Below are 60,948 nucleotides of genomic sequence, written 5' to 3'. Positions count from 1 at the left end.
TGTACAGGATTTCCTCCCTGTACTGTTCCACAGCTACCCAAGTAGAGGTGAGGGGTAAAATTAGCTGCTGTGCCTTACCTCGCTCCTCTTTAATGGTGCTATTTGTTTTTACTTAGTGCTAAGGCTGTTAGATTGCCTAATTTTTGTTCAGATGCCATATATCTTCTTTGCTTCGTGCAAATGCCAGACCAAACTAACAGAAATTAAATAAAGGAACCCTACTTTGTTCCTCTCATTCTTCATGGTTAACATGGCAATTTTACAAGTATATAAATTGTGAGCACCAAAATATCTTTTTTTTTCAGTAGCAGCAGTGAATCCAGAATTGCTAAGGTGCGTTACATCTACAGTGTATTTAGTCCAATAGTTTGTCCTAGAAGGACTAGCACCCAGTTCTTCAGCAAGTCTCTGGATATAGTATCATCTGCCCCCAGAAAAGTTCATGGTCAAAACCCTGAACATTAGGGACTGATGTTATATCGCTTCCAAGTATTTGATGCCATTTGAAATCAGTTAACTGGCTGTACTGCTCACTCATTTATAGATATCTTCCTCCTCATCTAAACCCAGGCACACTTTGTGGAGTGAAACTCTAGGCAGTCAAAAGTTAAAGGTTTAAATCCAAGGTAGCTTAGATCCAGTAGCAAACCTAGTCCCAGCCCCCCGTTCTGTGACTTTAAAATGTCAGGAGAAGAACTTGGTTGCATCTGTGGCTTCAGGCAGGACACTGTTAGAGCTCCACTGCTAGGCATGGGAAGGCAGTAGTAGAAAGATCAATGGGAAAGAGAGGAAGAGAAACAGACAGGGGATGGATTTGGCATGTAAACAAAGATGGACTCAAAGTTGGCAGGATTTTACAGCTGCAGCAAGTCAGGAAGGTCTCCACTCTGCTGAGACAGACGGAAGAGAGTTTTGGCAGCTCCTGTAGAATGAAGTCAAACGCTGCTCAAGGTGGATCACTTTAAGGTGTCATCAGCATTTTTAAACATGAGGATGGCATTGTAGATTTTTAGTGCTGGGCCCAGCTTGACACTCATGATCTTCACAATGTCAGCCTGAGTCAGCAGAAGGAACGCCTCTCCGTCAATCATCTATAGAAAACAGAGACATGCTCGTTTCTCTCTCATACATATGTACACATCCTCAGAAAAGCAGTCTTATCACCCAATGTCTATTTCTGAATCAAATGCAGTGTTTCATTAAGGGTATTGCATTTCAGTATGTGACCTGCACCAAAAAGCTTTGTTTCATTCTGGGCCATCCATACAGTTAATGGTGAGTATAGGTTAAGCAATATCCACAGGTGACTTCCAACTGGGCAATGTGATATTTTGGGAAATGGGCACTTTCCTCTTTCAGGAACACTGACCAGTCTTACAGGTGTACACTGGAATTCCTAAACTACGAGAAGATGCCCCCTAAAGTCAGTAAGGACGGAATGCCCTTTGAAAACGTCACTGATAAGCAGTCAGATGTTTGACATTAGAAAATACCACACAGACTTGGCAGGGGGAAATCTTATCTCTTCCTCCAGTTGGTCTTCCTTCTCCTTCCTATGCTATTTCCACTTTTCTCCCTCCTGCTTTATAGCCCTCACAGCTTCTTTCCTTTACCTGCTTTCTTCCTTCTCTTCAGCTAACGTCTGACCAACGTTTTGCTCCATTTTTTCCCCTTCCTACCCCCCACTACTCCCACTGCCTAGCCACTCTTCCCCCCCCCCCCCATAACTCACATCTGATTTCAAAACAAAATTGCAGCTGGGACCAAGAGGAGTGGCTTACTCAAGGTCACCTGGTGAGTTCATGATAGTAGTGAGATGCAAAGTGCTGCACTGCAGCCCAGCTACTTAACCACTACATTTTATACCCTATAACAATGTGTTCCAGACTCTGTGAATTCCCAGTGTTCATTTTTTAAAAAGTTGGTAGCTAGGGAAAAGCATGCCTCTGAAACAGAAGGGCCTAGAAACTTGCTTTTAAAAAATGAAAGCTGGGAGTTTAGAGACCACTTATTGTTATAATGCTGTATTGCTATGATGATACTGAAGTGATCATTTTTAAAAAATGAAAAATCTTCGGTGGCCCAGGAGAGAGGGGATGGTAACTGATAGAGGGCTGTGGCAGGGAAATCTGCCATTATGTAGAAACATTATATTGGAAGCAGCACTAACAAAGCCACACAAGCCTGTCTCCATGTGGAAACCACAAATGCCTCTGTTCTTCAAAAGCTCACCAGTAACTCCCTTTCTCCACTTTTCACAACTGACTTATGGTGACCCTCTAGGGTTTTCAAGGCCTGTGTGTAGCAACTCTGGCCTTCCTTGGTGGTCTCCCATCCAAATACTGACCAACTTCTGCTTCTGATGCTTCTGATGTGGCTACCTGGACCATCCAGGTCAGGGTCTCTCTCCACTGTATAAATCTTTAAAATGTAAGATGAAGTACAGCCTTCACAGACTGTTTTGCCCTGGCAGCCAACTTCATATAACTACACCTCATTACAAACAGCATCTTTTACTTTTCATCTCTGCAGGAGTAAGTCTTGCACAATCAGCAATTTCTGTGTGGTTAAATGTTAATTGAGATCAATAAAGTTTTTTAAAAAATAAAAGCTCCTGTCTTGCTGTTCATCCCGAAATTTCAAACAACTTTTTCTCTTGCCTACTGTGGGGCAAAGCCAGGGCCTATTCTATCCATGCAGCACAATGAGGTTGTAATGAAGTGGTAGAATGCTGAGGTGATATTATGAACTCTGCTGCTTCACACTACAGGTGAGGAACTACCTGTTTCAAAGTTCCTCTATATTAATAATTCCTTCTGATGGAAAATAGCAAAACTAGCAAACCGTGAAAGGTTTTCACCCAGCCCTCCTCCTCAATATGCTATTTCTTTTTTTATACAGGGATTATTTTACATGGGGGAGGATTAAAAACCTGCAGTGGAACAGGCCATTTTGCCACCTCAGACTTCTACCATTTCATTTTGCTGTAGTAAGTTCCTATTTGCTACAGAAAGTGGAGGAGTTGCCTGAATGTAATAGGAAAAAAAATCGTTGCTGTACAACCCTCAGTTAGGTCAACAGATTGCTGGGGCAATTCACACTAGGTCTTCATGGCATTACCTATCTTTAGAAATGCATTTTATTTTAGTACTTAGATACTGCTTTTCTTCGTAATCAGGACCCAAACTGACTTTTCTTTGTCCCCCTCTCCTTCATCCTATCCTCACATTAACAACCTTGTGAGGTAGATTAGGCTGAGAGATTGTGATGGCCCCAAAGGCAGCCAGCAAGGTCCTATGGAAGAGTGGGGATTCAAACCCAGTTCCAGTCCCCAGTCTGGTACTCTCATCACTATGGCTCGCCAGCTCTCCTATAGAATTCAGTTCATATTTTAAAAGTATGTCAGCCATTCTTCACATTAATCCCCAACTCTTCAAGCTTCTTGTTTGGAGTCTGGGGGAAGGTACATATTACATCCCCAGCACCAAAGGAAAATAATGCCCCAAGAGGATAACATGTTAGCAAATTAAGGTTTGAGGATCGGCCTGCTCAGTTCATACATAATCCCTCACAATGCTGTCATCCCGCTCCAAGTGTCAATGCCAGTTCAACCTTATAAGACAAACAGCCATTTCCTTTACCTCATCCTTGAAGAGTTTTGCTTGATCCTCACAACCCGTCAACGTCTGTACAAAACTAAAAACCTTGTAAGAAAAGACATGCAAGGAATTAAACACACACTCATAGAAAATCAGCCCTTCCCTTGCTATCACTCATTACCTCAGCATATGCAGACTTTCAACTTCCACTTGCTAAATTCACATAAATACAGGTCCTCCCCTATTCAGAGGGGATAAATGATGGGTAAGAGGGAGGGTTGTGTAACCCTTTTCCAAACTGCTTATTTTCCCTCACAAAAGCCCACTGCACCCAACCCATTTTCCCCTTCAACTACTGGTTTTGGAGCCTGGATGGAGAAAAACAATTAAAATGGCCAAAGGCTTTCACGGCCGGAGAACAATGGTTGTTGCGGATTTTCCGGGCTGTATAGCTGCGGTCTTGGCATTGTAGTTCCTGACGTTTCGCCAGCAGCTGTGGCTAGCATCTTCAGAGGTGTAGCACCTCTGTGTAGCACCAAAAGACAGAGTCAGTGTCACAGTCAATATATTGTCGAAGGCACTGTGACACTGAGAGATCTCTGTCTTTTGGTGCTACACCTCGGAAGATGCCAGCCACAGCTGCTGGCGAAACGTCAGGAACTGCAATGCCAAGACCGCGGCTATACAGCCCGGAAAATCCGCAACAACCAATTAAAATGGCATTGGGCAAGATGCCCCTGGCAGGAAGAAGTCTGTGGGTGAGAAAAGAATTAAGCAATTCCTTCCTGTGTTTTCTCCTGCTACATGTAGTTCTGCTCCCTATGGAATGTACCTTGTGGTGCCAGTCGGGCATCCACTACCCTTTAGGATTACATACCACAAAAATATCCAAAGCAGCTTATAAAAATTACAGAACATTAAAAGAGCCACTTCCAACCAGCAAAACACACTAGCATTGGTAAAACTGAAAAGACCCAATCCATTCAAGAAAAGGATCTGAGAGAAGAATGGTTCAGTCTGGTTTCTAAAAGACAAATGTGGCAATGCTATGTGAGCCTCTGAGGGCATTCCATGTGTGGGGTGCAACTACTGAAAAGACTCTGTCTCCTATCACTCTCCTCAATTCTGACAGGTTGGGCTGGGCTTCAGAATAAGAACTAACCACAAGGGCAGGTTTATTTTATTTATTTAAAAACATTTATATGCTGCCTTTCCACTTAAAGTAGGGTTTCCAAGGTGGCAAACAGATATTAAAACATTTTAAATGCATATGTAAGTACAAAAAATCCATAAAAACAAACTTACACACAAACCAGAGAGGCCAGTAAGGGTTTACTGAGGGTATGCCAAAGAGAGCTCAAATTACAAGGGATCTGAAGGGATGAATGACCCCTGACCAAAGCCCTCCCTACTACTATTTTTTTTTAATCTGTTGGGAGACATTGAGTGTTTGTTTGAGGGTGGTGGTAGCCGGAATACCTACAGAAGAAGCATGCCTGTGTTTTTACGGATCCATCCCACCTTTCACACTTTCTCACCTCATCAATGGTCCATTTGGCCACCGTAGAAGCTGTGATACCAGCCACTCCTGGCAGGAGCTTACAGTGCTGCTCCCAGCAGAGAGACAGGGAACGGTCTGGGTGCGCTGATAAGGCCGACATGAAAAGAGATTGGTGCATATTGTCTGAAGAAATGTCTGGCAACGACATTGAAAGCATTATAGGAGGAGTTAAAGTACAAAGTGGTGTCACAACTATTTTATACACTCCTGTGTCCCCTCACATCTGGTTTGCCCCCAAAGTCTCTTCCTCTCCTCTAGCCTTTATATGACACAACTCCAAGTTCCCTGCAGCTACACAGCAGCTTTGTGGAGTAGCTGTTAAAAATAAAGGAAACCATAAATGGCCTCAGAATGCCTCTGCAGGGGGAGGAGGAGCCCCCCCCCCCCCGTTTCCCCTGTCAAAATAGCAGGGGAGGGAATTTTTTCCTAAATTTTTTCCACTCCACATGGAGTATTCAGTGCACATGGAGCCCCTTCTTCCTCCTCAGAGGCATTCTGAGGCCATTTGGGCTATCTTTTATTTTTTAAACATCCATTTCCTTTTAACTGCTGTATGGCTGCGGAAACTTGAGTTGGGAGAAAGGGCCGGTAGGGAGTTGAGTTCAGCTCCCTTCTCCTGCCCAGCCTGCACTTTCAGTCTCACCCAGCAGCTGTTAATATACAGATTCATCATCATTATCTGGTTTGATCCACAGATAGTCAGATACCAAGTAAGAGCACTATTACAGGAAGAGAACTCAGTTTATTCAGGTTTCATACATGCAGCTGTTTTGACAGAAAGGTGGTTATCCAGCACTAAGCCATTTGAGTCTGTGTGGAATTTCCCATACAGGTGAGGAGAGAGTGCTGTGACAGTATGGCACAAAGCTATCTGAATGAGCTGAAAGGGTGGCCATGTAAATATGGAACAGCACTTCCACTGCACGTTTTCAAGTGGTCATCTCTGGGGGTAGACAAATATATGAAGTTAGCCTTAATGAGTTTCCAAGGAACCATCAGTAATCATCAGCTGATGCTGGATAAAGCTTTCTTGGAGATTTGTCCTGCTGTCAGCAGTTGGCACTGGGGAGGATGCAGCACAAAGGGCTGAGGGAGAGATGGGTTTCGTAGACAACTGAGTGCAAACTTTTGATTGAACAAGGTTTGAGAAGTAGTTTAGCAGCACGCTTTCCTTGGAAACAACATCTTAATCCTTCTCACATTACATTTTAAGACGGTTTTAGTCACTATGGTGATACAGAGGATTACTCCCGTGTGGCATAAACAGGAAATAGCCAGATCGTATTACAACAAAGATGCTACTCAAAATGAAAATTGTATGTGTCCCAGGCACATTATCTGTTAATTTTACACAGCAACTTTTATTCTTGAAGTGCCCTTTTAATGGTTTGTCTGTCTGCTTCCTTTTATCATAGCTCTTGCAAAAGAAGCCCTCTCTTTGCTTACAAGCAAAGCAGAGACAAAGATTATGTGTGCTTACTCTGAAAGTCTTCCTGCTGAATTTTCCGGTATTTTGGAGGTCGCCCTCTAGAGAAAAAAGAAAAATTTTATTCCCAAATTATCAAGGGCTCAATTGGAAGATTAGGAGCTATGGTAGATCCCATCAGTTGAGCCTCAGTTCATATGTCTGGATTCTTCTCTTTTTCTGAGGGGGGGGGGGTCAAAAATCATGTGACCTGGCTCAACTCCACAATCAAGCATTTGCATGGATGGCCTGGTTCACATGAAGCATTAGTGGCTTGTATCCAGCCATGCAGATCTGAACATTTAACAGCACTTTCATCTTTGAAAGAGGGGGTGGTGATTTCCACCAATTCCCCCCACCCCCACTTTATGCCTCTATGCTGTTCCAGAGGGCCTTCTGCCAACCACAAAGAAAATGTCAGGGAGCTTGATGGGTTGCAGCAGGAAGAAGAAGCAGGAAAGACTTCCTCTGTGAAGTCTACTCCATGGGTAGCTCTCAATAGTCACTACGAGGGAGACAAGTGAATCCACATCTCCATCACATGGAAACAGTGTAGATCCCTCTAAACATATGAACAAGGGCAGGATTTTCCAACAAGAATGGTAGTTATAGACAGAATGGGGAACACCCAACCGTTTTTGTGCTGCTTCTCAAAATATGGGACATTTGCTGTGTGGGAGGGGAATGGAACAACTCAAAGAGGATGCAATGATCCATGGACAGATAGGACCCTTAGACAAGATCCTAAGAAACTTCCCCTTTCCTCAGGAAATGGTAGAGATTCCCTGACCAACAAAGCACATAGTTGAACTTGACACATAGGTGTCCCCAGTCAAGGTACATCAACAGCTTACCTTCCATGGTGTCGCGATTTCTTCCGCTGAGAGAAGCCAATTAGGTTCCTCTTTCGAACCGAGTTCTCTGTATCCGAGAGATCAGTCTTCACTCTTCCCTGGTTCTTCTCGGCTAGGGGGCACCCTGAGATGCAGTAGTGAGCTGTGAATCTGCCTGTCACATGGCCTGAGCCATCACAACCAGGTGTTGGGCACTTCCTGGAAAACAGAGCAAGATGGGTAGCCATGTCAGTCTGTCTGTAGCAGCAGAAAAGAGCAAGAGACCAATAGCACCTATAAGACAAACACAATTTTTAGTACGGTTTGAGCTTTCGTGAGTCACAGCTCGCTTCTTTTCTACTGGAGAACAGAGGATGGTATCAGAGAAGATGCACAGTTCTGTGTATGATTGGCAATTGTCCCAAAAGGCAATTCTTCCTAAAGGCATACTCAACCCATGTGACCCATTCGGCAGTCAGCAAAAAGAGGCAGCTTTTGCTGGGCTGCCATACATGGCTGGTGGGTGACGTATTGTATGTATAACAGATTAACTTGACAACACATTTGGCAGCCACACTGTATGGCCACCACTGCATTTGCTCCAGCCGCTACTCAGGGCAGCTGAGACTAATGCAAGCTAAGGCAGTAGAGTTCTCAAGGTTGTATCTCATGGGGATAAGCTTACCTGTGAAAGCTGTATTTGGAACTCTTGGTGCTGGGGAGGGTCTTGCAGGCCAGGGTTGGGCAGTTCCCATTGGCAGAAGAGACGGGCTCCTTTGGCCCTGCGCAGAAAGGAAGAGAGAAGTCTGGAGGAGTATTTCTTATTAGCTTCCCTAATTTGGTTTTCAAGCAGGTCTCTTGTATGAGCTGTTAGAAGTAAATGCTTATTTCCAGGGGGGGGGGTTGTTACAAACCATTAAAATCTGGGTAAATAGTAGTATGGCTTTTCCTTCCTTTCCCCAGTCTATCACATGAGCATGCAATTTCCTGAACTGGGAAACATAAATAACTGTTGGGGGGGGGGGGGTTCTAAAGTTTGTGCTTTTTTTAAAAAAAAAAAAGCTGTTTATTTTGGGGGTTTGAATGCAGGTATCTCAACAAGTTATATTCAACAAAGGGCCCACCCCTGAGGGAACCAATCAGCATGACACAAAATTTACAAGGAGAAGCAAAAAGAAGAACTATGACCATAATTATTGCTACATGAAACAATTACTACACCAAACTCTTATTAACTCTAATGAAAAATTGTAGAGATTGCCTTAATTATTACTTGGGATATGTGTCTCTAGGTTCGCCCTGGATGATCTTCTATAAAGAATTCCACAAAACACTTTGGGTACCATGCAGAATCGAATTTCATGTTAGCAGATATGTATTTGGATGAGATGATACATATGGCAATCCGAACCAGAGATGCATCCTCTAACTCCACTGACGTCAATTAGAAAGGGGTGACTCTGCTTGGGATTGCACTATCATACTTCAGACTCAGGACTCTGTTTCACAGAATACATTATGTTGAGTGAATAGGACAAGTACTTATTCCTCTGATAATGGAATCCAGAGAAATGCTTGAGTCTTAAGGTTTTTTTCCCCCCTCTAAGTCTTACACCAAATATAAAGTGTTGCTTCAGAAAATCCTTCAGTGGCAGGAAAAAAACACCTCAAAACAGGCCAATATACCCATGTGTTCTCTGAAAGAATAGTGTTGTAGAAACCTTTCCCACAGCCTATTTTTAGACCTATCAATGACCTAAAGAAGTACATGTTTCAGTGATAACATGGATAGAAGCCCTGTACATTTCAGCTCTTTTTAATTTTTCTTCTTTGAAATGAAAAAAAACTTTCTAGAGTTAGAAAAGTTCAAAGATATCTGCTGATGATGCAGAAAAAGAATCCTTGAGCAAGACTTGGGAGGGCTCAGTCTTTTGTGCCCTCCTGCAGGGCTAGAAATCAAGAAGCAGCCTGTGGGTGCCGCCTGGTGCAAGGAATGACAGCCAGGGGCAAACAGAGGGAGTATACTATAAGTGGGTTTTCAGAGGGAAGAGGCTAGTATCAGGTCTATGTATGGAGAGAAGGTGTAGTAATATTTTAAAAATGGATCCCTGTGTGGCTTGCCATTTCCTATAGCCCCAGGGAAACAAGCAAGGCAATCCCTATGCCAACCAGGCATTCAGGCCCAACGGGAAGTAGGGTTGCCAACTCTGCCTTAGAGAGGATGGAGTTTGGGTAGGAAAAGAAACTCAGCAGGAATGTGAGAGTCAAACTACAAGTGACGTCTTACACAGGTTGGACACTAGTCGGCTTCCCTCAAGTTTTTTTTTTTTTAATAATTTTTTTTATTTTTCATAACTACAAAACACTACACCAGACTATCACAAGGAAAGGGGAGAGGAAAGGGACAAAGGGGGGTGGAAAAAGAAAAGGGGGGGGGAATGAACTACAAACACTAAACACTACACTTCAATGTTTCCCTTCATACTGTCATAATACAAAAATAGCTCCATAGAATAATGATGGAGTGGTTAATCATACAGAGAATAAACATTTCAAATTCTGATTAAACTTTCCTCCCCCTTCTAGGTCCCGGACGCAATTCTCTCTGTGCAACTGCTGTTGCGATGCTCTCCTCCTCCTCCCCCCCCTCCGGCTCCTCCTTTTCTTCGTTCTTGGTGCAGCAGAGTTCTGGGTTTTTATTCTCAAAATCCTTTAGTTGATCTTCTGATAATATCTTATAGGCCTGATCTTTATATCTGAACCATATTCCTTCCGGGAATAACCATTTGTACTTTATTCCATGGTCCCTCAGAAGAGCTGCAAACTTTTTATATTTAAAACGCCGTTTCCGGACTAGAAATGGAACGTCCTTCAAAATCTTGACTTTCAAACCCATAAAGTCCAAATCCGCATTGTATGAGTTATATAGGATGGTGTCCCGAATCTTTTTAGATGAAAAGTCAATAATGATCTCACGAGGCAACTGTCGCTTTGCTGCATATTTTGAAGAAGCCCGACGGACCTCCAAAATGGCGCTTTTAACCTCTTCTTTAGTCATCCTCGCGGGTATCGCCAATAGCTCCGAGACCACCTCCCACAGATCCTCTTTTTCCTCCTCTTTCACGTTTTGGAGACGCAAAATTGTCTGCGTTCGTTCCACCTGTAGCCCGATCAGCTGGTTCTCCACCAACTTCAGCTCCTTTTTTGTAGCCTTCACAAGTGACGCACTTTCCAGAGCAGACTTCTCTGCCCCCCCCCGCTGCTGCCTTAATGGTTTTCACCTCGCTTTCAATTAAGCCCACCCTTTGATCAGTTTCGTTCAGCTTGTCAACAAAGGGTTTTATAGCTTCCACCACCGCCCTGCGCACCAACTCTTCGAGCGACTCCCCCTTCTGCAAGGTAGCCGAGATTGACTTACCGAGAGCGGGACTTTGCTTCTTTGCTGCCATTTTGGGGGGGGGGGGCACCAACAAAATTCTGGAACTCAACGAAGGGGAAGAGCGAGTCTTCTTCAGATCAACCTCTCCTTCACAAACGCTTGTAGAACAGAAGGGATTCGCTTGTTTACAGGCTTCCGCCTGTTTCTTTTACTTGCCGTTTCTCGTTGCCCGGCGGCACTCGAGGCGCCGCGCACGTCTGCCGGCCTCCATAGGGACAAACGGGCAATTCCCCCCCCGCATTGATTTCGGGGAGTTCTTCCCGCCGCGTCCCGGACCCTGGCTCCCTCCCTGGGAGTCCTGGGGGCTAATCCTTGCGGATCAGCCGCCCGGTCAGGGTGCCCGGTCGTTTCCTCCCGGACCAGCCGAGAGGAGCGTCCGGCATGGCTGAGAAAACGAAACCGAATCCGGCTTCCCTCAAGTTTTGATGGGAAATGTAGGCATCCTGGTCTTGCAGCTGTAATGGAGAGCCAAGCTGTAAAACCAGGGCGCCTACATTTCCCATCAAAACTTGAGGGAAGCTGACAAGTGTCCAACCTGTGTAAGGCGTCACTTGTAGTTTGGCTCTGATGCTAGAGAACTGAAACTTCCCCCAAGGGAACTGATCTCTGTAGAATGGAGTTCAGCTGTAATTCTAGGAGAACTCCAAGCTCTGCCTGAAGGTTGGTGACCCTAATTGTAAGTGAACTGGCCTGAGCAGAAACTGATTTAGTTTTGCATCATTCAAATGCCTAGTGGAGAGACAGAGTTGTCAACTCCAGGCTGGGAAATTCTTAAGAGGTTTGGAGGTGGAGCCTGGGAAGGGCAGGGTATAATGCCATAGAGCCCACCCTCCAAAGCTGCCGCTTCCTCCAGGGGAACTAATTTCCATAGTCTGGAGATCAGTTGTAATGCCAAGAGATTTCCAGGCACCACCTGGAGTTTGGCAGTTCTACAGGGGAAGGCAATATAGACGAGACACCAGAGGACTGTGGGGGTAATCAGGAGGTGGCAAGAATGCTGAAACCAGTTCCTTGCAGCTGAGAAGGGGAAAAGGGATATCGTTTTAATTTGATTGATTTAGGTATTTTTACCCCACTTTTATCCCCAGTGGGGACCCAAAGCAGCTTACAAAAATATAGTTTAATTAAACAAACTGGGGGAAAAGTTAAGCAAAGCCATGTTGGATCAGGCCAGTGGCCCATCCAGTCCAACATTCTGTCACACACAGTGGCTAGAAATCCAGTGCCATCTAAAGGACTGTCAGTGAGGCCAGGACACCAGAAGCCCTCCCACTGCCTTCCTTCCAGCACCAAGACAACAGAGCACCACCTCCCCACAAAGAGAATACCATCTATCTCCTGTGGCTAATAGCCACTGATGGACCTCTGCTCCATATATTTGTCCAGTCCCCTCTTGAAGCTGGCAATGCTTGTAGCTGCCACCACCTCCTGTGGCAACGAATTCCATGTGTTTATCACCCTTTGTGTAAAGTAGTATTTTCTTCTATCTGTTCTAACCCGACTGCTCAATAATTTCATAGAATGCCCACGAGTTCTTGTATTGTGAGAAAGGGAGAAAAACACATCTTTCTCTACCTTCTCTAACCCGTACATTATCTTGTAAACCTCTATCATGTCTCCCCTCAGTCGTCTTTTCTCCAGGCTAAAGAGCCCCAAGCGCCTCAATCTTTCCTCATAGGGAAAGTGTTCCAACCCTTTAATCATTTTAGTTGCCCTTCTCTGTACTTTGTCCTGGGTTCTTGTCCTGGGTTCAAGTTCTTGTCCTGGGTTGAAGGCAGTAGGAGTACAAGGATAAGGGAACAACGGGAGACCTGGAGACGGCCATTCCAGCATCTGGGCTGGGTTATGCTACAATGATTATCCTCAGATTCTTCAACGGGCCAGGCAAAAAGGGCACAAACTGCTGGTGATAAGCACATGCTTTGGATTGAAGGCAGGGTTTGGGTACTTGCCCACAAGCTTAGAATCCAGGGCTGGGACTCTGTCCTCGGAGGCCCTGGCAGCAGGAGCCTGTTCCAGTCCATAGCAAATGAGTTTACTATTGTAGCTATCATTTCATAGGTGATCGCAACAGTACTCATGTCGAACTCAATGTTTATACTTACTGAGAGGAGGCTGCAATGGATGTCCTGTTTTTGAGCACCATCCCACAGGATGAATATCTGGGTGATCGGAATCAATCCAGAAATCATAGATATGGCTCCATCCATCAAAATGGATCTATAGGCACAAATCAAAGAAGTTGCTGCCAGATTTCAGGATCCTTCTCCGAAGCAATGAAACCGCATGGAAGTTTCGGAAGAAGTAGGTTGTGGGGCACAAATGCAGTAAAGGCTGTTTTGCAAGTTACACCAAAGACGGAATCCCCTTTTTCCACTGCCTTTTGATAATGTTCAAGGGGCATTTGTCTGACTCAAGATACACAACAACCTTTTATCTGAGAGTCTCAGCCAACTTCCACTCCTAGAGGTATATTTGCGGAGCTTCTTCAAACGTGCCAATGCTTTAAAAATAATTTAAAAGACATGGCTCTCCTGGTGGAAATGTGGAGCCCCAGCTTTTGTTGTAAATGTGCCACATCTCTAAGACACTACATTTAAAACAGAACTGATGAGCTTTCTAGATGCATGCAATAATCTAAAAAGAAGGAAGTGAAATCTATGGACCCCGCCCTACCCAGCAGCACAAAAGGAAAATGTAGGTGAAGTTCAAGGAGTCATAGTGGGAGGAACAAAGCCCGCTCAGGAGTCAGTTCTGCCTTCTGCAGTTGAACACTAACTACGCCTAGAAAAGAGATGGAATAACTGATAACATTCCCACTAGAGTCAACAAAATTCTGCTCCAAGAGAAGCTCAGTTCTGCGACCTAAATCGTACAATTAAAGATGTTTACATGCTTCTGTTTCATTTGCATAATCTAGTCTGTTCTTCTAGCCATTGGGATCTGCAGTCAGTTATGTAGGGCACTGAAAAACCCACCCACCTGTGAGACAGGAATTTCAAGAGGCTTTGCCCAAGCCAAAGCTTATGCTCCTGACTAGGGATGTGCGTTTCGGCATTCAGAATGCCGAAAGAATGCCGAAACAAAAGTGTTTCGGCTTCTTTCGGGGAATGCCGAAACGTTTCGGGGAATGCCGAAACGTTTCGGGTAGCCGAAAGAAAAAAGCCGAAACGTTTCGGGATTCTTTCGGCTTTCTTTCGGCTTTTCTATGGGAAAATGCCTCCGTCTTCCAGGACGCCTGGAGGAGGCATTTTCCCACCGAATAAGCCCAAAATTGGTGGGGACCTTCCTCTAACCCTTCTCTAACAACCACCCAAGTTTCAGACAGATTGGACTTTGGGGGGCCATGTTATGGCCCCCCAAAGCAGGTCCCCCCATCCTCCCATAAGAAAGCGAAGGAGCAGCATATTGTTAGCATGCTGCTGCTGATCTTTCTTCATTATTTCCTATGGGGAAAAAATGAAGAGGCAGGCTTCCTTTGCCAGGGGTGGCATTTTGCATGCAAAATGCCCCCCAGCCCTCAGGGGCCCTTCTCCCACCCCTCCTCCCACCCCCCACCAAGGCTCAGCCTGCTCCCACTTGGGGGGGCCATTTCATGGCCTCCCCAAGTAGGTGCTCTAATCTCTACCACTGACAGCTGGGGGAGGCTTGTGTTGCCAGGGGTGGCATTTTGCATGCAAAATGCCCCCCAACCCTCTGGGGCCCTTCTCCCACCCCTCCTCCCACCCCCCACCAAGGCTCAGCCTGCTCCCACTTGGGGGGGCATTTCATGGCCTCCCCAAGTAGGTGCTCTGCTCTAATCTCTACCACTGACAGCTGGGGGAGGCTTGTGTTGCCAGGGGTGGCATTTTGCATGCAAAATGCCCCCCAACCCTCTGGGGCCCTTCTCCCACCCTTCCTCCCACCCCCCACCAAGGCTCAGACTGCTCCCACTTGGGGGGGCATTTCATGGCATCCCCAAGTAGGTCCTCTCAGCCCCTAAAGTCCACCCCTTACAGCCCCACACAAACCCAATTCCCCCCCAGCTGCCACACACAGACCCAAATCCCCACATTAGCCCCTCACAGACCCAAATCCACCCCCACCTGCCCCACACCCATAACCCCAGGAACAGGCTGGCAAAGGCCAGCCCTCTCCCTTTGTTCCCTATGCTGGGAACTTCTAAACTCTCTTTCCCTAGGCAATTCTGCACAGCCCAGGGGTGCCACAATGGTGGGCACACTTCTGAGTGCCAGCTGGTCCCTGTGAAAGAGCACCTGAACCACAGACACCCTCCCTCAAATTCCCCCACCACCTACAGAGATGGCTGGCCAGCCAGCCCCATTGTTCCCTATGATGGGAACCAACTGCACAACAAAGAATAAAACAAGAACAACACAAAATAAAGTTTTAAATTTTTTTTTCTCCCTTCCAAAGTACAAGTAGGCAAAGCATTATGACACATTACACCAGCAGTCCCCCACACAGAAAAATAACACAACTCACTTAACATCAGAGAATCACAAAGCATGATACCTGTCAAAAACACTTTATTTCTTGAACAGCTTTAGGTTACACAGCAGGGGGGAACACCAAAGGGCATGGCAGCACTATCTTACACAAAAATAACACAACTCACTTAACATCAGAGAATCACAAAGCACGATTCCTGTCAAAAACACTTTATTTCTTGAACAGCTTTAGGTTACACAGCAGGGGGGAACACCAAAGGGCATGGCAGCACTATCTTACACAAAAATAACACAACTCACTTAACATCAGAGAATCACAAAAACACAATTCCTGGAAAAAACACTTTATTTCTTGAACAGCTTTAGGTTACACAGTAGGAGGGCACAACAGGGCATGATAGCAATGTACTACAAAAAATAATACAACCCACTTCACCGTTTTTGACAGCAATTGTGTTTGTGTGATTCTCTGATGTGAAGTGAGTTGTGTTATTTTTGCGTAGTACACTGCTTTCCTGCTCTGCGGTGCCTTCCTACTGTGTAACCTAAAGCAGTTACAGAAATAAAGTGCTTTTGACAGCAATTTTTTGGGGTGATTCTTTAATGTGAAGTGAGTTGTGTTATTTTTGTGTAAGATACTGCTTCCATGCCCTTTGGTGTCCCCCCCCCCTGCTGTGTAGCCTAAAGCTGTTCAAGAAATAAAGTGTTTTTGCCAGGAATTGTGCTTTTGTGATTCTCTGATGTTAAGTGAGTTGTGTTATTTTTGTGTAAGATAGTGCTGCCATGCCCTTTGGTGTTCCCCCCTGCTGTGTAACCTAAAGCTGTTCAAGAAATAAAGTGTTTTTGACAGGAATTGTGTTTTGTGATTCTCTGATGTTAAGTGAGTTGTGTTATTTTTGTGTAAGTTAGTGCTGCCATGTCCTTTGGTGTTCCCCCCTGCTGTGTAACCTAAAGCTGTTCAAGAAATAAAGTGTTTTTGACAGGAATCATGCTTTGTGATTCTCTGATGTTAAGTGAGTTGTGTTATTTTTGTGTAAGATAGTGCTGCCATGCCCTTTGGTGTTCCCCCCTGCTGTGTAACCTAAAGCTGATCAAGAAATAAAGTGTTTTTGACAGGAATCATGCTTTGTGATTCTCTGATGTTAAGTGAGTTTTGTTTTAATTTTTCTGTGTGGGGGACTGCTGGTGTAATGTGTCATAATGCTTTGCCTACTTGTACTTTGGAAGGGAGAAAATAATTTTTTTAAAACTTTATTTTGTGTTGTTCTTGTTTTATTCTTTGTTGTGCAGTTGGTTCCCATCATAGGGAACAATGGGGCTGGCTGGCCAGCCATCTCTGTAGGTGGTGGGGGAATTTGAGGGAGGGTGTCTGTGGTTCAGGTGCTCTTTCACAGGGACCAGCTGGCACTCAGAAGTGTGCTCACCATTGTGGCACCCCTGGGCTGTGCAGAATTGCCCAGGGAAAGAGAGTTTAGAAGTTCCCAGCATAGGGAACAAAGGGAGAGGGCTGGCCTTTGCCAGCCTGTTCCTGGGGTTATGGGTGTAGGGCAGGTGGGGGTGGATTTGGGTCTGTGAGGGGCTAATGTGGGGATTTGGGTCTGTGTGTGGCAGCTGGGGGGGAATTGGGTTTGTGTGGGGCTGTAAGGGGTGGACTTTAGGGGCTGAGAGGACCTACTTGGGGATGCCATGAAATGGCCCCCCCCAAGTGGGAGCAGGCTGAGCCTTGGTGGGGGGTGGGAGGAGGGGTGGGAGAAGGGCCCCAGAGGGCTGGGGGGCATTTTGCATGCAAAATGCCACCCCTGGCAAGACAAGCCTCCCCCAGCTGTCAGTGGTAGAGATGAGAGCAGAGCACCTACTTGGGGAGGCCATGAAATGCCCCCCCAAGTGGGAGCAGGCTGAGCCTTGGTGGGGGGTGGGAGGAGGGGTGGGAGAAGGGCCCCAGAGGGTTGGGGGGCATTTTGCATGCAAAATGCCACCCCTGGCAACACAAGCCTCCCCCAGCTGTCAGTGGTAGAGATTAGAGCACCTACTTGGGGAGGCCATGAAATGCCCCCCCAAGTGGGAGCAGGCTGAGCCTTGGTGGGGGGTGGGAGGAGGGGTGGGAGAAGGGCCCCTGAGGGCTGGGGGGCATTTTGCATGCAAAATGCCACCCCTGGCAAAGGAAGCCTGCCTCTTCATTTTTTCCCCTTAGGAAATAATGAAGAAAGATCAGCAGCAGCATGCTAACAATATGCTGCTCCTTCGCTTTCTTATGGGAGGATGGGGGGACCTGCTTTGGGGGGGCATAACATGGCCCCCCAAAGTCCAATCTGTCTGAAACTTGGGTGGTTGTTAGAGAAGGGTTAGAGGAAGGTCTCCACCAATTTTGGGCTTATTCGGTGGGAAAATGCCTCCTCCAGGCGTCCTGGAAGACGGAGGCATTTTCCCATAGAAAAAAGCCGAAAGAATGCCGAAATAATGCCGAAAGAATCCCGAAAGTCGAAAGCCGAAAGAGATTCTTGTTTCGGCTTTCGGCTTTAACGATAGAGAATCTTCTTTCGGCTTTCTACTTTCGGCTATAGCCGAAAATTTTTGGCTTGCACACCCCTACTCCTGACTATAAAGTCTAGAAATGTGCTCTTTCAAAAAAAAATTAACACTGAGATTCTTAGGATGCTGAATTTAAGTTCCAATACCACATTCTGTGGCTTTCTAGTGTTTGTGCACAATGCCAGAATGCACATATTCCTGAACTGCAGTGAGCAGCAAGTGGGAACCACGCTTAATTGACCATTCCTCTCACTTTAGTTCCGTGGCAAGAAAGGACAAAAATCTCATTCCCTCCAGATGCTTTTCCAAATGTGTATGAGAATGCCATCACAAAACAAGAACGCAGGGACAGGAAGAGAGACTGCATGATCACAGATGAACATACAGCCAGAAGAGAATCCTACCTTTATCCTGTAGTCTTCGACATCCTCAACACTAGCCACTCGAATCAGGGAGGGAGTCCTTCGGTCTACTGCCTCCAACTTCATGTTGACTAGGAAGCCATGAGGTTGCCTCTGGAGTGAGAAAGAATGAGGAATGGGGGGAAAAGAACAGAGCGTGTGAAGCCCAATTGTACAAGCAGTATCACCTTCTTGCCCAGTTGTGTCCAAGCAAGGATTTTTTTGGAGATGGTGCCCAAAATGTTCTCTGTTGGTAACTAATCTCAGCGTGGGTGTGAACCACTGGGAGTTTGCAAGTGCATAACACAGTGAAGCATCCCTGGCTTCAGACATTCGAATACGTTTTCACGCTGCCCATGCTCTGCAAGGCAGCATACAAGGTGCTCCCTTCCCTCCTTCCCTCCAAAAAGCCCTTGGCAGATCATAGGATCTAGATTCTGTGCAGCCTCTAGAGTCTACCATAATTCAATGCTGACTTCATGATTTATATTTTCTCTTTTTATATTTTCAATGTAACTGTTTCCTGAAAATATTTTTCCTATTGTATGTCTTATTTTGCTGGTCTGTGACATAATAAAAATTGATTGATTATCCCTTCCCCATTTTATTTTTGGAATAACCATTTGAAGCGGAGAGAGTAATTGGCCCTAGGTCGTGCAGCTAGTTTCATGGCAAAGTGAGGATCTAAAGCCAGACCTCCCAGAACCTAGCCCAACATTCTAACCAGTGCACAACGCTGTCCTCCATATTGCTGAAGAATTTTCCCAAGAATGGCAGAAGGAGGGAGGGGAAGTCATATTGCAGACATGTGAAAACTTACTTGCAAGACATGCATAAAGATGGGATTCCGCCCCCACCCTCACTGAAAATATTTCCACATGCAGGGTAGGTATGGGCTGGAAGAAAAAAAAAAACAGGCTGCTTACCACCTTAAAGGCCCAAGTTGGCACTGCAGAAGCACCTGTTTCTGCTAAGTATTTTTCCCAGCTGAAGCTGTCGGGGTCAGGGTAGTCTGGAAATGAAAGAGTCTGCCAAGTGACAAGCTTTTGCTAGAGAGGCTGGGAATCTTTCACTAGTTGGAACAAGCTCTGGGGATTCAGGAATGACTATACAGGCCTGCAACCAAGTACAGCTCACTGGCCAATACAAAAGTGATACTGTCTCTTTCCCCAAACGTACAAAAGAAAAAAAGGCCACTCAAGTGTTCTAAAAGATTCATAACCAATACTATGATTCTCTGATTCTAAAGCAAGTTGAAAACTGAAAAATAAACCAAAAAGCATATTGGCACCAGCTTTTTCATGACCCAGGAGTCAAAAGATCCAGGGTATCCTGAGCGGTTATGCTGTCTTTGTTCCAACAAATCTTGCACGGATGTATTTTTCAGCAAAGACCCTTGGCCACTTCACAGGTTAATTTTTTTTCTGATACAGAAATTATCTCTGAGTTCAAATAGCTGTGCATTTTGAAACATATGAACAACAATCAAAAAGAGTCCAGTAGCACCTTTAAGACTAACCAATTTTATTGTAGCATAAGCTTTCGAGAATCAAGTTCTCTTCGTCAGATGCATAGTACAGAAACTGGTCAAATATAGAAGAGGAGGGGAGGAGAGAGAAGATGCAGTTTACATTTACTAGCAAAGGAATGTTTTGGTTGCACCCTCCCCCTCTTCCCCTAACTGCATCTTCTCTCTCCTCTCCTCCTCTTCTATATTTGACCAGTTTCTGTACTATGCATCTGACGAAGAGAACTTGATTCTCGAAAGCTTATGCTACAATAAAATTGATTAGTCTTAAAGGTGCTACTGGACTCTTTTTGATTTTGCTATTACAGACTAACACAGCTAACTCCTCTGGATCTATGAACAACAATGTGAGTTTTTGTGAGCCACGTCTATGCAGATTGTGAATTCATCTCCAGGATGGAAAAAAGACAGAACAATATTGTTCAATGGGTCGATCTTGTACTTGGGACAACAGACAGAGCAAGCAACAACTGCATATTCACCTTGAGGAGGTGTGAGGGGTTTTCCGTGCTCCTGACACCAACCAACTGGGTGGATATAGGGACTGCTGGGGTCACACCTGCAATGTAAATGAATTGGTTATACAGCAAAAATCACTAGGAATGCCAAGAGGATCTGGAATTGAGGTCAATATCATAAAAAGTAAAGTAATGCCATTTAAAAAACTGACAGACGGTTTGGGGTATGCACGGTCTCTCTTTCCCTTCCTTGCTGCCCCTCCTTCTACACAATTCAAAATATTACTTTCTTGCCCTGTGATGATAAAAACAGTCAACATTCCTAGAGGCTGTGATGGACTGCACTTTTTAAAAGCCTGGAAGTGCTATACAAACAGCTGAAGGAATGTGAAGAGTTAGACCCTCACAGAATCAGACAGATCAAGATGGGTAGCTGTGTTAAGTCTGTCTGTAGCAGCAGAAAAGAGCAAGAGACCAGTAGCACCTATAAGACTAACAAAATTTGTGGTAGGGTATGACCTTTCATGAGTCACAGATCACTTCTTCAGATACGTATCTGAAGAAGTAAAAGCTCATGCCCTAACACAAATTTTGTTAGTCTTACAGATGCTACTGGACTCCTGCTCTTTTCTACAGAATCAGAGAGCTTTGAGTAATAGGCTACTCCAAATAATCTGATTGGGTAGCATGAGCTGAAAAGAGGTCTGTTTTCAGCCCTAGCTGAGAGGAATCAAGTGTTAACAGCTAAGAGACCGAGTTCTAACTGAAAAACTGAGACCGAGTTTCTAACTGAAAGCAGTTTAACACTAACAGGAGAACTGGGGAAAAGTTGGCAAGGAAGTTTGGGAAGTAGGTGCAGACCCCCATTAGGGCCAAAGAAAGGGGATAGATCTTCTAAGGAGAGGACAGTTTCCCTACCCAATCAAACAAGGAGGTAGCTCTGGAGAGTGGAGAAATCCCAAGTCAGATGTGGATGGAAGCTGCCTTTTGGAGACCTTAAAATACAGTTAAAAACTGAAGGAACGCACTGGTGTTTGAAGAGAAGGGGTTTGGTGTGCTAGAAAGTGGGTACCAGCATTCTTAAACCCAAAAGAGAACGAGAGTCCTAAAACAAAGTTTATTAAAGTGTTTGGGGAAAACACGGGAACTAAAGCCTCTAAACATAAGAATGTAAGTATCTGTGAAGAGCGTAAGAACTAAAGTCTGTGCATGTACTGATTTTACCTCAGATGTTTATGTTGAATTACCACTGAATTTTTAACCCCTGATTTCACCTGACCTTTCCTCTCTAAAATAAATAAAATAGTTAAGTTACTTTTGAATTTTAGAAAAGCCTCTGATGCAATTTCTGCTGTTTAGGGACAAAGAGGAGGGAAAGAGGAGGAGGAAACATCATAGAGGAGCTTCACATATACAGTGGCCCTTTCACATAAACTCAGATTTTACTTGATGTGGAGTTTAGTGTCAATGCTCGGCCTAATATAGTGGATCTTCTGTGCTCATTTCTTGCTTACCAGTAGTCGTAAGTGTCATCCCAGTTATCAAAGTGCACCAAAAAGCGATTGTCCACCACATCTGTCACCGTGGCAACGCATATCAAAGAAGGATTCATACGATCCACTGCTTCAAGTTTCATGCCCACTTGGAATCCTGTTGGAGCAGCATTCTGAGGAATGAGAAGACAAAAACAGTCCCCTTTCCACAGTGCAATCACATGAATAAGGGTGAAGTGTAAACAGCGTGAACATGTGGACGAGGCTGGTCATGTGGATCTTGCCCTTGACATCTGACACCTGCAAGGAGGGAGGTTCCAATAGGAATGATCCAAGCGGTCAGCCCTGGCCACGTGTTCACATTAATGACAGACACACCTTTAGTGCTTCTAAACTGGGCCACTTTTCTTGGAAGCATCAAAATGATATTGCCCTCTGATAATCGACGTACCAGGTTTTTCCAAACATTGGCACACTATTCCTCAAACTTGATTTATTGCAGTATTCTCTGAAACAGCACAACTGATGCACATTAGCATGCCCTCTATATGAGAAAATGCTCATTTTCAAAGATCCCACCCACACTGTGCTGTTTCCCCTCTGGCAGCTCCTCGTAGTCACCATTTTTCCCACTGGGCCACTAGAGGGCTTTTGCAAAAATTGCCAATTGCAATAGCACTACAACACTATAGCAATTACTGATTTTTTTAAAGAAAAAAACCCTCAAAATTCCTCCACTGGTACAATGGGAAAAATAGTGGGGAAAAGATGACTGACAGAGGAAAATGCACAGAAAAATCCCATGTGGATGCTGTGTTTCCATGCACTTGCCTTTGCTTTCGCAGCAGCAATTAATGCAGAACAGAGAATCCTTGTTTCGTGGACGGAGACCTGCTTGCTGACATGGGACTAAGCAAAAATAGCTACAACTAGCTATAACTGGTACAGTTAGTAGATTAACCAAATGAAGATTTGATTGATTAATGGACTAAGGTCGCTTTTAATCAGCAAGGTGTGAGTTATTGGCAATCTTATTTATTGACCAACAGCTCTAATTTTTAGTGTATCCAGATTAGTATTAGTTCTCTGAGCCTACCCTGGACTTTTAGGGGCACACTGAAGATTGCACAAAATCACCCTCTGTTTGGCAACTATTTCAAGAGCATAGCCATTACTGCACTTGTCACATGTAAAGGAGCTGATTCATAGAAGAAAAAGGCAATCACTCACACTGTCGGGAGTCACAAAGAGGTGCTTGGGAGCTGCCTGAGCTTTGGTTATCCTCAGATAGTTGGCCCAATTGAATTCTTCTTCCTTATAACCTACACATCCTCAAATAAAGGAAAGAAAAAGGAGGACCTATCAGTAAGGTCAAACTCTTTGACTTAAAGAAAACACAGTAAATTGAGATGATGTTTCTTAGAAGGTTTGCAGATTCCAGCTTCTCCTGTGATGACAGCAACAAACCAGAAAGGAACACCTTGCACTATGCTGAGGTTCTCTCTCTGGCCTCATGAGCACATGCATACAGAGGAAACATATGAACACATACACATGGAGCCAACACAGCTTATAACACTAACAATGCAATCCTAAGAAGAGTTACCCCCTTTTGCGTCCAATGAAGTCAAAGGATTTAAAAGGTTGTAACTTTGTTTAGGTTTGCACTGTTGATCACTTAAATTGGGGATTAGGGGTTTCCGATTTGGGTTTCCGATTTGGGTAAAGTACCTGAATCGGACCCAATTTGCAATGATTCAGGGTTTCTGAATTGGACCCAGCAAAGCTTCCCGAAGCTATTCATGTCGCTTTGGGAAGCTTCGGGTCAAGGGGTTTAAATGCCTCTTTCTGTGCCACTTTGCAGTGGCATGATTTAAACCTCGGGATCAGCTGCTTGGCTGGGGAGATCACCACCAAGCAGCTGATCCAGCTGGCGGGGGTTTAAATGCCCCTTTCCGTGCTGCTGCAAAGCAGCACGGAAAGGGGCATTTAAACCCATGGATCAGCTGTTTGGAGGGGAGATCCCCGCCAAGCAGCTGATCTGTGCCTTCCCTGCCTCCCTGTTGGCCGCTGCGGCGGCAGTGGAGGCGGCACAGGCCCCGGAGGAGCTGGCTCCGGGATTCCCCGTCACTCTGCTGGCCGTGGCAGTGAAGACGGCGGCAGTGTGGGCCCTGGAGGAGCCAGCTTTGGCCTTCCCCGCCACCCAGCTGGCCGCTGCGGCGGCAGAGGAGGTGGAATGGGCCCTGAAGAAGCCGGCTCTGGCCTTCCCCTCTGGCCAGCTGGCCACTGCAGCAGCATGGACCCGGACAGCCAGCTCCAGCCTTCCCTGCTGGCCAGCTGATCGGCCTTCCCTCTCCCTGCCGGCCAGGTAAGTGGGGTGGGTGGGTTTGCTCCAGGGGGTAGGGGTTTGCTCCCCCTCACTTCAGTATGCTCCGGATCTGGTAATTCCGGATTTTTTTCTGCTGAATATTTTGGGGGTGCACACCCCTATTGGGGATATAAATCAGGTGTCTACTTGCCAGCAGCCTCTATCCTGCCATGATCTACCACCTTCATTCTTTATCAGGAGTTTACTCTTGACACCAAATGGAAACTCTTCCTCGAGCTATGCTAGAACAAACACGATGCCAATCCACATACCTTTTGGTGGCTGTAGTTTGTGCCCTGTTTTTTCAAACCAGCCAGCAGGATGAATGTTAGGGGAGTTGGCATTCAGCCAGAAATCATGACATTCAGAGTAGCCATCAAAATGAAGGCGCATCCGATAACCACATACCTGCAAACAAGGAAAGCAAGAGAACGGAAATTGTAGAATTTTCATTCTACAAACCTTTCAGGATAATAAGCCTAACTTACTGGATATTTCTCTGTCTGGCCAGCAGAAGGCAGATTTGTCAAAACTCTGACAGGCCTTAAAGGATGGTCATCCTATTACCCCCGGCTGTTTTTCTGCCTCAGGGGAGGCTGGAAGCATACACAGGCCTGTGTCTGCTTAAATCTGAAGGTCCAACTAACCATGTCAAGAATTTGATTTAAAAACGTCTCCCTTCTATTCTGTATCCCACATGAACAATATTCCACAAGGTACGTTTTCCAGCCTAAAAAGGGTTCTGTGGAAACACCCTCTGAGTGTTCTGAGTAGAATGAGGACACCGAGAAACTCATCAGCGGGTGCCATACTGCCCTCAGGTCCCACACTGAAGATTACTCCCTTATCCTAATCAAACCATAACCGGGTCCGAGGAAGGCACAAAGCCAGTCAAGAATGAAGGCCTTCGTGTATTCAGCAGTTGATGTGCAGCAGGATGCTGAGGTAGAAACCCATCTCACCTCAGCCACAGTGAGAATGAAGTACATAGAAGGGTGCTGAGGATCAATCCCCTCGAGCTTCATCCCCACCTTGAAACCGTTCTTGTGCTGGTTGACCAACTGATGCTGAAAGAAAAGATCAAATCAGCTGCTGGTTTAAAACACAGAAACAACCCACCACTGGGGAAAGCTGTGTTATTTGTTTCATTTCATTTGATGTCACATTTAAGTACCTCACGACATTGCAATAAGTTTAGCACAGGTTTTTTTTTACAGGTAAACCTCTTCTCTTGCACGTTTTTTTTCCTTTGATGAACCATATTTATGTGCATAAGTTATCCCTCATTGTGTCAAAACAGTTGCAAGACTATTCTAGGAACAAACATATTTGTAAATATGCCCTAAGTGTTGTCACACGTGCTAACCTATAGGTTCCTCCAGCAGCCATAGAAACATCAGAGGAAAGATCTTTTGTCTCCCTTCTGGGAAGTGGAATCAGTTTTAACATGAAATGTCCTGGAAACCTAAAAACCTGGTTTAACTCTAGGCTGAATATATATATATATATATATTCCAGCTAGACTTTGGGCTGAGGAGATGAATCCAGGCAGAAAGCCAACAGGGGCAGATCTAAACACTTGCTAAAAAGACACCTAATGAATTTCTTTTGTCTGACACCAAAGAAAAGAAAAAGGATCTTGAATTTTGATATAATTTAAGTTTGGAAAAGCAGTGGTTAAGGGTGTGCTATGTTTTCCATGAGTAAAAATCACACACACCTCTGCAAGTAACAATAAATTTTTTCTACTTCTGTCACACTGCCATTTTAAAACTGATTTGTGTGACATTTGGGCTGCTTATAGCTCCTGCCAGGTAGCAATACCCCATTGGGCACAATGACTGTATAAGAAACAGAATTTGGGGAAATTACAATGGTAAAATGCTTTTGACTAATGGGGCTTAATTATACAGGTGCTTCTATGCCTGTATAATACTGGTTTTATATCAATTATTCATGACTTTCCCCAAAAGAAGTCTGGAAACTCTAATTTGGTGTATTTTTCCTGAATTCTCTGTCAAGATATCCTCAGTCCCCCTCACAAAAGTACATTCCCAGTTTTAATTACTGCTAAAACACTTGTAAGAATGGAGCATAGTTCTATCCACAGACCCCAGATAATGGAACCATGTAACTTACTTCCTGAAACAGATTTAAAGGGGCACTATTGGCTTTCTGTTCTTCCAGGTAGGATACCCAAGACCAACCTTCTGTCTTCTCCTCAACTGAAACTGAGAACAGCAGAATAGATTTCACTAAAATGTATTCAGAACAATAAGAGAGTTTCTAGTATTTACATACTTTGCCATGTTGGAGCAAAGTTCAGAAAACATGACTCTTTATGCCAATACATCCCATATTTTCCAGAGATTCACATGGCAACTTTTAAACTGGTCCCTCTAGCAGTCCCTTTAATACCATTTGCATCTGCATGGCTTATCAGGGCCGATTCCAGATGACTAACCTTAAGTCGCCTCATGCCGCCCTCTTCCGGATCGCGACGGGGAAAATGCGAAATATCGCATTTCCTCGCGCGAGTTTTGCACGTCATCGCGCAAAACTCGCGCGAGGAAACGCGATATTTCACATTTTCCCCGTCGCGATCCGGAAGAGGGCGGCATGAGGCGACTTAAGGTTAGTCATCTGGAATCGGCCCAGGTGATATTATTTAGTTTCATTTTATTTATTTATGTATTTGATTTTTATACCTCTTCAATCCCCACATGAGAAGTCGCAGTGATGACATCAGCGCATACCCCCTCGGCCCCTCGTTTGTATTATGGCTGGGAGAATGGTGGGAGCCATCATCCTGGGATTTTAAATGTATTTATTGCTGATCTGGTTTTAATGTATTTGAATGATTTTATTCTGTGTTATTATATTGTTGTACCCCACCCTGAGCCTGCCTGCAGGGAGAGCAGGCTAAAAATTGAATAAATTATTATTATTAATTAAGAGCTCAAAGTAGTTCACATCACAGACAATTACAACAGTTAAAAACCAATACAAAACATAATATATTCAACAAAATCACAAAACTACAACATAGTACAAATTCTGAAAACCACTCTTGTCCCAATTCCAGGCTATGAAACCTTGCAGGTAACATAAAATTACAGGTAGATATAATAGACAGCAATCAGTTCTGCCTCACAATAAGAATATTAAGTACCAAAAGCACACCAGAATTGTTCCGCCTTACAGGGTTTCCAAAACATCAACAGATCCCGCTGGGCATGAGTTGCATGCTACGGAAAGCTTCAACTGTGCATTTCCACATATTAAGCCTCTTTTAATAGGACAGGACATCTTTTCCTGGGCAGGGGGCAATGTTATCCAAAAAGCAGGACAGAAAAGCGCGCCACGTATTTAGTCAAAGAGTCAGCTCAGTCAAGGCTTCTTCCAGATGAAGGCATGGAAATGCACCCCTTGTTATGGTACCAGCTGCAAGTGACACAGGAATGGGCAGTTCCTGTACAGTCTGCTGCCGCCGTCACCCCACCACCCTTGCTTCGTCCCTCACCCCTAAGACATAATTGTACAGAAGCATGACCTTGCAAGTGACTGCATTGTTGCCCCCCCCTCCCCCAACACTTTTCCTTTCCCCACCAAGCTGCACTACAATACTACAGCAGTGTTTGGAAGCGAGACTGAAAAAAGCTCTTTAGAGGGCTGGGCGGGGGAACTGCAGTGGTCATCTGTTCTCACATCAGACAGAGTCTCCACGTTGTTGTTCTCTGGATCAAAGAAGAAAGAACCAGGAACACTGTGAGTCCTGTTTGGAATGAGCGCAATGTCATGGGACCTTTAATTGAGGGCTCTCCTGCATTCCTTGTGGGGGAAAAAAAATCCTGTGTGGAAGCAGCCCTAGAGAAAGTCTGATGGCTTGAGCAAGTGAGCCACACTTACCTAGCTGACTTGTGCTCCATTCTTCAGTCCCAGTGTTGCTAGCAGGGGGTTCTCCTCCAGAGCCATTTGACTCCTCCTGCTTCACTTCCTGAGTTATAATGACAAAAATGGTACCCTTTTACACAGAATAATTTGTTGATTTACCCTCCCTGACTCTTCTGAGCAGAAAATGTTCTAAGGTGGTGAGAGAGTACTGTAATCTTGTTTTTATAATATACATATGTATTTGCAAATATGCAGGTGGAAAACAAATGAAATCAGTACCCAAAGCAGCTGGAACTCACCTAGAGCTGCACCTGGGACTGCAAACTCCTAAAACTGGACCGGCCCCAAACAAAGCGCAGGTGCACTCCTGTGGCCAGCACAACATCACTTCTGGAAGTGATATCATCATGCCCCCTGGAGCGAGCACACAGCGCATGTTCCTGCAGTGCCTACTGTTGGAATAAATCACTGTAGCCTAATTTGAATAGAAAGAGTGAAGAGTACTTGCGGGTGGAAAGGGGGCTTGACACTTTGTATAGTATCAGTTTGTTTATCTGTTGCTATTGAACTGGCCTCTCCCTGCTGCAAATGAACATTCACTTTGTGTCAGTTAAAAAGGTCTGCTACTGTAACTGTCCTTCATATGTACAAATCACGAACAAGTTCCCCCTCATAGTTTGCTTTACTGTATATAGTTATTAAATGAAGTTCAATATTATCTGAACAAATACGTCTGCAGAATGATATTACTTCTCACTGGATTCAACTATTTACTCTGTTATATAAAAAAGGTAAAGGTAGTCCCCCTGTGCAAGCACCGAGTCATTACTGACCCATAGGGGGACGTCACATCACAATGTTTTCTTGGCAGACTTTTTGCAGGGTGGTTTGCCACTGCCGTCCCCAGTCATCTACACTTTACCCCCAGGAAACTGGGTACTCATTTTACCGACTCGGAAGGATGGAAGGCTGAGTCAACCTTGAGCCGGCTACCTGAACCTGGCTTCCGCCGGGATCAAACTGAAGTCGTGAGCAGAGCTTGGGCTGCAGTACTGCAGCTTACCATTCTGCGCCACGAGGCTCTACTCTGCTATATATACATATACATATACACCTGGTGACTGAAGGGATATTGCCCCATAATGAAGATTGACTGGGATATTTATGTGTGTCTCCCTCACACTTACTGATGGCGGATAACCTCTGTGGGGCTTGGGCCTGAAGAAATGGAGATGTAAAAGATTATGGTGGGTATAATCCAGTCATACCGTTTGCTCAGACTCCTCCTCTTCTTCTTCTGAAGGGCTCTGATAATCTTTCCTTTTCCGCTTCTTCACTGGCTTGAGGATTTCAGTGGAATTGGTGCTGCCAGCAGAATTCTCTACAATGACAGACCTGCAAAGCAAGTGACTGTGGGCATCTCCTGACTATTTTCTGAGCCACAGAACTGCTTTCTTTTTTTTTTAATTTTAATTTTTTATTTGAAAGTAAAGAAAAACAATAAACAACAAAGACTATAAACAATGGAGAAAATAATATAAGCAAGATATATAACAATACACAAAACAAAAACAGAATTTATAACAACCTATTATACTGCAAAATTATTTATCCTCTCCAACCACTTACTTACATACACTCCACATTTATAATCAAAATTTTAAAATGTTAATTTTACAGTTGGTCTACTTTAATAATTGATATCCTTAGTTTTTCATAGTCAAAAAAGTCTTTCAATTTTTTCTGAGATTGGTCTACTATGTATATAAGAAGTTTATTTGGCCATAGACGCTTTCTACTTGGTATTAGCCCATTTCTGCTGTAAAAACACATTGAGGGTGGAGGGACCTTACTACAATGGAAGCAGCCTTGATAAGAAGGAAAAAGTCTGTTCCTGACAGACTCAACAGCATTGAACAGAGTGTTACACTTGGATTGGAAAGACATGGCCTCAGATTCCCTTTTAGCCATGGCACTCAAAACGTGGCCTTGGATCACTACATCTCAACCAAGAATGCTTCCACACAGAGGTTTTGCTCCAGTATGGCAATCAATCTGCAGCAGCTTCTTCCAGGGCATTGATACAACACTGTTGCCTAGGCATTTATTTTCTGGGTTTTCCCCTTGCTTTGCTGTGATTTTTCCCAAATCTTGTTTCATATGATTTTATTTGAAGGATTGCAGTAAAAGCACCTTTGTGCACCATACAGACAGGAAGGTGTGCATTTTTTAAGGTCCTGCCCACATCCTCACCATTTCCCTTATCCTAGTCTTCTTAGATCTCTGCAACAAAAAGTGCTCGACTTGCTGTTTTGAAAATGAAAGATGGGAGTTATGAAGAGTTAGCAGATTGTGGTAATACACTGTCATAATGCAATTGTGATCTAGTGATTACCATTTTTAGCGATACCCCCCTAAATGCCATCCAGTGGTAGGGAAAAATGGTGTGGGGGGCACTGAGGCAAGGAAAACTGCTGTATGGACACTACACAGAGAATCGTTGCTGTGTGGAAGCAGCTGTAGCCTACCTCTCAAAGCTATTATATTTTATGCTCACAACTTCATAAATATGATAACTACCTTGAACATAGCTAGACCACACATATAAAATTTATTTTAAAGGCCCACACTGTGTTAACATATACAAAACTTAGGAAAACCTCACCCACCATCTACTGATGCAAAACGGGGAGAGGATGCTTCAGTGATGTCCTAGAAGACTTGACTAGATTCGAAGCATTCCTATATCTAAAAGTTTTAAATTTACTTTATTTATAACCCACTTCTGCCTTTCTTCCTAATGGAGACCCAAAGTGGCTCAGATTGTTCTCCTCCTCTCCATTTTATCCTCTCAACAACCTTGTGAGGTAGGTTAAGCTGAAAGGGTGTGACTAGCCCAAGCTCACCCAGTCAGCTCCTATGGTAGAGCAGAGAATTGAACCTGGGTTGCCCAGATTCTAGTCTGACATTCTAACCACTACTCACACTCCTGCTCTACATTCTTCTGTACAAAAGTTAGTCACACACAGGGCTAATTCTAATACTATGTTCACATCCTACAAAATGCATCCTAAAGATGCAAATACAAACCCAGAGAAGAAACTTCAAAAGCTGGGAATAATGGAAAGTTCAGATGTTCAAATCTGAGGTGTGGATTGAGAAGACATCTATGGGGAGCTGGGGGGGGTATTGTTGTGGGGATAATAATAACATACTTTGTAAACTGCTGTGAGTGGGTGTTAAGTTGTCCTGAAGGGCGGTATATAAATCAAATGTTATTTTTGTTGTTGTTATTACAAAATCTGAGTTCTTGATCATTTTGACATGCTGAGAACATGAAATAGATCTACTCAGCAAACTTAAGCCATTTTCCTCTATAAGTCTGGCTTCTGTCAAAGAATCCCAAGAATTGCACTTTGATGAGGATTAGTGCTTCCTAGATCCATTCAAAAAACTACAGTTCCCAAGTACAATTGCCAAAAGTCCTGTCCTTTTTAACAGAGGTTTAATGGACTATTATTTACCAGATGATGTTCATTGCCATGAAAAGCTTCAGCTGCCCGTTTCTTCACACTAAACCTCTATTACAGGGACAACTCATGGTTTTGCAGGTCGGCTAGGGACCGGATTAAATAATCTCTTTGCAGCCTGCAGTATGGATATACGTTTTCTCTTTAGCTATTTCTTGCCCTGGTCTGAATTTGTATGTTTAAGAAGTTAAATGCCATCCAGAAAATGTCACGTCAGGTCTGGCTCATAAACCAGTCCTACCCAGAGAATGGAAACACTTCCTCATTTGACCTCTATAACCCATTCAAAAGAACAAGAGCTTCCAATCCAGGGCCACTCTTGTATTTCCATCTCTCGGTACCAGAAAGGAAAGAAGATATATGCCAATGAGATATCCATTCCCTTGGATGATTCCTGGACTTCTTCCCTCATCATCCACATTCACTCTTACCAGCTTCTTTACCTTTCTTTGAATTGTCGGTGGCAGTTTTCACTGCAAAACCCCCTGCCTTCCTGTGCTGACCCAGAAACATTTCTCCGGCCACAGGTACTGCAATGGCACATGCTGTCCACACCTGGAAGCTTGGGTGGCTCCGGAACAACCAAATCTGGAGAAACCAAAAGACAGCAAATTCAAATGAGCAACACTGGCTACATGAGAGCAAACCCCATAACAACGGAAGGCTTTTTGGGTCATCCCCAGTCCTGGTATGACACAGCAATCATCTGAACACCAAGTCACAAGCACCCAGCGTATTAATGTGCCACTGCCACGGCTCATTTTGTTTATTTAGATATTTGTACTCCAATTTTCTTCCCAATGGGGACCTACAGCAGCTTGCATCATCATTCTCCCCTCCTCCATTTCATCCTCACATCAGTCATGCGAGGTAGGTTAGGTTGGGACAGAATGTCTGGCCCAGATTTGCCCAGTAAAATTACCTGACACAGCAGGGATTCAGATCTGGGTCTCTCCGAACTTAGTCCAACGCTCTAAACACTACACCATGCTGGCTACTTTTCCGCAATGATACATGGACCTATATTGTGCTTGTAACTAGCATTACAATGGTTTGTGGTTTAACCAAGCATTTACAATATTTTGTTTGGCTAAAAAGTTGCCCCAAGTTAACTGGTCAACAGATTATTAAAATATGAATTATTTTTAATACAAAAATAGCAGGTAGAACTTGTCATCTTAAAAAAAAAGAGGGCTTCCCTCCTATAAAAAAAACCCCTCTGCTAAAGAATGCCTCTTCTGGAATGCCTGCCACCACACATGCATACCTCTAACAAACAAACAAAAAGTACGATTTTGTTTCAAATTAATATTTGTCTCATGTATCTGTATCCAGATCTTGTTAATGAATTAATCAATTCACTGGACATAACTCAAATGATTCATCAATTAATATTTGTTTAATTGGGTGACAGTCGTATTGTAGCAGAACATTAATCTGGTCATAATGAAAAATATTAGCTTGGATCAAAAATAAATGATCTCACACACACAGCCACAGAAAAAGTACTGTGTGAATTCACTCTCACCCACACACACAGAACCCTGAAACATCAAAGAAAGTCAGACAGATCTGTAAAAGTTACAGACATTTGTTTTCTTATTTTAGGGAGGAAAAGACTGACAAAAGAGGAGAAACAGCTACAGCGCTTTTCAACTATACACTTTCCTAACCGTGGCCGTTTCCCCACATCTGCAGTGCTCACGGAACGCTGGTGGCTCTGTTCCGCAATTTCTGACATCACCATTTCCATAATGAAGGCAGGCAGTTATGATTCCATTTTCATGGTACCACGAAAACAGAATCCTATCTGCCTGCTACCATTTTGGAAACAGTGACATCAGAAATTGCACGAAGAAGCCGCCACTGTGTTCTGTGAGTGGGGCGCTACTTTTAGAACATGTGGAAATGGCCCATATAAGATCAGTAAAACGTGAAGAGAAAATAACTGCACCTCACACAACATTCTCAGTCGCCTCATGTCCCAGAAGAATTCTACTGCAGAACTTTTACTTGAAGCTCTGGCTTGAACTCCACAAATGACGAGAGCAAAGTAGCTCACAGATCTGGGTATGCCACCAGTGCTCCGTTCACCCAGCAACCTCCTAAGACCTCCAAAAAGCTGGTCCCCATGGGTACCATGAACAAAAGCAGAGGGGCAGAGGGTTGTAAAGATGCCATCAATCTCCCATGGACAAAATTTCCATTGATGCAAAAGGCTCAAGAGGGATGTGGGAGAGCAACACTGCCTGATTTGCTCCCTTGACATCTGCCCACTGCAGCATTTTGCCCACAGGGTACCTGTGAGTCCAAATATGAGCTGTTTGGAGATCTCAGAAGACCACTAGGAGAAGCTGGAAAGATCCACAAGTGTGAGTACTTTCCAATGGCAATCCACCAAATCCAGTCCCCTTAACACCTGGCAATGAGTGTTCCTCACCTTGAGCCACAATGGGATTGTCCTTGCTGGTAGGGGCCATCTCAACATCTCCATCTCTTTCCACATGGCACTCCTTGAGGGGCTCCACAGGCGTTAGCTTGTCAGCACTGACCACTTTCAGTGTCCCATATTCATTTATTCGAAACTATATTGTCAAGGGTCAGAAGATTAGAAGTAAATAACAACAACAACAGATTTATATTCTTCAGGACAACTTAACGCCCACTCAGAGTGGTTTTCAAAGTGTGTTGTTATTATCCTCACAACAAGTATTTTATTATTTTCCCCAACAATCACCCTGTGAGGTGGGTGGGGCTGAGAGAGCTCTGGAAGAGCTGTAACTGACCCAAGGTCACCCAGCTGGCTTCAAGTGAAGGAGTGGGGAATCAAACCTGGTTCTCCAGATTAGAGTCCTGCTGCTCTTAACCACTACATCAAACTGGCTCTCTGGGGGGACAGTACATTTGGGAATGGCAGTATTGCGAATAACAGAAACAAGATGGTATCATTGTTCCTTCTGTATCTTGCCTTTCTTCCAAGGAATTTGGGGCAAGGTACATTATGATCAATACAAATGGGCAGCAAAGAAACAGGTGGCAGCTATGCCTCGGCCCCACAGCCTGTTCCACCACCACCTATTAAATGTTGCTGCTGCTGGCCAGCCTGGCCTTAGGCACCATGGATTTCTCACCTTCCCCATCCCACAGCCAGAGGTTAGTTTGCAGAAAGCAGCACGGCAGGAGCTGCTGCCTTCAGGGCTCTCCTGTCTGTGGAGCTTCCTACCATCTGCACAAATTGGGTGAGTTGCAGGCTTTTTTCCTCTGCCTGCTTGGCAGATGGCGCTGCATCTGCCCCAGTTCCCTGCCCCATCCAAGCAGCAATGAAGGGCTCCAAACTCATCTGCCCCAGAATCAAGAGGGGAGAGTTTGCATCCACCACCCTCTTGGCATGTCGATTAACAGAGCATTCCAGTTAATTGAGTGCTGGTTAACAAAACTGGGAGTTTTTTTAGATGAGATCATGTGTTTTCATCACACATATGGCTGCTGCTGAAGATTCCTAAAAAGAAGTTTAAAGAGTGATGGTCCAGCAAACGATTCAGAATGCAAGGACTCAGTCCTGCCACTCTGAAGGATGTCTTATCTAGCCTTAAAAGAGCCACAGAGCTACTCAACAGCCGAGCTTTAAGCTTGAAAACACCCCAGCCCAAGCAAATGATGGCTGGGAACAGTAGTAAACAGCCTCTCCACTTACCCTTAGGTTGCTTCCTGGGAGTGTGGCTACCCCATCTTTCCACTCCAGAACCCGGATAGTGTTGCAGGTCTGTACTCCACTGATCTGGGGAATGACTGTTGCAGTGATTGGCTCATTTCCCATACCCTCTCTTTGCCTCTCTGCCCCCAGATTTTTCTGGGGTTCCCGGGGGAATCGCTGGATTTCTAAGGTGCTTGCAGGAATGTTTACAGTGGTTGTGTTTGCTTGCAAAGAGAAAGAAAAGCAAATCAACATAGTTGTATCCAGATGTACACATCTCTCAGGTGCCACAGCAGAAGCAGCCAGATTTAACCACATTACACATAACGTCAATTAGTCACATATAGTGTTCTAAGGCTTCCTATCCCCTTTATACAGTTTTTAAAAAGTACAACCTGCTTTGACTGCACTCACACATCACAATTAGCTGTGGTTTGTTCCAACTCTGTTTTCTGCAATGAATTATGGATTAATCAACCAGCATTGGTCACTAACTACAGTTTGTAGTACAAACCATTGTTGCTTGTCGTTTATTTCAACAAAGTCAATCTGAGCATAAATCTCGGTTTGTTTTGTTTGCTTTCTACCTCCTGACAGGGAGAACATTTACCTATACTGCCATTTCAGTGGTTAGGTAGTTGAAAGGGCTACTGCTGCTCAATAAAATTGTAGTTTGGGAATTCAGATATCCCAGCAAACAAATCAGCTACAAACCTTTGTCTACAATCCTGGTCTGGTACAGAGGCAGTAGTGGAGGCCAGAGGAGGACCAACTCACTCAGCCAAAGGCAGCTGCTGCTCCAGGACAGGGTGGGACACCACCTGGGAAGGCAGTAGTAGCCTGATGGCGCCAGCAGGAGTGGGGGTATGCCACCTGCAAGGAAGTCCCCCACACACCAAGTCGCTACTGAGCATAGCAGCGGGACAGAAGGTTTGCCAGCCCGGAGGGAGGGGCACAGTGAGCAGCAAGGACTAGCCTACACAACCCCAGCTGGGTGGAGCAAGGCAAGAAAGGGCTCAAGAGACAAACAAAGCTCAGAGAAGAGAGGAACAAGACTGAGCTTGACCTGCATAAGTGGAACCCCAGGGATAAAAGGAGAGATGTCAAGAGAAGCAGGGGAGGAAAGGGAGAGAAACTGGCTAGGAAGGGTTGAGAAGATGCAGAGAGGGGAGGAAGAAGAACCCAGAGGAGGTGCTGTGGCCTTGGGAAGAAGAAGACAGCCAGACCTGGGCATGCCTGGTAGAACTAACCCATAGCAGAGGTGCAGCTGCACCCCCCCACTGAGGGTTTAATACAGCCAAGTGGGTGGGTGAAGAGAACCTCCTACTCTGGCTCAGGTCTTAATTTTTTCTACTTTGCTCATAACCTTCAGGGGTGCACTGAAGTAAATGGGCTGTCCTGATGAAGGAGTGGAATATGCCATCCTCAAAGACAATTTTCGGGGGGAGGGAATCCTGTGGGGCAGTACATAACAGTGTTCTATAATGTACCAAGCCAGGACATCTGTGACCAGTGTTCATATTGTAAATGTGTTCATCTGCAAAGGGAACAAAGTTAACAAGAGGTAAAATCTCTGCAGAAGAAGTGGGTTATTAGCCTGCCTAGATATCATGCAGCAACAGGAGACATTTCAAAGACCACTGCATGGAGAACAGTATCCAAGGCTCACAGTCTTGAGCACCTACCTGGTATGATGAAGGCGGTTGCTGGTACATGAGCATTTTGCACTGTATTCTCAACCAAGTGGATATTGACCTCCCCGGTTCCATTCCCTTTTGTGCTTCTTATTACCTCCATCTCTGCTCGCCCATCCATCACTTTGCCTGAGCACACAGCGCAGAACTGTAATACAACAAGGAAGAGATCCCATTTTTGCAACTGGGAGGTGCTGTAACACTGTATGTGGCTCACTGATAGAGGAGACCAAATTTAAAATGAACTTTGCAATGACAGTCTCAGCAAAAGTATCAAGCATTAACTCACAACATTCCTTTGTCTCCATCTATACAAAGGCCTATGGTATGGATCAATTACACAAGCAAATGCTTTCCTTGAAGTCTATGGAGTACCAGCTGGAATCTGGAGTCCTGCACACATACAGCAGAAGGAAGTGGAAATGAGATGGCAGAAAGCAGTCCCGGGGTGGAGGTAAATGGACTTAACCAATTCAGACTGCATGGATATCTGAATGCTATTTTATTTAAAAACAAAGCAAAACACCTCTGCAAGTAGAAAACTAAGTCAACATGAAACAGGATGGGCTCAAACAGTTATCCCTTTTTTACTTGAAGAGAATGATTCTGAATTTACAAGAGCGTTAATTAAAAATATTACCTGTAACCTGAAGTGGTAGAGTTTACGTTTCCACCTCAAGATTCTACCACTTCACTCTGTTGCATGTACAAGCTGATCCTCAGTCACGTCTATTCCAGTGGTCCCAGTCCCAATGTCAGTGCTAATTTCAATCTTAAAAGCCCATAACTGCCCCAGACTAGAGTACCTAAAGGATGCCTCCAGATGTATATACCTGTCCAAGATGTGGGTCCAGTAGCACCTTAAAGACCAATCAGATTTCCAAAGTAAGGGCTTTAGAGAAGCAGAGTTGCCTTAGCTCTTGCTCTTCTACTACAGACCAACACAGCTACTGACCTAAAAATACCTGGCCAAGAGTTCAGCCAAGAAAACAGGGATTTCTCACAGGAGGTATCTCATTCTGAGAATGCTCGTTTCCAAAAGGTTCTCCCAGCACCTAATCTCTGACATTCCAGTGCTTGGTCAAAACACTTTCATCTGCTCATGCTTTTAACTGAGTTTTACTGCACCATTTAGCTAATTTTTAAAATTGTTTTTGGCTTCTATTCTACCTGTTTTATAGAAGTTTATCTTTACGTAGCTTTATATTGTTCACATTGCAGATAGTTTTATGACCACTGAACTGAGACAATTTTTGGTTACTTCAGTTAGCATTATTTGCATTGGTGTTTGAACTTGAATCTTAATTGTTTTATTGCTTTTATATTGTTAACTCAAGCAGTTTTTTCTAGAGAGGTGGCATATAAACTTTCTGAATAAATACAAGGACCTCTTCAAGATCAGCCCTATGGAACTTCAGGTATTCTTCTGACCACTACAGGGCCACAAAGGCATGTAAACAAGCCAGAGAAGGTATCAGATCAAAGGAGATCAGAGTGGCATGTACTATAAGTGGAATGGTCTGCCAAGGAGACACATGGAACTGGCAGTAAGATACATGCCCTCCCCCACAGTCCTTTTCTATTAGTGAAAGTTTGCAGGGTGGAAGGGAGGAAACAAGGACACTCTTCTTGCCTCCATGCACACTCAGGAGTCAATCACCCCATTTTAAAGGTGTCAGCTGCACAATGTGAGTTTCCTTCAACCCAACTCATGTTTAACGTATTGTCTAATCAGACCCTGGTAACAACGATTTGTATTGATTTGCTTCTTCAAAAAGGCTAATTGATTGGAAAGCCAGTCAGAAACTTGGCATCAACAGAACTGTGGAGCCTCAGGTGTTTTGACCACTGGAGGGCAACAGAAACATGTAAAGAGGCCATAGAAGGGTTCAGGTGAGAACAGAATAACATGTATGAGCCATCAGCAGGATATGCTCTGAGCAACATCTCATTGGAACAAATGCTGGTTGCCATAAAGGGATGTTGGCCCTCAGGAACTTGTGGGTCTGTGTGTATGGTGTGACACTTTAAGACTATAACTGGTAAGCTCCTGTGGGATACACCAGCACTTATTTCAAACAAACTTTAAAAAAATGTGGCTATGTGATGAAACCATTGCAAGTTGTCAATATTGGCATAGTGTTGTGAAAACACAGCTCCAGTGAGGACTGAGATTATATTTTTGACTCAGGATGTTCATGGCCACGTTCAATGATGCATTTAGAAGACTGTTACTATATGCACACATGCACAAAGCCAACGTATGCAAACTGGAGGGGGAGGAGCCATACAATTGTATAACACATTTCTAACAATAACTATCTTAGAGATGAATGTTCACTTTCTATATGGATACCAGAGTTCATGAACATGAAATGGCCATTCTGTGCAAGTCAGAATTAATTCTTATACTGTGGGCTGTGATCCAAAAGGTGGCTACAGCTATAAACAAACTTGTAAATATACCAATGCTGCAACAGTTCCCAGAGAGAGGGGGGGAAAGTTGAAAACAGAAACTACAGATTTTGTAGTAAACAAGAATAACAATGTATTGTCAAAGGCTTTCACGGCCGGAGAACAATGATTTGGATGGACATAGTTTCATAAGTCTGAATACTGAACTCTTCAATAGTATATCATTCTTATACAGAATTTTGTGGGACAAAGTTAATTACATTTAAGCAATAAATAAATATTATACAGTGTATGGTTGCAGAACACACTGGCATTATTACTCTCTACTGTTGTAGACTGTGTTACATAAAGATCTTCATATTCACACTGAATGAGTAAAACCTTGTCTTTAAAAGCATTGATCTCATTCCAAAAGGGTAAAAATAATCACAGCAGGTTTGTTTTTTTTAGCACTCCCCAAATTTTGTTTTTTCTGTTGAAATCCCTGGGAAAGACTGAAAAGGAATCCAAGGTTTTGGTTTCTTCAGTATCTTCACATCTTTTAATAATACTTTACACTTCACTCATGAACTCTCAACTTCTTTCTTCCTATTGTACAGGTGGCAACTAGAGATGGGCACGAACTGAAATGCGAACCAAAATTCATCACGAATCTGGCCGGTTTGTGGTTTGTATCAGAGCCCATTTCTGACAAACCAGGACAAACTTTAGGCTGGGTCATTTGGTTCATTTTTGGTTCATCACTGCAGACATCCTGGCGCTGATCAATCAGTTTCCTAGGCAACCGGAGATGAGCTTTCTTCAGAAGAGGTGTGCACCAGGCCTCTTTTCAGCTGATGGGAGGGGAATCCCCCATGAGCTGAAAAAAGCTCTGTCCTTTGAAAGGAGCAACAGTTCTCTTGTGTGCAAGAAAAGTGTTGCTGCTTTCAAATGCCGGCTGGAACTTTTAAAGTGTTTCCGTATCTGTTCTGCTTCCCATGTTTGCAGAAGTTTGCTTGTTCCCTGCTGGCTTTAAAAGCCAGGAAAGGGCTAAATGGCTAGTTTTCCCTTCCTCCCATGGAGTATGCACACACTCTCTTTTTTCCCCCAAAGGCAAGAAAGTGTAGCAACGTTGTAGCACTGTAGCATCGCAACATTGTAACATTGCTGCACTTTCCTCCTGGCTTTAAAAGCCAGGAAAGGATTAAATAGCTGCTTTACCCTCCCTCCAAGGCATCTTTGAGGCTTTGCAAAGAGAAAAAAAACAAGCGTTTTGCACAGCCCTTTGGAAACAAAGTGGCAGGGAAGCAGTAGCAGCTTCCCTGCCACTTTGTTTCCAAAGGGATGTGCAAAACGCTTGGGTTTTTTTTTCTCTTTGCAAAGCCTGAAACATGCCTTGGAGAGAGAGAAAAGCAGCTATTTAATCCTTTCCTGGCTTTTAAAGCCAGGAGGAAAGTGCAGTAATGCTACAATGTAGCAATGCTACACTTTCTTGCAGGGGGGGGAGTGTGTGTGCATTCCCCAAAGGAGGAAGGGAAAACCAGCCATTTAGCCCTTTCCTGGCTTTTAAAGCAAACTTCTTCAAACATGGGAAGCAGAACAGCTGGCAGCTTTTTTCAGCTGATGAGGATTCCCCTCCCATCAGCTGAAAAGCAGCTGGTATTTAAAAGGGGGAAACTGGAAGCTCACACCCCTATTCTGCAGACCTTCTGCAGCCCTAGAAGTGATGTTTTCATGAATCGGTTCAGGAACTGGGGCAAGTTCGTGAAAGTCTGTGGTTCATGAAACTGTATGAAGCTTGAACCTCCTAGTTTGTTTGTTTTTCCGGTTAGTGCCCATGTCTAGAGCCAATGGTGGGAGAGGCATTTTTCTTCTTCTAGAAGAAGAGTCAGATAACCACTAACAAGTACCTCCGGACCAAACTACCAAGAGGTAAGCCAGTATAGAGGTATGTGGTCTCTAGCAATTTACCTTGTTTCTACAGGCTTTTTGTAATTGTATACTCAAATGCATGCTCTTCCTTGCCTAAGCTTACAGGTAGCAAAAGAATGAAGGGAAGGCCTAATCTTTGCATCTTCTGTGCAACAAGGCCCCCTCTTCCACCTAAGTATTTGGGGAGGGGTATAATCCACAAAAACATTCTTCAGTGGAGTAACCATTTTCATGAGGTTTGATCCTGAGAAGTTACTGGTGGAGTATGCCCATTAGCAGAGGTAATGCAAATGGTAGATGATGCAAGACCTTTCTGACCCAACTTAACTGAACTGCTACAAAACCACTAAAAGGTTGAAGAATGGGATGATAGATGAGGGCTGAGTTTCAAACTGTGCTCATGCAAAGCAATTACAAGATCACTTCATCATGAGGGCCACTAAGCTTGTGTTCTCACTACACCAATGTGGTAATGTACATTAACTTTTATTTTCACAGTAGACCAATGAAGGAGGAGTGTTCAGTTCTCAGAATGTGTTATTGTATGCACAATTCAACATCTCAAGAATTCCAGATATTCTACACCCCAAGCTAGTATTGAAGCACAGGGTCAATTCCTGATGAAGTCTCAAAAACTGGGGCGAGTGAGAGGCTAAACAGTGGGCAAGGAGGGAGAAGGGCCTAAGTTCCACACTATGCTTTGTGCCTCTCTCTAACTAGCACATATGGTATAGATTATGTACCATGAGCAAGTTGCTTAATTCATGTTCCTGTTAAAGAACAAGAGTACTCAAAGCTTTGCTAATACTTTCTCTGTTTCAGAAGTAACCAGTTTTGGGTTGATCTCAGTTCAAGGGCATTTGCTTTTAGAAATGTAAACAGGGCTGAGCTCTCTGTACTGTCCTGCCTTGAAATACAACAGCTATGTGCCTTTATAACCACAACTACAGGTGTTATCATGGGACGGCCCATGACTAAATAAGCAGAGTGAACTCTGAAGATCCAGGTTCTCTTCTTCCCATTACTGGTACTGGAAAAGCTTCTTCTATGCTTGAGGCCCTGGAGAGCTGCTACCAGCCAGAGCTGCTAGCACTGTGCTAGAAAGACCAGTGATACTTTTAGTATAAGACAGCTTCATATGTTCATCCCAAGAATGACCCACCCCACAGGCTCGTTTCACAAGTTACAGAGTACACAGGTTGGGTCTGGGGTCCCCAGACTGTGTAAGAGTCAGGCATGAGCTGCATGCTCTCCTTCCACATGCATGATGGCCCTGTTAACACTGGGACTGTGATGAGCATGGAGAAGGGGGGATTTAATCTCTTCCCCCAACCCCTCACTGTTTTCCCAGCCTGAAATGGTTTTGGGGGCCACCACTATGGAAATCCCCATGTAACCTGGTTAATAAGTATTTTTCCCCAACAGGCCAAACCGTGTTCCTCCCCACAAGTGTTTCTGGTCTGGAAAATGGCACAAGGGGCGGCTGAAGCCCCATCTCCACATACACTATGCCAGCAATTTAAATTGGGCCATTTGCATGCATGGGAACTGAGGAGAAACTTCAACTCACAACTGCAGATCAAACATGTGTGCACCACAGTATGTGAATCAGCTATGCAGACAACTTAGGATTCCTGAAAAGCAGACCCTTTGCCACAGGGCAAGCTTTCTTCAAATTACTGTAGTAAAACTTCACTGCTCCAGAAATATCTCAACAAATTTCTTTGCAGCTATCTTAATAAAAGCAGCTGTTTTTATATAAACATTCTCATACTGTCTTTAAAATCCATCTGTTAGCAGCGCCCAGAGCTTCATTCTTCAACCCCCCTCATGCATAAAATGCCTGGCAATCTATGGTGCTGCAATTCTGAATTGTATCACTTATCACAAGTATCTGCAGAACATTTATTTTATTTATTTTTATTTCTATCCCGCCTTTTCCACTGAGATTCAAGCCAGATTACATAGTACAAGTCATTGCAATCAATATATATTTCTTATCCTTCTATACTGAATTGGTGTCTGAACACAGAGTTCTAAAATTTATTGACAAAGACTGAAGCAAAACATTTGCAATAATTTTGGATTCATTTTAAGGTTGCAGTGCTATGCACATAACTACTTGCAACTACCCAATTAAATGAAAGGGTCAATTCTTCTGGCCTTCCGCAAACGATGCAAAATTGAATTATTCAAAAGGACTTCTTACTCAGATAGGAGGGCCGTATTGTAGGGAGGGGGTCTCAGATGCTTCACTAATGAGCTAGGAACCATAGACTTCACCACCATGTTGCCTTACATCCTATCTGTTGCTTTAAGCATGTGCGCTTATGTGCTAACTATGCTTCAAATATGATCCTACTGAGTAGTTCTATGTTGTCTAATGTCCTAGAATTTCTTATGCTCTGTTTCAACATTTCTTCAACTCTGTATTGGACTCTTGCTAATGCTGTGTCTTGGTAAACTTGTATTTATTTATCCTATGGCATTGTTTATGGAAATGTCCTTGATACTGATTGTACCAATCTCACACTATGCCTTGAATCTCAGTGAGAAATGTGGACTATAAATAAATAAATAATAAATAAATAAAATTTTGAATAAATGTGTTGGATCCTACTAATCATTTCAACAACCAGAAGATTAGTTTCATAAGAGATGCCCTCCACCATCTCTTATCTGGCCGGCATAGAGAAAAGTGGAGGGAAGGGCCCGGGAGGCAAGAAACCTCCTGAGGAAGCGTACAGCAGGCACACTCTCAGCAGGTGCAATGACATCACTTACAGGAAGTGACATCATTGTATTCAGTGGCAGGCATGCTCCCATGCTTCGCAGGGGCCAACTTTAGCCCCCATTGGGCTGAACTGCCCCAAGCAAAGCACAGGAGCATGCCCACTGCAGGTGCAATGACAGCACTTTCAGGAAGTGACATCATTATGCCAGCGCTGGGAGTGAGTGTGCTTCTCACGTATATGCAAAGTCCTCTCCCAGTAAGTGCCAGGTACCCCTTTCCCACTGGGAGGGAATAGGGACCTGGAAACCCTAATTCCAATGGAGTATGCGCATAGAAACTTCCCAGAGATACTGCCTGGAGTGCCTTGGGATTGCATATAACCTTTGAAAGAAGCTAGGGTTCAGCTGCAAGCATCTGTGATGGCATATGGCACAGGCCATTGAAGGGAAAATCGCATACTCAGACTCAGGTAGCTACATATACAACTCAATCTTCCAACAGTAAAGCAATGTTCTGTCATGTGTAATTTAGCAATTCTTCAAAGCGCTGCTCAAATATAACTACAGTGGCTGGTATACCAAGGCCTCAAGAGACCAATACTGCTTTGTTGTTTAAGAAAGTGTGCATTCACATTATCTAGAATAGAGCAAAGAGACTTTCAGTGGAAGAAGGATGCATCAAAGTGCTTGTTTTCATTAGCCTTTTTAAAAAGACTCCATGCTATTTCATTTTTCTACTAGAGATACGCCACAACGATGCCTCTCGTCTTTTTCACATCTTTTGTCACACAGTAAGAGGCAGTGTGATATAGCAGATAGTGTATCAGTCTCTTTCTTAAGTGACATAGATCCAAATCCCTTCTCAGCTATGAAACTCACTGGGTGGCTATGGATGAATCCCCACAAGAAAATATAAACAACCTTGCTAGATCAGGCCAGCAATCCATTTAGTCCAATATCCTTTTTGCCAGATTGGTCAACGAGATGCCACCCAAAGGCCCACAAGCCAGGCAACAGAGTATATAGCGGAAGCTGGTACCATTAACAGTCTCCTGCTCAGGGCGAGGGAAGCCCCACCCCCACCTGCCACCCTGCACCCCTCTTGGCTCATCTGGCTGGGAGGGTAGTGAAGTTTCAGGAGACTGGCTGGAGCCCTGGAAGCACAAAACAAAATGGCGTATGTGCATTCCGGGGGCCTTCCACTGATTTAGAATGGGAGTAACAGGAGCTCAGCAGGCTGTATCAGCCCCAAACAAAGCAATGTCACTATGTTTTGGGGCCAATTTGACCCTGCTGAGCCACTATTGCTCCTATTTTGATCTGGAAGAGGAATCAGTGGAAGGTTCCTGGAGTACATGTGCAAAGAAGGAGAAGCGGCATCGCCCCACACACACGTTTGGGTTTGAAGGTAAGAGGGTGGTAACCCTAGCAGCTGGGCAGCAACAACTGTGCTATTCTGTCTCAGAACATAGAGTTTCCATTTATCCACCATGACTAATAGATGCTTCGTCTAATTCTTTTTCAAAGCCATGTAAACTCACAGTGATTGATCTTCACTGTGCGATGGGTATCATAAATTAGTTAAGTTTTGTGTTCCCCTTCAAATTCACTGGGTCTCCTTGTCTTCTAGTATTATGCGCACAATGCATCTTTTTTTCTAAACTGAAATGGCTCAAACTCTAGTTTTTATTGTTCCCATGATCATTTTGTTGTTTTTTCCTGCACCTTTCCTGGCATTATGATATCCTGTTTAAGACTGGGCAAGCAGAACTGTACACAGAATTGCAAATGTAGCCACATCATACAGCTATACAAGTAAATTAATTTTCAATCCCTTTCCTAAAAGTTCCTAGCATGGATTTTGCCTTTTTCAATTAGATGCATGCTGAGAACACTTTTCCACTGAGCGTTTGCCACACATTTTCACTGAGATGTTTTCTCCACAGTCCCAAAGTATCTTTAGTGCCAGTTCAGATCCCATCCATAAAGTTATGATTTTTTTCCTCCCCAATGTGTATCAGTTTACCTTTATATTAACTTACACTGAATCTCATTTGCCACTTTGTAGCCCACTCATCCAATCTGGAGAGATCCTGTTTAGATCCTCACAATCCTCTTTGGTTTTCACTGTTCTGAATAATTTGGTGTAATCCACAAACTTTACCAATGCAGTTCTTAACCCTGATTCCAGACCATGGATTGGAGCCAGAATGGAATTGTCCTGCTTCCCCTCTCCCATGACAGCCCATTGATCTCCACAAAATGTGGCTCAGAGGGGTGTGTGTAAAGCACCATCAAGTGGCAGCTGCCTTATGGCGACTGCATAGGGTTTCCAAGGCAAGAGACGAACAGAGGTGGTTTGTGATTGCTTGCCTCTGCGTACTGCCCCTCAACTTCCATGGTGATCTCCCATCCAAGTACTAACCAGGGCCAACCTTGCTAAGCTTCCAAGATCAGATGAGATTGGCCACACAGGATCCTAAAGAACGACATGAGCAAAGTCTACAGTGGGAAGGAGGAATCTGTGGAAATTGTTCCTGTCCTTTTGTTTAGCAGGTAATTTATGAACAAATTATGTTTATTATTATAATAATAACAACAACAACATTCGATCTATATACCGCCCTTCAGGACAACTTAATGCCCACTCAGAGCAGTTTACAAACGCTAACCCTCTGTTCAGCTTCCTTTTAACTAATCTTCTCTTTCTCTTTTTTTTTTATAAGTTTCCTCTTCTAAAATTATATGTAGCCAGGGCTTTTTTTCAGCAGGAACGGGGTGGAACGGAGTTCCGGAACCTCTTGAAAATGGTCACATGGCTGGTTCCCCCCCCCCCTGAGCTCCAGACAGAGGGGAGTTTAGATTGCTGTCCGCGCCGCCAAGCGGCATGGAGGGCAATCTCAACTCCCCTCTGTCTAGAGATCAGGGGGCGGGGCCACCAGCCATGTGACCATTTTCTCCGAGGGCAACCCACTGAGTTCCACCACCTATTTTCCCAGAAAAAAAGCCCTGTATGTAGCCATGTTGGAGTCTGGGGAACAATTTTTCATACACGGATGTCAAGCTTAATAGCACTGTGGTCACCTTTCTCAACTCATTCAACAATGCTTACATCTCACATCACATCTTGAGTGCCACTTAAAATGAAATTCCAGGGCTGCCTCCATTTCATAGTTCTTTATGGTATTTAGAAATGTGTCTCTTTGTCAATGTGAGGGTAACTGGAGTCACCCATTATTACAATATTTTCTACTTTGGTCGCCTCCCTTATCGCAAGAGAGAAGGGAGCTTTGACTTTTTGAAAGTTTATATCCTGAAAATCTTGTTGAGCTCTATGGTGTCACTGTACTCAAATTCTGCTGTTCTACTGCAGACCAACATGGTTACCTACCTGAAACTCCTTTATTGCTTTGAATCGTTAAAATGACATTAAAAAGCAACTTTAAAAACAATACACATGTAAAAATAACAAGTGAAACAAACCAGAAAGAGGGTCAATCAGGAACACCAGAGAAAACAAAAAAGTCTTTACTTGCTGGAAGAAGAGAATAATAGATCGGGCAGCCTAATCTCCCTGAAAAAGGAATTCCCCAGTTTTGATGCCAAGAAGGCCCTTTTTCAGGTTGCCACCCATGTAGCCTCAAATGACAGATGATCATAATGTTCAGGTAGATTTGTATGGGAGCAGGTAGCTTAAGCTATGCAGATCCCAAGCTGTATAGGGCTTTAAAGGTCAATATCAGCACCCTGAAGTGGGTCTGGAAGCAAATTCCAACTAGCATTTTTATCCCAACCTGTCTCCAAGTTGCTCAGAGTGATGAGTGTTGTGTAGTGGTTAGTGTCGGACTAGAATCTGGGAGACCCAGCTGCGACTCCCCACTCTGCCTTGGAAGCTCATGGGGAGACCTTGAGCTAGTTACTCTCACTCTAACCTACTTCACAGGGCTCTTGTGAGGATAAAATGGAGGAGAGGAAAATGATGTAAGCCACTTTGAGTCACCAATGGGAGAAAAGGCTGGATATAAAAAAGGTAAATAAATAAATCTCTTTTGCTCCCTTTTATCCTCACAAGAACCCAGTCAGCCAAGTTTAATTGAGAAAGTATGACTAGCCCAAGGTCTCCCAGTGAACTTCACAGTGTGAAGTTTAAGGCCAAGTAGAGATTTGACCCCGTTTAGTTTAAGCATTACATCTGGGGGAGACCTCCCACCCTGGGCCCTGGGAGCTTGCTACTGCTCAGCAGAATGGCTGGCGGGGATAGGGGGGAAATAGGCATCTTGTCACCTTCTGTCAAGAACCTGGAACTGGTGCCAGCGTATCGGTACAAGGCTCTGTGGAGTATAGTAGAACTGTAGAGCATTGAGCCAAAGCTTTGGTGTCACTTCTGGTTTCGTGCCATGACATCACAGCCTATTCTCCTTCATTTACATGTTCCCACCCCCTAAACTTTCCGACAGTTGCAAGTGCTCAACTGTCAAGCCTAGTTCTACCACACCAGCTCTCCATCCATAGTGGAAACCTCACCCTCTTGCATTTTGTAGCTTATTTGAAACTAAAGGCTCTGTGACACATAGAGTAATGCCAATCCTAACAGGTCTTTCTAAAGAGTTTATATTCGGAGACAACTCATTGTCCTCATTTCGCTATGTTTTTGAAATGCCCAGTATTCATGTAGTACCAATAACTTCAGCTCCCCCTTCACAGAGGCTTGTAGTATTTTCATATAAATATATACCAGTATTTCCCCCCTCCAATCATCCTTAGTATGTACTTTTTGCTCTAAGACCCTTCAGTCTCCTTGAAGGGTTGTTCTTTCCTGCCACTGACTCCTCGTCAAGTTCAAGCCTGTCCCCATATAGACAACCCAGAACATTTTACCCTACTATCCCACAGAGCTGAACCATCCTGAACCAGATGCTCCCTAAGTCCTGCCAGCTTTCCCCAAGAGCTAGTCTAAAAGCAGTTCTGAAAGCTTATTGATATTGTGCCAGCAATGTGGTTCCATTGCCCTTTGCAAAAACGAGGTTCTGTTCATGCTGTGTTGTAATGCAATTTATCCTGCACTCTTAGAAAATGACAGGGTATAAATCTAAATACACAATCACCAGTCAAACCCTATCAATATGACATAGCTCAGTATTCAGACCTCACTAATCTATGGCACAACAAGAGATGGTGCGCAAAAAAATCTCCATTCAGAAACACGGCAAAAGTTGAGGGGGTGAAAAAAACCTACACGCTTGCATGTTTACTTGGTAAACAGTAACTGTCAACATTTCCATCTTTGCAGACACTCTATTAACCAATTCATGGGGCTGCTGGGAGGAGTGGGGGGTGGAGGACAGAGATAAATATTTTAAGTCCAAATATAATTGTGGCAACAAATGCCTAGTAATACCTGTTTGTCCAAAGGCACACCCAAAATTAGAACATTAGCAGTAAAAAAAAAGAACAGTGATCTAAAATCAATCTGTTGTCCATACTTCCAATGCATAACATTTCACTACAACTGGTGTAATGTGTTTACATGCCTTGAAAAACATCAATACAATGGTCCAAATAACACATAATCTAATTCCTGTGCTATATTAAAAATAATTTCAATCATTCAACGATCATAATTTCCATTTCTGTTTCTTTGTTTCTCATTCATAGAAGGTTAATAAGGAGACATTTGGGACCAAAACATTATTTCGCTTTAGCAGATGGTTTGGGGTTGTGTAAGCTGCAAATGGGCTGCTGGTACTCTAATTTTTTGAACCTTCGTGACATTTGCCATCCGGATTATTTCAGTTTCTGATGAAGATGAGTAAGTTTTTCATAGTATTTGTTGTTCTTATGTATCCATAGGCTTCTCAATTTTTAGCCATTTTGACAGGGATATCTATTAATAATGAGGAGTTCTACACTGACGCTCCAGTAACTCACCCTATACAATCCTGTAAAATATTTCTGAAAGTGTGCTGGGGGTTGATCCAGGAGTAGGAATCCCAAAGAAGCCGTTTATTCCACATCCCAACTGGACAAGTAACCAGCACCTTCAGTTCATTACAAAAGATGATTTCTTTGCTTGACTTTCACAAATAACAAGATGATCACACCTCACACTATTGTTTTGAAGCAAACCAACAACTCACTCAAATGTTCCCAGGGCAATATACACTTGACACTGAATCTTGACACACCTTCCTTCCTAACAAACTAACCCAAGATCAAATAATCAAAGAGGGACTGGAAATCGCACACAGAAACCTTTATTAGTGGAAGAGATGGAGGAGGTGGCGAGGCTCTGAAATGGCATGTTTCAATGTGCAGAACAAAATTTGCCCATCTCTTACCGACACAGCAATGCACACACACACACATCCAAAATTCAAGCCACAAACAAACAACTCCTAAGAAGGCCATCCCTACGAGACATATTGCACTGCTACTATCTGCACGTTCCCACAGCAAAGTACCCGTACTGTACACAGTTGTTCTTAGCAAACATCCACTTGAACGCACGAGAAACCAAAATGTTAAATAAAGAGGTGGCGAAGAGGCATTTGCACCTCGCTGCACACATTGCCTCTCTGTGTCCGTCTCTGGGAGGGAGGCTGCTACAAACCCGTCAATCCATAAAGCCTTTACTTTTTAAAAAATATCAAAATGGCGGAATTCTCACTCTTTTTATTCTGTTGCACAAAACAGATATTCCCTTTATTGGAAGGGGGAAGACATTAAATCAGCCGAAGGAGAAAGTTTGCGAAAACGAGCCTTTCTCTTCCTTCTCCCTCCCTCTCTCGCCAGATCATCCAACACATCTCAGTACCCTCTTTCTCCATGCCAACTCTTTTATATCATATGTTTATTGGGGGAAAAAGGGGGGGAGTGATTTCAAATTAATCTTCCCCACGTTTAAACATGGAAACTGCAAGAGACATGTAAAAAAGCCCCCTTAGGATTTTTGCACTGTCCATGCAATATCCCAGTTCCTAGAATTTGGGGGTTTTCTCCCCACCCCTTATGTCTCTGATTTTGTTTTTTTTCAAAAATGTACTGTTCCTTGTAAAATCAAATAAACCCGAAAGGGATTCGTGTCCCCCTCGGATTTAGCAAAAAATAAATAATCAAAATACTGGCACATCTCCTTGCCAAAGCAGGCAGTCACAATTTCAAATCAATGCATTGCATGCAAACCGGAGCAAAGGTCTGCAGAGCACGCAGCAGACCTTTTTTCGAGCTGCATTTTGATGATTTAAAGAGGTTTATAAATTACTTTCTTATCTGATTCCTTACCTACAATAATCAGCCTGTGGTCACTGAATGCTGAGCCTGCGGGAACCTAAAGCTTGCCGCGCCTGCGCGCACAGGGGGCGGGGCTGCCTTTCCTGCAGAAACGCGCAGGGCGATGAAATTGACAAGCAAAGCATATTTAATATACAGAGAGAGGAGTGGGGAGGGAGAAAGAACTTAGTATTATCCACGCTGCAATCCCCATTTTTGTATAAATATATGATTAAACCGACTATTAACCCGTCTTTTCCTTCCGCTCGACTAGCTCTCTATGCTGAGCGGTGGCTTTGCTTCCATGTCCATCCATTTTTTTTCTTTCCTTGCAGAATATTACGGTAATAAAAGACACATTAAGCCACCGAGGGTTTTTTTGATTGAGTGTGTCTACATGCTTTTAAAAAATTAGTATGCATTGTGTCAGTCCATCTGAATTCAATATAATGCCGTCATATATTTATCGCCTGGTTGGTGGGGAAATGCAATTTAAAAAAACAAACACTGGATTTGCAAATTCTGTTTTCCGAGTTGCACTCTTCCTTGACAGAACATGGCTAGCTACTCGTTGCACCACCGTAGTCTTGGTGTTGTGTAGGTGTAAACCTTCCCCGCTCTAGGAACCAGCGATGGCATTTACCGCATCCTCTTATACCTCCGCACCCCTCATCCTGCTTGGATTGCATTGCAGAAGCCACGCTCTGAAAACCTGTGAGGTGAGGCGGTGGCATTTGAAAGACTGAAGCCACCAGACCGGTTCCGAAGAGGTCCGCGCAAACATGGACAGAAGCTGAAATGTGGAGAGGAGAGCGGGCTTTCCCCCGAGCTGTGGAGTAAGGATCGTTTCGCACAGAACTCGAAACAAACAGGAAACCTGCAAGCATTTTTAGCTCATGGGTGGCCGTTGGCTGTGTAAAAAGCAATATACGCACATGCACAAACACCCTTCCGAAGGGCGCCTTCTCAATATGGAGCCCTGCGCCTGGCGCTGTGAAGAACACACCGTTTCCCTACAAAACGGTTCCTGGCAGCGAAGTCTCCATCTCAGGCTTTGGTGAGATGTAAGACGAACATTTCTTCTTGAGTTGGAAAGAGAGAGAGAGAGAGCTGAGGTGCAGGCTTCAAAGATGGGAAGGGACAGTCGGAATGGCAACATTTGTGGAAAGGCTTGTCTCCAAAAACGCAAACTGGAATCTCACATACCTTTCTTTAATTTATTTTTATTTTTTAGTTCATTTATATCCCATCTGTCTCCCACTGCAGACCCAAAGCAGTTTACATCATTCTTCTCTCCTCCATTTTTCCTCACAACAACCCTGCCAGGCAGGTTAGGCTGAGAAAGTGGGACTGGCCCAAAGTCACCCAGCAAGCTTCCTTAGCTGAACAGGGAACTGAATCTGCGTCACCCAGATCCTGGTCACTCTAGCCACTGCATCACACTGGCTTTAATCTGGAATACCTTTAATCTGGAATAATCTGGAATACACAAACACATCAGTTTGTCATCTCAATGAACTAATGCCGATTCAGATTGCTACTTCAACACAGGCATGCATGAAAATGGGGTGAAAAGCCTCTATGTCCTCACTCCTTATAACCATCAATAGGAGAAGGTGGCTGATTAAAGTAAAGAATGTATTAAATAATGCAGACTACATACCTTGGTCTTTTATTTATTTATTTACATTTTTTATAGTTCACCTTTGTCATTAAGATTAAAGGTGGATTATACAGTGTAAATCTATGCAGTCAATCCAATAAGCAATGTGATAGAATTAGAACTGTGGAAATTAAAACCAAATAAAAATCTAGAACTGAAACAAAGCATAATGATTAACATGACATATTAAATGTTGCAGGAATTACATAACAGGATAATACATGGTATACACAGCAGTATAGTGCAGTTTCTTTTCCTTTATTAAAACATTTCTGACCCATTATTTTATAATAAAACCCAGTTATCTTTGTAAAAATGCCCTGCTGAATAACTGAGCTCTTACGCAATAGATGGGAGAAACTGTGCAAGTCAAAGGGAAGATGTAGTGGCTAGAGTGGTAAATTCAGATCTGGGCAACCCTGGTTCAATTCACGGCTCTGCCATGGAAGCTTGCTGGGTGATCTTGGGCTTGTTACACACTCTCAGCCTAACCTATCTCACAGGGTTGTTGTGAGGGGGGAAAGAGGAGGAGAGGAGAATGATGTAAGCTTCTTTGGGTCCTGCTTTGGATCTAAACATACCAAAAAAACTAAGGTACAAGAAATAGGGACTGAAAGACAGGAGTGTGGTAAGACCTATAATAGAGTACAGACACAGAAAGAAGAATGGCTTGTAGTAAGGCAGACCAGCAAGAGAGAGTGTTATGAGACAAAAAAAGATAAGGAGAGGGCAGAGAAGTAGGGGTGCATTTCCTTTATAGGGTTGGGCAAAAGAAAACAATGACACCTGGCATGGGGGATTGCAGAAAGTGAAGACAGTACTAGTACAGAATGGAGAAAGAGGGCGAGCCAAGCGGGAAACCTGTGGGGCCACAGTCAACATGTTACAAAGCACAGAGACAAGATGCAGAATGGCTTTACCAGAAAACCCTGTGTTAAAAAAAAAGGTAAAAGTAGTCCCCTGTGCAAGTGCTGAGTCATTACTGACCCATGGGGGCGACGTCGGATGACGACATTTTCTGCCTGTCTTTTGATCTCTGTCTTTTGGTGCTACACCTCTGAAGATGCCAGCCACAGCTGCTGGCGAAACGTCAGGAACTACAATGCCAAGACCACGGCAATACAGCCCGGAAAACCCACGACAACCATTTTCTGCCTGTGTTAAAACAGTAACAAAAATGCTGTTGTGTGATTAATGTAGCAAGTCAATTTTAGTGAATGAAAGTGTAAATGTAGCCTTTGGCATGATTTCATTGGTACACTCCTGCTGTATGCTTATATAAGGTTCACATGAACAACAGACCAGGAATTAGGGTTTTGCTGTTCTTTACAAACAAACCCTCATTTCCACTATTTATCATGAACATTGCCTTTCCTCCAAGAAGCACTACTTTTCTCACAACACCATCTTATGTGGTAGGGTGGGCTGAGATATATTTCGTTGTCCTAGGCCACATTATGTGCAGGCAAATCCTGTTTGGCAAAGTGTAGCCTCAATATCTCGCTGACAAGTGCATCTTTTTGACAGGTAAGTTTGCAAATCCTGTGTTACTTTCACACTTCCTATTTTGAAGAGTCTATTTGAAACATCATAGGTGCACTCATTAAAAAGGGATGAAATTCGCTTCACTGCTATTCATTGCTGAGGATTGTCCTCATCCAACTCCTGTTCTCCATGCTCCAATGAGAAAAGGGCATTGAAGAGATGTGTCTTAGTAGCAGTAGGGCTTTAAATGAAGTATCTGCTTGTGTGAATATGGGCAAGGAGGGAAATGACTGGCAGGACGGGGGCGGGGGGAGAACTACCTGATTCCTCTTGTCATTGTAGCATCTGTGACTTAATGAACTTCAGCCATTAATTGAAACCACCAGACATGTAAAAATCACCTTGTCTTGATTAAATCAGCATGCTAATCAGCAGCTACTATCTTAATTTATGAGTAAGTTCAGTTCTTCAGACCCTGTCATTTTCACCAGGAGATGCAAGCCTCATTAGACACTCGGGGAGAGAAACAGCGCCCTTGTTTGAAGGGGTGGGTAGAGTGAAGGTTATGCAGAATTGAAGAAGGGAGAGTTGCCAAAAACAACCCCAAGGAACATGCCGTTAAAAACACATACAGAACCACCTCACGGTGGCACTTAACATTACATCAAATCCAGCTTTCTATGTTATTTACAGCTTTCCCAAGAAGAACGCTCCAGAATAAACAGATTGTATTTATTTATTTATTTTATTTTGGAGATTTAAACCAGACTGGCCAATGCCATTGGTCTTGAAATGGCATGTTCAGAGATCCTGGAGTTCATTAGAAATTTATCAGAGATTCCTTAATGAGAGATCAGTAATGGCAAATAAGTTTCCCCAAGACTCAGTTTGTGCACCGCTGCTGTTGTTTTCCTGCAGAGCACAGGCACAAGGGAATGTTGGGTGGACCAAGAACAAGACTTAAGATGTCTGGTTAGCACCACACAAGTATGCCCCCTGGAATGCTCCATTGAACCTGAAGCAGGGGCCCATGGTAAGGTACAGGATTCCATTAGCAAGCAATTCCATTTTGAAAGTATGGAACCATTCCTCAAAGAAGCAGAATTTAAAAAAAACAGCAAAGCAATTACTATTCTAAACTGCACTGTGAGGGAAAGTTATGGGAAAAACAACTTAGAAGAAAGAAACTGGCTGGCTTGGCAATGTAAACAGTGAGAGAGATGAACTCTGGCAATCTTCAGTGCACCTTGCTTTAATTGTATCCCACCCTCCAAGACAACAATCTTCCTATTTTAAGTTGTCTTAGTGATATGTTTTAAATTTGTTAGTTGCCTTGGTGGCCCTGTGAGGGCACAAGAGTGAAGTAAAAATTTTGTTGTTAATAAATACATGTGTCCATTCTCTCCACCTCCCTGTCCAGGAATTGTTCAGTTTTAAATTTATGCATATGAAGTTTTAACTGTTCCAGTTACCATAACAACACTGTACACTTGTTCTTCAGGACTGCAGTGTCAATTTTTAATCATATCACATTATTTTGGAATTTGATTGCATTGGTTTAGAACTTGTAGTTGCTATAACAACCATGCAGTTAAATATATGTACAGTTCTGTTTTGTGGCTACACATCCCTCTCAATCTCTATATAAAGCAGGTTTATTGTTAATTTAAATTTGCAGGCTATTCCATCCCTCAGGCTTGAGGGGATGACTCCAACGAAAATACAAACTCCTAAGGGTATGCTTAAACTGAGTTTTTTTTTTTAAAAAAACTTATTCATACAATATCCTTCCCCCATACTGACTCCGTCCACTCAAATCCAATCTAAAGAAAAAAGTTGTGAAATATTTCCAAAATATAATAAGGCTTTAGCTTTGGTTAATCTTCAGGATAAGTGAATTTAGGATGGCCACCTATTAATATGGCAGGTTTTTCAATATGACCAACCGGGGAGGGGATTAATAGTATAATTCCATACAGAATAAATCCAGTCTCAGCCTGTTGAATTCAGTGGGCTTACCCTGAAGTAATTCTGCTCAGGATTGCACTGCCAGGTTGTATCATGGGAATATAATGATGTATTAATTAATTTAATTAATCTTCCATTTTGGAGTATATATTTTTATTTGTTTACTTGAGGGATTACAAACTGTATAACTCAAAGCACAGAACAATATTAACACACACACAAATTAAGAGACCCATAAAATACAAACTAAAATCAGCAATATTATCTCATGTAAACAAAATTAAATTGCTTCACTAGTGGAGGATAAAAGTCTGCTTACTAAAAAAAAAGAAAAGTTTGATGTGTAAATTTTATAATATTTTGGCTGATGGACCAAGATTTTGGATTGTTGAATTTCAAACTATAATGAATTCCACAAATGTGGGGTGGTGACACAGACCACTTCATCAGACAAGGCAGTACTAGTAGCAGAGATTCATTATTGGGCCTCAGTGATTTGGGGAAGAGGTGATTTGGTTATCCAGGATATTTCAAGCCAGATAGGGCTTTAAAGGTAAGCACCAGTCCCTTGAAATTAATCCACAAACAACTGGATTGCTGATGGTTGTTGTGGGTTTTCCGGGCTGTATTGCCGTGGTCTTGGCATTGTAGTTCCTGACGTTTCGCCAGCAGCTGTGGCTGGCATCTTCAGAGGTGTAGCACCAAAAGTCTTTTGGTGCTACACCTCTGAAGATGCCAGCCACAGCTGCTGGCGAAACGTCAGGAACTACAATGCCAAGACCACGGCAATACAGCCCGGAAAACCCACAACAACCATCGTTCTCCGGCCGTGAAAGCCTTCGACAATACAACTGGATTGCTGCTCGCCGACCCCTTCCTCCCTTGCAGGGGAAACCAGCCTCGTAGTTCACCACAGAGGTGGATGATCTAAAGAGGACTGGAGGACATCTGGAACGATGCTGGCAGAAAACTTGTGCTGAATCTGATAGAACATGCTATAGAACCCATGGAAGACTTATGAAGCAGCAGTGACAGCAGCAAAGAAATGTTACTTTTCTGCTACCATTGCATCAGCTAATTCACATCCATCCCACCTGTTTAAAGTATCTCAACATCTTTTGACCCTTAAATCTGAACTTTCACTAGTTCAAGAACAATTAGCTGCAACATCTCTGCAATGTTTTTTGCTGATAAACTAGCTCAAATACAGGTGAACCAGAAGAAATGCTTAACACACTGGTCCATTTATGAATTGTTTTTATCCAGTCATAGTGTTGGATACTGACAGAAGTCCACTACTTGTACTTTGGATCCTTGCTCATCCTGGCTATTAAAATCTTCCAAAGACCACATAAAGGAGTCCTTGATGTCTATTATAAATCAGTCACTAACTCAAGGCACCTTCCTTCAGCCTCTCACTACTTAAAAAATCATCCTTAGACAAAAATGATGTAGCCAATTATCGCCCAGTCTCTAATCTTACTTTTCTGGGCAGAGTGATTGAGAAAGGAGTAGCTGACCAGCTCAACACCCAAATCCTCTGATGATGCAGTAGAGAGTCTTAAGTTGCTGCTTCACAGCTGTTGTCAACTGGCTTAAAGCAAACCAATTGAAACTGAACCAGGCAGGACGGAAGTGATGCTGGTTGGAAAAGTGGAGATCTTGAAGGACATTGTGCTTCTGACCTTTGTTGGGGTTCAATTGACCCTGGCTGACTCAGTTAAGAGCCTAGGGGTTATACTAGGTTCAGCATTGCTGCTAGAGAAGCAAGTAAATGCAGCTGCAGAAAAAGCCTTTTCACAACTCAGACTAGTCAGGAAGATGGCCCCCTATCTTGACTCTGCCGATCTAGTCACCTGGATTCATGGTACAGTAACATCGAAACAAGACTACTATAGTGCACTCTACACTGGTCTCCCCTTAAGTCAAGTCCGAGACTTCACTTGGTGCAGAACGCTGCAGCTCATTTACTATCAGAAGCTAGACAGAGCATGCATATCACTCCCATTCTGCAGTCATTCCGTTGGCCTCCCATCAAAGCTCCTCATATCTATGTGACCACCTCTCCCCCTATGTTCTGCTGTGGCAGGGCCTTCTGCAGATACCACCCTGCAATTGGGCAAAATTAACAGCTGCCTGCACCCATGCTTTCTCTGTGGTAGCCACCACCTTATGGAATGGCATGCCTGACATGGTCAAGAAAGCCCCCACTCTCCTGGCTTTCCACAAACTATGCAAAACTGAATTATTCAGGAGGGTTTTCTACCGTCATAAGAAATAAGCTCAGAGAGATGCCTTGGTATTGACAGGGACTAAACGCTATGCTATTGGGTACTGTCTGCTGATGTAGATTTGTGCTTACTAGCAAGTTTCCAAGCTGCTAAACATGCCATGCAAATTAGCTGTGCTTTGGTTCAGATAGATTTCATTTCTGTGCTCAACTTTATGCTTGTTCAAATTTTTTTGCTGCTACCATTCTCTATGGTATATTTCTCTGAATGTCCTGACTGTTGTTCATTATAGTACTTTGCTTAATGAATGTCCTAGCTGTCAATTATATTGTATTTTCACTTGCATTGATTTAATCTGCCTTAGATCTCAGTGAGAAAGGTGAAATAATAATACTAATAATACTATTAATAATAATACTATTATTAATAATTTTAATAATAATAATAATTTTAAAAATTCAGTAGAGCTCCTATACTGTTTGTTTTATATGCTGCTAGCAACTAAGATCCATCATCATTCTGGTTGCTACAATCTAGACTAATTTAAATTTCCGAATTGCCTTCACAGGTAGCCCCACCTAAATACGTTACAGTAGTCCATTTGAGAGGCTGCCAGGCCATGCATCCTAGAGTGCTTTGAATAGCTGCCAGCCCAGAAGTCCCATGAAGACCATCCTCCACATTGTTCTTCACTGGAAGCAGATAACTTCACTTGGGTGAACACGAGTGATAAGGTTGAGCTACTGCATATATCAGCAGACAAGAAATTCTAACTCAGGTTGTTTTCTTTCTTCCCCCCCCCCCAGAGAACATTATAGCAGTTTTCTGAAGTAGTTTTCTCCTGTTTTGTTGTTGCCAGGCTAACTGTAGGATGTTATGGTGTAACAGCCCCCTGCTTTCAGTGCTCAGCCTCTGAAAGTTAACCACGCCTGGATTACTTTCGCCAGACAGGCAGAGGGGGCCAGCCCTTATTTTTCTGTAGCAGTTCCCACTCTATGGAATAGGCTCCCTGAGAAGGAACAGTCCTTTGGAGTATTTAGAAGGTGCTGCAAGGCTGTTTTATTTGCTAGGCATTTTGGAGTGGTGGTGGGGTTACTTGGGGGCTTATTGCACTTTGTATGCTTTTTAATTTGGCATTGTAAGCTTCTTTGTGCCACAAAGAAAAGATGGAGTGCACGTTCTAATAAATAAATTTAATCATTAAATAAATATTATAACTTCTACAACATAACAAAATTTTGTATGAGGATTCTTTCAAACAGCTGTTTGAAAAGTGCTGTTTCTCTCTGTCACTTCCAAAAGCATTTTTGCGAAACCTAGGGCTAGACATTTATGTGTCATTTGGAAACAGAGTTCTGCTGTCACCAAAATGTATAGATGCCAAAGTAAAGTTTCTGTTTATTATGGACTGTGCTCTGATATTCTGAACACACAATTAGAATTGTGAAAGGGGCAAAGCTAAGCAAATTCTACATTATCTGTGGTACAAAAGCTAAAAATAGCTTTCAGTCTGGACACAGGACACAGATAAAGGTGGTCTTGGTTGTCAGTCATATAGATCATAATGGGAAAGAAAGGAGGTGTTTCTCTACAATCCAAGCTATTAGTTTTCACAGATCAAAACCAGTGTCTTGAGTTATACTTGGAAGAGAAGCAGGAATCCACTATAGACTTTAGTTTCATATGCTCCTGGCACTTTCTACTGTTTATGTATTTGGAAAATTTATATACCATCTCTCCAGAGACCTACTTGAGAACTGTTGAGCAATATTCAAGGGCAGCAGCTCTATACATATCACATTACAATAACTAACATCGTTTATGAAATGTAATCTTGTTGAATTACATTTAGGTCTGAATACCAAGGAAAAAAGTCACATCTTCAGCTGGAATTCCAAAGTACGTCTTCTCAATAGTAACTGCTCCCGATATTATAGCATTTAATCCCAAAGGACTTACTATTCCTTTCTCTGTCGTTCTGGATCATATCAAAAGTGAAGAGATTTGGGCTTCTATCCAACCACAGTTTCAAAGAGTACTTTCATCCTCAGAAGAGAGAGTGGTGAGAGTCCTCCCTCTTATGACAACCCCCAATTTACAGTTCCTGAAGGATCACTGACACTCCCCCTCAAACAAAATTTGGAGGGCTCAGCAGGCTGCATCAATAGAGAGAAGCAGGAAGTAGATTTTGATCCTGTGGAAGGAAAATGTATCACCCCACAAAACCTAGAACTATCGGAAGAGAACGCACACATGCCCTTCCTCTTATGTATAGAGAACCTCTGATGTAACCCAGAATTTCAGATACTGCAGTGAATCCAGGAATAACTCAAAGA

At 43.5% G+C, this 60,948-nt stretch overlaps 1 protein-coding gene across 1 annotated transcript; it reads right to left on the bottom strand.

The window, feature by feature from the left end:
* Positions 1-237: 237 nt before the first annotated feature.
* On the bottom strand, positions 238-51,316 carry L3MBTL1 (L3MBTL histone methyl-lysine binding protein 1). Its single transcript, XM_054980565.1, has 22 exons — positions 51,278-51,316; positions 36,929-37,085; positions 35,244-35,467; positions 33,990-34,134; positions 31,993-32,137; positions 29,288-29,414; positions 28,035-28,122; positions 26,265-26,356; positions 25,088-25,192; positions 24,398-24,533; positions 22,988-23,088; positions 21,779-21,930; positions 20,289-20,365; positions 19,205-19,290; positions 18,282-18,392; positions 13,003-13,117; positions 8,144-8,240; positions 7,480-7,677; positions 6,641-6,687; positions 5,138-5,295; positions 3,642-3,704; positions 238-1,091 (listed from the first exon to the last, which is right to left on the bottom strand). The coding sequence occupies exons 2-22, from the start codon at positions 37,056-37,058 to the stop codon at positions 957-959; spliced, it is 2,532 nt and encodes an 843-aa protein (XP_054836540.1). The 5' UTR covers positions 37,059-37,085; positions 51,278-51,316; the 3' UTR covers positions 238-956.
* Between the last annotated feature and the right edge of the window lie 9,632 nt (positions 51,317-60,948).

This window comes from Eublepharis macularius, chromosome 5 (assembly GCF_028583425.1).
Source record: "Eublepharis macularius isolate TG4126 chromosome 5, MPM_Emac_v1.0, whole genome shotgun sequence".
Classification (NCBI taxonomy): domain Eukaryota; kingdom Metazoa; phylum Chordata; class Lepidosauria; order Squamata; family Eublepharidae; genus Eublepharis; species Eublepharis macularius.
This window is presented reverse-complemented; position numbering and strand designations above follow the sequence as displayed.

Bases quoted from the DNA above. Each gene is read 5' to 3' on its own strand.
- L3MBTL1 (XM_054980565.1), bottom strand. From the start codon at position 37,058: ATGGATGGGCGAGCAGAGATGGAGGTAATAAGAAGCACAAAAGGGAAT. The intron at 25,193-26,264 runs GTAAGTTACATG...CTTTTCTTTCAG, and splicing joins CTTTAAATCTGTTTCAGGAA to CATCAGTTGGTCAACCAGCA. The intron at 18,393-19,204 runs GTAAGCAGCCTG...TTCTCACTCCAG, and splicing joins CAACTTGGGCCTTTAAGGTG to AGGCAACCTCATGGCTTCCT.